This window comes from Equus caballus, chromosome 1, assembly GCF_041296265.1.
Source record: "Equus caballus isolate H_3958 breed thoroughbred chromosome 1, TB-T2T, whole genome shotgun sequence".
Classification (NCBI taxonomy): domain Eukaryota; kingdom Metazoa; phylum Chordata; class Mammalia; order Perissodactyla; family Equidae; genus Equus; species Equus caballus.
In genome coordinates, this window is record NC_091684.1 from 38,471,504 (window position 1) to 38,537,291 (window position 65,788).

At 41.1% G+C, this 65,788-nt stretch overlaps 2 protein-coding genes and 1 long non-coding RNA gene across 4 annotated transcripts; 2 read left to right on the plus strand and 1 right to left on the minus strand.

Moving 5' to 3' along the window:
- Positions 1-13,397: 13,397 nt before the first annotated feature.
- On the plus strand, positions 13,398-14,706 carry LOC111773886 (uncharacterized). The gene is made up of 2 exons (XR_002808568.2): positions 13,398-13,562; positions 14,373-14,706. It is a non-coding gene; the product is annotated as an uncharacterized lncRNA (long non-coding RNA).
- Positions 14,707-20,403: 5,697 nt separating this feature from the next.
- Positions 20,404-32,221, plus strand: ANKRD1 (ankyrin repeat domain 1). The gene is made up of 9 exons (XM_001501251.5): positions 20,404-23,367; positions 24,009-24,188; positions 25,115-25,252; positions 25,380-25,487; positions 26,526-26,624; positions 28,124-28,222; positions 28,512-28,610; positions 28,749-28,847; positions 31,354-32,221. Exons 1-9 carry the CDS (start codon positions 23,155-23,157, stop codon positions 31,462-31,464), a joined length of 1,146 nt encoding a protein of 381 aa, XP_001501301.5. The 5' UTR covers positions 20,404-23,154; the 3' UTR covers positions 31,465-32,221.
- On the minus strand, positions 31,961-59,999 carry RPP30 (ribonuclease P/MRP subunit p30). 2 transcript variants are annotated; one of them, XM_001502781.6, is made up of 11 exons: positions 59,861-59,999; positions 58,298-58,353; positions 57,675-57,731; positions 57,188-57,262; positions 54,427-54,498; positions 48,449-48,538; positions 39,562-39,678; positions 38,988-39,017; positions 38,554-38,591; positions 38,084-38,163; positions 31,961-35,021 (listed from the first exon to the last, which is right to left on the minus strand). In XM_001502781.6, exons 1-11 carry the CDS (start codon positions 59,940-59,942, stop codon positions 34,912-34,914), a joined length of 807 nt encoding a protein of 268 aa, XP_001502831.1. In that variant the 5' UTR covers positions 59,943-59,999; the 3' UTR covers positions 31,961-34,911. The 2 variants fall into 2 exon arrangements, with proteins under 2 accessions (XP_001502831.1, XP_023498622.1); XM_023642854.2 differs by lacking the exon at positions 38,084-38,163 and having other exon boundaries at positions 38,532-38,591; positions 59,861-59,976.
- Between the last annotated feature and the right edge of the window lie 5,789 nt (positions 60,000-65,788).

Here is a 65,788-nt window from a genome sequence, read left to right on the forward strand (position 1 = left end):
TGCAGTCTACACATTTACTTGTTTATATGTGTCTAATTTCTTTCCTCTCACTGTAGAATTTTCTCTCCTCTATGAGCTGCTCCACAAGGCCAAGGACTGGGTCTTGTTTGCTGCTCTAATCCTAGAACAGTACCTGGCACATTGTTATCATTCAATATACAAAGGTTGGGTATTGTTAGGGATTACTAGGTATTATTATCATTAGGTAACATGTTAGGTATTATTATACTCCTCATTTGTAGAGGAGAAGATGCCTAAGGTGGCACAGGAGGAGAACTTGGGTCTTTTAAGTCTTAATTCAGTGATCCCTCTGAAACCTTGTGGGACCAGGCTGCTGTGGTGGAGGCAGGAGTTCTAAGTTAAGTGGGAAGGTTCAGACCCAGGTTTTCCCAGATCTCACCCGTCCCAGCTTTCATTGTTAGAGGCCGGAAACTGCAAGTTTCTGTGGTTAGGCTATGGCTGTGTGTCCTGCACAGGAAGTCAGTTAACCGCGGCAGTACTCAGAAAACAAACCGACACGACCTTTTCCTTCCCAGGTTGGGCTCAGAGCAGGTCAATTCTATTACCAGTGATGCGAACGCAGAGGAAGGCATGAATTCTCATCAGGTGTGTTCAGGTACTTTGTCAGAATCATAGGCACTAGTCAGCGTGAAATGCTGAAAATCAGGGGTTAGGATGAAATCCAGTGTAAACCACAGTAAATCATAGTCTAGTGGAGAGTTTTAGTCCTACTAATTATTTGCTTTCTAAACTGTTAGTTAAATATAATTTAAATATAATATGTTTAATTAATTTAATTTAAATAATATTTAAATAATTTACTAATTATATAAATACATATAAAATATAACTTTATAAAAATATATTATATAAAAATATATATGGAATATATAATTAAATAATTTAAATATATAAATAATTTAAATAAATAATATTTAATTTAATTTAATATATTTAAATATAATTAAATATAATTACCTGAAAAATTCCAACTGTGCAAACGACATAAAGATTTGTGAAGTTTGGCTCAGCATTTCAATGTTTTAAGAGGTTGTCATTTTTTTGCCAAAACAGACATGTTTTGTTTTAGCTTCATACTAAAAATTATCTTTCACTTACTGAAAGTCAGGTAAATAAGTATTTTGGTTACCTATTGCTGCATAACAAGCCAACCTCAAATTTTGTGGTTTAAGACAGGAATTTGCTCTCCTGATCCTGTGGGTAGGCTGCTTGCTTTGGGTTCACTCATGCTGCTGTATTCAGCTGGAGACTCAGCTGTGCTCGGGACAGAGGTCAGAAAACTGTTTCTATAAAGGGCCAGGTATTAAATAATTTAGGCTTTGATGGCCTCTATCGCAAATCCTCAAGTCTGCCATTACAGCACAAAAGCAACCACAGACAATATATAAACAAGTGAGTGTGGCTATGTTCCAATAATGCTCTATTTGTGGATTCTAAAATTTGAATTTCATCTAATTTTCATATGCCACAAAATATTAGTCTTCTTTTAGTAGTTTCCAACCGTTAAAATGGTTAAAACTGTCTTAGCTCATAGGCTATACAAAAATATCTGGGCCGGATAAGGCCCATGGGCTGTAGTTTTCCAACCCCTAGTTTCAAAGGTCCAAGATGGTCTCCCTCATGCGTCTAGCAGTTGTTCCTGGCTGTTGTCTGGGGCGCCTTTGTTCCCCTCCACAAGCCCCTTATCCTCTAGGTGGCTGGACCAGCTTCTGTCCATGGCCATCTCAGGGCAGCATTCCAAGTGGGGGAGGCAGAAGCTGCAAGGACTCCAGACCTCACACAGTGTCCGTCCTGTTATATTCTTGTAGTCAGAGTCAGTCACGAGGGCTGCCCAGACTCAAGGGATGAGAGAATAGACTCCATTTCTTGATGGGAAGAGCTGTAGAGTATTGCGGCTGTGATTTTCTACCACAATGAGTAACTGTTATGGGTTGAATTGTGTCTCCCCAAAACTCATATGTTAAAGCCTTAACCCCCAGTACCTCAGAATGTGACCTTATTTAGAAATAGGGTTGTAGCAGATGTAATTAGGTAAGATGAGGTCACGTTAGAACAGAGGATGAGCCCTAATCCAGTTTGACTGCTGCCCTTTATCAAAAGGAGAACTTTGGAGACAGACAGGCACACAGGGAGAATGCCATGTGAACATGAAGGCAGAGATTGGAATGTTGCATCTACAAGTCAAAGAACTTCAAAATTGTCAGTTTATGAGTTTCCTAGGGCTTCTATAACAAAGGACCTGAAACTGGGTGGGTTTAAACAACCAAAATTTATTGTCTCACACTTTTGGGGGATAGAAGTCTGAAAGCGAGGTGTTGGCAAGTTTGGTTCTTTCTAAGGACTATGAGGGAAAGATCTGTTCCGAGTGTCTCTCCTTGACCTGTAGATGGCTGTCATCTCCCCGTGTCTTCACATTTTCTTCTTTCTGTATGTGTCTGTGTCCAAATTTCCCCTTCTTGTAGAGACATGAGTCATATTGGATTAGGTCCCACACTGATGGCCTCCTTTTAACTGGATTAACTCTATCTAGACCTTATCTCTGAATAAAGTCACATTCCGAGGTACTGAGATGGGACATCAACATACGAATTTTAGGGGAACATAATTTAACCCATAATGGCCAGTAACCCACCAGAAGCTAGGAAAGAGGTGTGGAACAGACTCTTCCTCACAGTCTTCAGAAGGATCCAATCCTGCCAACGCCTTGATCTCGGAATTCTAGCCTCCAGAACTATAAGAAAATGAATTTCTGTTGTGTAAGCCACCCTGTTAGTGGTACTTCCTTACAGCAGCCCTAGAAAACAAATACCATAACCACAGTAAAAGGAAATTTTTCAAGAGCTGAAACTGCAACTGGAAATCAACGAGAGGTTATAACACATTGAAGATCTAAGTTCAGCACTCAGATGACTCTATTCAAATCTGTTGACAGATAAAAATATTCCAAAAGTCACTTGGAGTGATTTTACATGTGTTAGTTACAAATACCAAGGGTTGGGAATCTTCGCATTTGACACTTTTTCAAAATAAAAATCCAGGCAATAATATTCTTGATCCTAATTTATATTCCTACACAAACATGAAAACATAAATTGAAGCAAACCAACTCAAAAATAAAAATATTTAGGGATAAAAAGGGGCATGTGATAACATCTAGTCTAACGTTTTTAATAGCTAAGAAATTGAAAGTTTAAAAAAAATTGTGTGATATCTCTAAATCCAGGAAGTCAGTCCAAGAGCTAGGTCATTACTGGGACCCACTATGTAAGTACTGTGACCTCTTTCTTCTAAACCACTTGCTCTTCCAGCCAGCCAGGGAGCTCCTCTCCTTCTTTGGAATTCAATCCAGAAAGGTCATATTGTATAATTTCAATTTAGGGTTTATAAAGGTTTTTTAACATATACATCCTCATGTTTGTCCCGATTGATAGGATTTATTATCTTAGTTTTATAGATAAGAAAATGGGAGCTCAAGATCACTCAATTTAAGTGGACAGAACATGAGCCCAAGTCTTCAGATTCCAAACTCAGTCCACTTTCTACTACACTTTCACTGCCTCCCTAATATTAAACAAAGGTGTCACAAAACTCAGAGCCAGTTGGACCATAGAATCAGGGAAGTCACATCTTGCCTTAAGTTGTGAAACCAAAGCTTTACCGTAAAAGCTCTATGAGCAACTTTATTTTTTTAAACCAATATTGAGCTTCCTTTAGAAAAAAAAGAATACATATATATATATATATATATAATGCCCGCTCTAAGTATGGTGAGAAGGGTGTGGATTTTCATTTTGTGGCATGAAAGACCAACTAGCATGGAGCACACACCCTACTCGGTCAGGTCTTCAAACATTGTTAACCATCGTTGCCTTTTCAAAACTACGAGCTATCACCAGTGTGTTCACTCCTCAGTTAACCAGAGCACTCTCATCCTTGAGCGCTCGGGCTAAGACGGCACTGTCAGCATTTTCCCATTTCTCGTAACAGCATTACAGAGTTGAGTTTAGTGAAAACTGTGAGCTTAGGAACCAGCAGATCTGACTTCAAACTCTGGCTCTGCCACTTGCTGGTTGGGTCCATGTTGTCTAGTTACTTAATCTCTATGAGCCTCAGGGTCCCCATCTATCATATGGGAATGACAACTAGAAGTCCTAGCACTGTACTCAGCACATAGTGGTTCTCAGTTTTAGACATCAGCATTATTAATCTAAAGCATACCATTAATTGCAGTGCATATCAAAACCGTTACAGCAATGGAGGACAGGGCGTTGGACACTGATAGCCACTGGTGTTCACTCCTTGATCGCACTGTGCACCTGCCAGAGCATTTTTATTCTGGAAATTGTTAGCATATTTTATCTCTGTTATCATTTAATGGATCATCTTCCCCTTTCTGCTTCGGCTGCTGGAAGGATTGGAACCAAATTTGTGGCTTAGCCCTAACAAGAGTGCAGGACTGGAAGGCCTGTGGATCTTTGACCTGACTTTCCCTTTTCTTGACTATCATTCTATTCAGTTTATATTTTTTCTGAACCTATTTTTCATTTTCCACTGTATTAAATGGCTTTTTATAAATTACATTAAGTCTTTTGTGGGACAAAGTCAGGTATGAAACTAGGTTTCTGAGGAGTTTCAACTTGTTGGAGTATAAACATGAAACATTTTGATTTCTTTCAAATGCTGCTCTCAAGTCCCAATTATACTCCATCAAATCATTATTTATGCTTTAACAGCATCTTAGGTATATTCCATAACATTCTTTTCACTTTCAGCTGTTAAAGTTTAGTCTAGTACAGGGACTGGCCTGGTGGTGTAGTGGTTAAGTTCATGCGCTCTGCTTTGGTGGCCTAGGGTTCACAGGTTCAGATCCTGGGCATCTGATGGCTCATCAAGCCATGCTGTGGTGGCGTCCCACATAAAATAGAAGAAGTTTGGCATAGATGTTAGCTCAGTGACCATCTTCCTCATGAAAAAGGAGGAAGATTGGCAACAGATGTTAGCTTGGGGCCAATCTTCCTCATTGAAAAAAAAAATTTGGTCTAGTACATTGTAAAACTTCAACCTCCTATGTGGTTCAAAGCTCTATACCTTTCCTCTCCACTCATCAGGGCTCTAGCTCCTTCACTGTGCTGGAGTTGTGTACTAGTCAGAGTCTCTAGAGAAACAGAACCAACAGGATATTACATCCATATCTAGATCCATATCTATATGTATATCTGTATCTGTATCTATCTATCTATCTATAGGCTAAGATTTATTATAAGAAGTTGATTCATGTGACTATGGAAGCTGAAGCCCCAACATCTGCAGATGGCAAGCTGGAAGCCCAGGAGAGCCAATGGTACAGTTCCAGTCCATGTCTGAAGGCCTGAGACAAGGAGGGCTGTTGTCCAAGTTCCAGTCTGAATCTGAGTCCAAAGGCAGGAGAAGACTGATGTCCCGGCTCAAAGACAGCCAGGCAGAGAGAGCAAATTCTCTCCATTCAGGCCTTCAACAGATTGGATAAGGCCCACCCACATTGGGGAGGGCAATCTGCTTTCCTCAGTCTCCTGATTCAGATGTTAATCTCATCCAGAAGCAATCTGACAGACACACTCGGAATAGTGTTTAACCAAATATCTGGACACCCTGTTGCCAGTTAAGTTGATGTATCAAATTAACCAACATAAGTGGGGAAGAGGGAAGGAGAAAAGGCAAACTAGTCTTTACTTAACTGGCTGAGGCCCTCCCTTGTTGTATTGCTAGTTATCAAGCTCATGCTTGTCAGTGTCCACGCCACCCCTGTGACAGATGCTCATGCAGCAGTTCTCTGGAGACTCCTTCTGCTGTATAAACCCCTCACTAGAAGATTTGGCTCCAGCCCCACCTCTTCTAGTCCTGGGCTCTCCTTCCACCTCAGCTCCCTCCAAGGGTGGTATCTGCAACATATCCTATTGTTGTTGGGTATCTGCACTGGATGGACAACTCTCAAGATGGCTCAAGCCCAGCTCCCTGCAGTGCAGTGTGTCCAGCTGTCCCATGGGAAACTCAAGCTCACTGAGGCTCAAACTCAGGCTCAGTGCTGGGCGTGCAGCTGCTCCAAGGGGTAGATCATCTCTCTGCACCCTCCATATCGCTCCAATTCTCTTTGACACAGAGGCAGAAGAGCTAGTCTGCTGTGAATGTCTGTCTCCCCAGGGAAAGGAGGTACCTGTCTCCTGTTCAAGCTGGAAGCCCCACTCTTTACACTCAATTCTCTTGGCGCCCCCTCCTTACTTGACGTGGATGGGAAGTTGCCTCCCTACTGCAGGGAGCTGCAGCAGAAGCCACAGCTAATGACACTCTCTTAGACTTTCATCCCTTTCCCAGTCTTTTCTATAAAAGACTATGTCCTCAACAACAGTAATACCATCTCCTGGGGGCACTTTGGACATATGTAGAGCTGTTATTGGTTGCCACAGTGAATGGAGACTGCATAACACTTAATGGGCTAGGCCAGGGATTCCAGACTTCTAGCAATGCAAGGGACAGCTCCACACCAAGAAGAACTGTCTCACATCCCCTGCATCTTTCTGGTGCCATCCAAGATATTAGATGATTATCTGAGCCTAGAATCTGATTCTATTTTATATTAAAATATAAAATTTTTTTGTAGGGCTTTAACAGACATTGCAGAAACATAACTACCGTGTAAATCAAGGGAAGATTATACAATACTTCTTTCTTCTGGAACTTTACCAAGAGCTTTTAATCGTTGTGGACAATCACATCACTGAGGACAAGGCTGGTTGTCCTCTTCAAGTTGCCAATATCAATCTGCATTGGCAGTAAGTCTATATGTACAAACACATTTACCTACTTATCCCTTATTTCAATGTGTTAAATATAAAGACAAAATGTCAACAGTATTCAACTGTATATTGCCCTACTTTTTTCTGAATCCAAACTTATTCATTGTATATAGACCCAAGCAATTGCCTACTTCATTATATCTTCTAGTGTTGTTACGCCCCAGAAGAATACATACTAAAACACATATTATTTTAATTATAAATTACCTCCCTTTATTTATATTACTTCTACCAAATCGAGGCATTATGTTGGTTTGAGGGCGAATTATACGCATATACAAGTTACATTATCTGTTGATTACATTTCATGATGGCAAATTGTCATTGAACAATAAAAGGAGGCACACAGTCTGCTGGAGTTGATAGTCATTCATACACACTGAGGAGGTAGTATGGGAGGGGTGGTAATGGGGCTTCCGCAGGACTAGTTCCACCATCTCTTCCCTGTGGTAGGGTTTTTGGCCCCCACCCTTACAGTGTGTGGATGTTCTCCCTCTTTTTCAGTCATAGGCCCTAGACATCAAATCTAGGGCAAGAAGAAAAGTACTCAGTGTCTTGTTATAGGTATAAATTAATTAATAATATTTGCTATTATCAATTTATTGGTGATTCCTAGATATTGGGAATATGGGATAGGAAGATGCTCTGTATTTTCCTTCTCACAAATTGTAGCTCTGCTCCTGTTTCATTTCAACATTTTGCTGTGTAATATATTGATCATTAGGCTTAACATTACTTTGGTCCAGGTACGTTTAGTTCAATTCAACTCAACTCAATTCTCTTCACTTTAATTTATTTGATTCAGTTCTAGTTCAGCTGGAATCAACTCAATTCAAATCCTGAGAGGTCTCAGAATTTCTTTTTTCTTTTTTTAAGGATTGGCACCTGAGCTAACAACTGTTGCCAATCTTCTTTTTTTTTTCCTGCTTTTTCTCCCCAAATCCCCCCAGTACATAGTTGTATATTTTAGTTGTGGGCCCTTCTAGTTGTGGGACGTGGGATGCCACCTCAGCATGGCCTAATGAGTAGTGCCATGTCCATGCCCAGGATCTGAACTGGTGAAGCCCTGGTCCGCCGCAACGGAGCATGCCAACTTAACCACTCAGCCATGGGGCTAGCCCCTCAGAATTTCTGAGGTAGACCTTTACTTCCTCTTCTATAAAATTATGGGATTGCACTAAATAGATCAGAGATGACGTAATTGTGGTAAGCATGCTGCCACTCCTCATTCTAGAACATGCAGACTTGGCTAACCAATCATGACACTTTTTCTTGCCAAGTCTTGATCCATCCTGAGACTATTTTTCAAAGCAGCACTTCAGATTAGTCTTGATCAATTGACTGGAGTTGGCCCAGGGGAAATAGCTCAAAGGGGACTGGACAAAGAATCAGATGGATCTTGGCCCAAGTTTTGGTTCTGTTGGTTACTGGGTATGTGACCTTGAGCAAGTCATTTAAGCTTGTTAGGTTTTCAGGCTTTTTCCTGTTAAAATGGGAACAACAACCCCTAAGTCATGGAGTTCTAGAAAAGATCATCTGAGATAATAGATATCAGTCTTTGCAAATGGTATAGGGCTTGATAAACGTAAATGGTTCTTACTTCAGTGGTCTTCATGGCATTCTAAGATTTACTGAACAGGCCTGGGGTGGGCAAGCAGGCTCCCTATCTGGGACATTTGTTGCCACTGGGCCTCAGAGCCAATTTTCTCTCTGTAGCTGGACTCTTAGGTGGTGAGTCTGGCCATGAGACAGGTATTTGTAAACGTAGACTGTCAGGTCAGCAGATCTGGATTTGAATCCCAGATCTCTCCTTTCCTAGCTGTGTGAACAAATTGTTTTAACCCATCAGGCTCAGTTTCTTCATCTGTAAAACAGGGAAAATAATTGTATCTATATTCAAGTGTTACTATGAGATTTATATGAGCTAATTAAACATTTATCCCAGGGCCTAGCACATGGTGAGTGCTCAATAAATGTAATAAATAGGTTGGGTTGAGGGAAAAGTCTTATTACAGTTTAGAATTTGTCCTAGGTGGAAAGTTTCACACCCTGCATAGCCTTTCCACAAGACCTTATAAACCTTTTTTAATCAATTTCATGAGCCGGGAATTTAAGGGATAGGCTTCCCTGACTCTTTGACTGAGACTCTCCTAAAAAAAAATCACAAAAGGGAAATATAGAAAAAATGGAGCCGTGCTCGACAGTCTGCACCATAGACTGTCTTCCCTGCCCCTCACTGCAGCTGTCTTCTGCAGCTGAAGAAGAAATGGTCCTGGCCATTTTGAAGATTTTCTGAAGGTTCTAGAAAGAATCAGTAAAAATAAATTCCCTAAAATGCCATAGAGGAATGCTTGATTAAGCAAAGCTCTTTGTTTCCCCATAGGTTGGTTGAAAGTTTTTCAGCCAGCCTTTTGCTCAAGGGAGCGTCTTGGAAAAATACTTCTCAGGTGGGTTAAATCTCAGGCAAACAAAATTATTCTTTATTCTTCACTCTAAGCAACAAGCAACTGCAGTGTTCTAGAAGGTTCCTGGCTTTAGCCACAGCAAGAAATGAGAGGAATTCTTAACATTTTAAAACTATGATGTGGCAATTTCTTTGAACATTCTTTTAAAAGGAGGTTGGGTTAAAAAAAAACAAAGATCTTTCAATAGTTTCATTGTTGTACCTGAGCATTCCTTATCCAGCGGATTTACTCTAATTATCTAAATGATTCTAAGGAAGACGATTTCCCTCCAGTAAAGGCATAGCAAAGTGATCATAAGAGAGACATGAATGTAAATTGCTATGGGATGGAAAATTGACTGAATTCTAACAAGTGGCAGCTGCCAACAGAGAGCCTCTGCTGCCTTTTATAAACCAAGGTCTGGCTACATCCCTCTGTCTCCTCCTGATCTTAGGTGTCTGGATATAAGGTGGGCCAGTGTCTGTGACAGGCCTGAGTTTCCCAAGCACTGTGCAGGGTGCGAGCATTGCCTGGCTACCATGATCTCACCCCTGACCGAAACCCATTACCATATTTGGGCATCCTTAATGCTCACTCCATCAATAGAAAATGCATCATAGCAGCAGGGGCAGCAGCCACAGTCAGAGCAAAAGGCAGGAGTAAGGAAGGGAGGGAGACAGAAAGAGGAAGAGAGAAGGGCAGACAGCCAATGACTGAGAGAAATACGCTGAGCCCAACGGAGAGACACACAAAGACTTGACCTACCTACTGGCAGACACACAGGGAATGAAATAGAGGCAGAGAGTTACAGACCAGAGGGAAGAGAAAGAGAAAAGAGAACATAAGGAACGGAGAGAGAGAGACAGAAGGAGACCCCAAATTGATATCTGTGTATCTAGTTACAGTTACATATATAAAAATATATGTGTGTGTATGTGTTCAACCCATTCACACACCAAAAAACCTTGCTGGTCAGTGACCTCGTAGGGTCTCCATTGTGCGTTCCCGCAGAGTTTGGAGGCATTTCTTTGGTTTGGGTGTAGAACATAAGGTATAGTGGGGTCAGCTACGTCCACTCCCCTTCGAGTCTAGGGATCTCGCCTTGGTGTACCTGACAAAGGATCGGGAAGAAAAATCTCTCTTCTCTTGGAAAACTATTTCTCCAGCATTTCTAGCCAAATCATTGACTGATTTACACTTATCAGAATAAATAAACTCTAGATTAGTACTTAGTTCTAAGTTTTCCTTTAATATCAACTCAAATCGTGTCCTCCAAAAGAGATCATGCAGAAACCAAGGTGCCCAGGCCAGAGGCAACCTGCACCCTCGTTAGCTTCTCGGCCTCTCTTCTCCACTGACCCAAGCCCCGCTGGAGGAGGTGAGATATGGTTAAGAACTGAGTGCTTTGGTTCCTTAATTTTGCAGGGACTTTCATCTCACCTATGAGAAGCTCTACGCCACACCCTCCCTCTCCTTCTTAAAAGGTGGTAGATATGAGTTGAAATGAAGGAACTGGTTTTCTTTCTGTCTTTATTTCCATTCCTGGCAAGAAAGGGTTCAATTTTCTGGCATAAATTCTTTTCCTGGATTCATGCCCACCGCCCTGGAAGAGTTTAGCTATCAATCCACTCAAGTTTGATTGATTTGTCATTTTCTGATGCTGGAATGAGTTTGTTAGGGGGAATTTACGAACACATTACCCAACTGGCAAGAGCCTCGAGTGCTTGAGGATTTCCGGAAGAGACACTCCAAGAATCTTCTGTGGCTTTTTTTTTTCCTTAGGATGTGGTTGAGATTTTCACGGTCTATTTGTTATAATGCTTCCCTGACGTAAAATACTCATGCTGCATAAATAAGCTCTCCCTGAAACCCTTTGAATCTTTCCAATCTGGAAGTCTGAGCTTAAGCGCCCTGCTTTAAATACACAGTAGGCAAATTATTCCCTGTAAGAGACGACAAGTTCTTATCGGGCCCAAACAGTTCCTTTTACTATGTGAACCTGTCCTTGGGATGCCTGAGTTCACAGATTTGGTCTTTAGATATTTCGATGCTATGTGGTTGACTGCATAGAAATTAATTATTGGTAGAACTTCTCTTTGGATGATGTTTTCATCCTTGTTTGTCCCATTTAGTGCTTTTTGCTTTGAATTTAGTTTCTGGTACTAATATTCCCCTTCTGCCTATTTGGTAGCATTTACATGGTGTCTTTTTGTTCATCCCCTTATTTTCATCCTCTTAATGTCATGCTGGTTATAAGTGTGTCTCATAAATAGCAGTAGCTTGGTTTATATTGTTTTACCCCATATACGAGCATCTGTCTTTTAAAAGAGGCATTTAACTCATTCACATTTATTGATTTGGATATATTCCTGCCGCTTCATTTCATTTTTATACCTATTCATTTACAGATGTGTTAAGCAAATATTTTCTCTGCTTTCTTGTTGTTTCTCAAATACAGAGTTTTCTTAAGTTACTCTTGCATTGTCTTTGTAACCATGGTGAGCATGGCGATGTTGATGAATAATGCAAGTGCACCTTTTTTTATGCTTTTTTTTTTTTTGGTGAGGAAGAGTAGCCCTGAGCTAACGTGTATTGCAAATCTTCCTCCTTTTTTTTTTTTCTCCCCAAAGCCCCAGTACATAGCTGCATATCCTAATTGTAGGTCATTCTATTTCTTCCATTTGGGATGCCGCCACAGCAAGGCTTGATGAGCAGCGTGTAGGTCCGCGCCCAGGATCTAAACCAGCGAACCTCAGGCTGCCAAAGCAGAGCATGTGAATTTAACCACTTGGCCATGGGACTGACCTCTGGAAGTGCACCTTTTGATGCCGTGTCTTGAAGAAAGAATACTTGTCTTGAAGTTAATGATGGCCAAACTTGGTAAATTGTCTTGACAGTGATTGCCGTCAGAGTCACGCTTAGTTGTGGTGAGTTTTAACTACAATAAAGGTGCTCTGGACTAGTAGTTAGCCTCAGGTTTGAATCCACAACTCCCCCTCCACCCCCCCACCCCCCAAACACATACACACTTGCTATGTGACCATGGATATTTAATTAACCTCTGCACCCACTAATTTCCTCATCTGTAAAAATCCTGGGGTGATTGAGAGGATTAACTGGAGCAACATGGGAAAGCACTTTCCACAATTCTGGGCTTATTGCAGAGTCTTAACAACGTCTATATAAAAATAAAACTCCACCTCTCTTGGTTTGTGGTACATTTCATTTTCGGAGCTGGGGTCTGGTTGGTATGCAGGAAAAAGAGAAGGCATGTGAGCTATGTTATCTGCTTGTCATCACAAGAGGAGCCAAGTGGCAGGCCACGGATTGAAGCGCATCCGGAGCGTTGGGGTGGGCCTTGGAATTCCACAGTGAAGACTCTGAGATAAAGAAGTGCCAAGGGTGGGGGCTGCCCGATGGCTTGGGCTTCTGCTGACGAGGGCCAGGTTCTTATGGGAAGAGAGATGAGGAGGGAATGAGGCTCACAGAGCCACCAAATAAGGAAGGATATCATCTCTCTCCACTTCATCCAAGTGTAGATGTCAGCAAGCGGAGCAACTCACCCCACACCGTCTCAGTACCCCCTAAACATGCTCTTGAAAGGACCCAGGATAAGCTCTGAGCTAAGTGGTACAGTCAGGAAACTCACAAATAAATCAAACATTCCTTTTATTTTTGATATGATTTCTAACGTCTCATTTCTTTTTTCCTTTTCTTTCTTTCCCACTTCATAATTTACCTAGAAAAGAGGACAGCTGTCCTTTGAAGGCAGGAGTTGCTTTAAGCATCACAAGGCTCCTGTGATCCCAGCCCCCTCCCTGCCCCGCCCAGGGCGCTGTGTCCAGGTTGGTGGTTCTGATCTGTTACTAACCCAAACTGACTCCCCAGGGAGCCATTGGGTTGTGGCTCCAGAGGTCATTTCCTTGCCAAACATTCCTTTTCAGTGAGAGGACGTTTTCATCCCCTGGTAAACAATCCCCAGCCCACACAAAGCAGAAAAGGGTGCCTGTCCCTCTCCGTGCTCTCCACTTAGTCCTGAGCTGATTCCAACCCCAGAGGCGTCAGTCGGCTCTATAAATTCCTTTGTGAAACCTGAGATCCCGGGCTCCGAAGGCGAGCAAAGATCTTGGAGGGGTTACAGTTTCCCTCCTCCCTGAAGATCTGCTTGTGTTGGCAGCGGAAGAGCGTGTTTTTCCGAACAGGCTCTTCCCTTTCTTATGTGAATTCAGTTCAGAAAGCACTGCCAGCCTCCTTCCAAGCGGGAGAGGTAAGATCACCTCCCTTGCAGGTCTACACAGGAAAGAGATGACAGGCCTGGGGGAATTTTTCTAGTTAAAAAGGTCTGAACCTCTTTCTCAAACGGTCGCTGTGAGGAAGGGCATGGCTCCATCTAACACGGGGAGACAGGGAGGTGGAGGCTGGGGTCAGCCTGAGCTCCACCTGCCTTTAGTTTCAGTTACTGTGGTTTGTTTAATTGAGAGAGAGAGAGAGAGAGGAAGGGAGGAAGGAGGGGAGGAAGGAAAGAGGGAAGAAAGAACGAAAGAAAGAAAGAGGGATGGAGGCAGAAAAGAAAGGAACGAGGTAGCGAAAGAGTAGAAGAGAGAAGAGAGAAGAGAAAGAGAAAAAGAAAGAGGAAAGACAGACACCTGTATCTAGGTGGCCTTCTGATGAGCCACCAGCAGTGCACACCCCTGGGTCTCTCACCACCGCCCCCGTGTTCTCCTCCATTAACCTCCAGGGCATTTTTGCTTTATTCATATTTTAAGCATTTCTTAATATAGATGTTTCTTCAACTCTAGAATTTGGAAATGAAGTAATGTCGTCAACAGGTAGAACCTCATAAAATTCATCTTTTTAGAACAATATATTGTTTTGGTGGCATTAAAGGAGATCAAATGAACGAGGAGGTCAGCTGTTGCCTTGCTATAAGACTTCCAATTTCACCCATAATGGGGAATCTATCGGATCTCACAATCCTGGAGGTTTAGCAAGGGGTCAGTCAAGATTTCACCTGAACCCAGGGGATGGCTGAACCCATGTGTGCTGACAGATGTGTACATTTTTATACTCTTATCAGGAACATCTTGACATTTCCAGTGGGATCGTGGCAGGTGGTGAGAAAGCAGGTCACCGGTAAGCCCTTCTGGCTGAGTGACTCTTCTTTCCCCAAACCCTGCCCAGCTGGCAGCACCAAAGACAGATGCGCCAGAGACAGCACCGCCCGCAGGAGCCTCCTTCTGTGGCGTTCCTGTGGTTCCCGGGGAGCTCTGAAAACTGCTGACTGGCAGGGCGCTGTGCCAGGCAGACACGCCAGCTCCTGGCTTCTGTCTCCTCCCTCTCTCCCTGACCCCAAGCTGGGGCCGCCTTCTCTTTTGTTTTTTGTCTCATTAAACATATGTTCATTGAGTGCCCGTTATGTGCTGGGACTGTGTTTGGCGTACATCAGTGAGAGAAACAAAGAAACATCCCTTGCTTCGTGGAACTTATGTTCTAAGGTTCCTATTTTACCAAAAGGCTTTATTTATTTACTTTAAAATTTTGAAAAGTACAGGAAAATTGAAAGAATAGCACAATGAGCACCTATACTCTTCACCTAGATTCAATTGTTAATATTTTAACATTGAGTGCTCTCTCTTTTTCTTTCTTATCTTTCTCTCCCTCGGTATATATACCCAACACACACACATACTCTTTTTTGCTGAACCATTTGAAAGCAGGTATCATGTCACCTCACCCCTAAATAATTCAGAATATATCTCCTAAGAATAAGGACATTCTTCCACATTATCGCAAAACCTTCGTTACACATTAGAAAACTATCAAGTCAATAATAGTGTCTAAAATGTAGTCCATATTCAAATTTCCTTAATTGTCCCCAAAATGTATTATATAGCTTTTGTTCTTTGAATTACAAGATCCAACCGAAGTTCATGCATTTTGTTTGAGTCTTATGTCTCTTAGTTTCTTTTTATCTAGAACAATCTTCCCTTTCTTTTTTGTTTGGCTTTTCAAGTCATTGACTTTTTTGAAGAGTCCAACTAGTTGTCTGGTTGAATGTCCAATATTCTGGATTTGTCTGGAACTTGTCTCATGATTGGATTCAGGTTAAACATTTTGGGGAAGAATATTACATAAGTGATGGTGTGTACTTCTTATTGCAACACTTCAGGAAATGCATAATGTCAGGTTGTCCCACAGGAACTGGCTAAATAAACATTTCTTGAATGAATAAATTATATTTATATGATGTATGTACTTTTTTCCCATAGTCTTAGCAAGGTAGAACCTTTAACAATCAATATTCGGAGACTGTGTTAAGAATGGCTTAATTGTTTACTACAACTTCAAGAATATATATGTACATTTACATGTGTATTCATGTAAATCTAGACCCTAGGATGGTGTTCTCAATTCTGGACGGAAATTAGAATCATGCAGAAAGCTTTAAAAAATACTGATATCTGAGCCCTAGCACTTCTCTTCATAAGGTTGGTGGTGCCTGCTGGGTCTCTCCGTTACAAAGATACATTTTGCCCCTTAGTATTTAATATGTCGTCTCTCTGTGATCTTTTAATACTATAAGAATATCCTAACACCCAAAGACCTTTCATAAAATGGTTCTAGTGTTCCCTGATGATCTTTGCTTGAATCAATTATTTCATTTGGGGGTTGTAAAACAGTGAACTTTTAAATTATATCCTTCCATCTACATTAATTAGCTGGCATTCTTCTGCAAAGAAGAGCTTTCCCTTTTCCCTTCCTTTCTTTGTTTATTTTCTTGTTTATGTATTTATATTATTTATTTATTGAGCATCACCATGGACTGAGTAGATTGGTTCCCTCATAAGTTACCATCATTATTCCTTTGGACGCTCCGCGTACCTTGTATTTGGGTAGCAGGAGCCCCTTACAGCTGCTTCTTTGGGCAAGTCCCCATTAGTCCATGACTCCCTCCTTGCTGTCTGGCACAGGATGGTCTAAGCTCATCTTGTACCTTCTCTGGCCTAGACTGAGAATCAACTATTTCTCCAAGGAATGTGAGCATATGTATTTTTGTTTTGAAAGTGACAGAGGAGTAGGAAGAGACAGAAAACATGAAATAATACATATGTGGACATTTACTTTGAAGGGAATGGAGCGCTAGATAGAGCTAGCATATCTTTGTGAAGAAAAATGCTGCAAGGCTTTTAATCTGGGGATGGAGCAATGGCCCGGAAGTAAGGAGACCTGGATTTGGATCCTGACTCGCTGTGTCATCTGGGATGAGCCACGTAACCTCTTCAGGTGTCGTTTGCTCCAATCTGTTTAATTAGGGCTCTAGAGTAGACGGTATTGAAGGCCTTTCTATGTTCCAAAATTCGATGTTCTGAAGAGTTTAACGATACCTAGTTATAAGACGGATTGTGAGACAGTGGAGGGGGGTGGTTCCTATAAAATTTCAGTGGTAGGAACTTCTTCTTTTTCTCCCCTTGATCTAGCAAACCTCATTTTAAAAGGCACTCTTTTTACAATTGTTATTAAAGAAATAAATGTTTTGACGGTAATGATCTTTCCTGAAGCTAGAATGAGACTAAACTGTCGATATCTAGGTACTAGATTCAGATATCTAGAAACTATGCTGCAGTGAGATTTTAAGCATTGGGATGTTTATAAAGGGAGGTTTTAGTGTTTGGAGTAAGAGGGTCCTACCTGCCTGAGCCTGGCCCTTCCTGATGGTCAGGGAATGGACTCAATGACCACTCAGTGCTTTTCCTGGCCCTAAATTTCTCTGCTTCCCAAATAACCCATATGTAAGATGTCTTGCAGCATTTTCTCTTTTATTAGGAAACTCCAAACTACACCAAGAAAATTTTTTCCCAATACTCCTTATTTGAAGTCAGAAATTGCATTTTAAAAATAATTCACCCCTGCTTTAATAAATTGGCTAAAAAGGCTAAATGGATTTTCTTTCTGTGTTTGCAGTCACAGAAGCACTTATCTCTCACCCCAAGTGGGTGTCCTATGTAATTGGATGTGAAGTTATTCCGAAGTTGCGTCAAAATCCTTTCAGAGCGTTACTATGACAATTGGACTTTTTTTTAAAAAACCACTTCAATGCAAACTCTCCATCATCCTACTGTCCATTCAGGGAAATTTCATCTCATGAAGTAAGTTTAGCTTCTCAGAAAGGTTAGGGGCAGGAGGGGGAATCATTGTGCATTCACATTAGCTCATTCTCCCACAAGACCGTTCTTCTCCAAGTTGTAATGGACAGTCCACTCATCCTTATCAAGGTCTCAGAATGTTGATTGTTAAAGACTTTCCCTTTCTAAGACTATGGGAATTAGAACAGGGGTCTAAAAAAGAACTCACTCTTTGAGGAAATAAGAATTTCAATATAAAGTTACTGACCACCCTTCCTGACCGTTTATCGCTATTCTAAATGAATGCCAGCAAAGGCAAGAATTTGGGCACAGATTCTCAGAGAGGGGAGGAAGAGGAAAGACTTATCAAAATCTCTAAAGTCCATGAGGTTTGGAAAAGCCTGTTGAAAATTATAGATGCTTTGATTTGGTTTGGCCCCAAATTGATCTTGATCTTCCTATTCATGTTAACAGAAGGCGTAAGATTTTCATGTTTATCAAATGGGTGCATGTCTTTAAAATGGTTGAAATACACTGGGCTAGTGAAGGCTTTATGGACCATTTCTATTTTAGAGGCTTCGGCAAATCGACTCTGCTGGATGTGATGCTGCAGTCATGAATGTTTATTTCTACCTTTTGATTCAGGGGTTTTGAGACCTCAGTAAAACTTTAGGGCCCCAGAAATCATTTCATTCAAAGCTCTCCTTTGGTAACTTGAGGATTTAAGATTCTAAGAGGTGGAGGACTTGCTCAACTACACACAGGGCAGAGCCAGGACTGAAAGCCAAATTCCCTAATTCCTCATCCCATATCCTTCATACTCCACAACTTCATACATACACAACTGCTACCTTCCTTGACCCTCCTTAGTTTTGTGGCAGAAGTGTGTTATATTGTCTGAAGTTTTCCTTAAATACCTCAGGAAAACTGTGAAAATTCCACAACGGCAGGGGAATTTGTCTCTTGTGAGCATTGTCATACCTCAACTCTGGAAAAATGCCTGACGCGTACATAGTAGGGCCAAATAAATACTGAATGAGTAAATTTTATGTGTTCCCATAGTCTTAGTGGAGGCAGAGCCTTTAACAATCAAAGTTCTGAGACTGGGATAAGGATGGCTTGACTGCCTACTATAACTACAAGAATATATGTATGTATATTTATATACATATTCATTTAAATCTATGCCTGGGATTGGTATTGTCAATGCTGGGCAGAAATTAGAACCAACTGGAGAATTTTTTTAAATCCCAATACCTGGACATTAGAGCAAAGATTCAGATTTCATTTACCTGCATTGAGGCAGGGGAATCAGCATCTTCTAAAAGCTTCACGGATGATTCTAAGGTGTACCCAGCCTTGAGAACCACTGTCCTAGGAAATGTTAGTTCAGTTCTGAGGTGCTCTAACTGGCAAATTACACTTGTGGTTAGTTAACATTTAAAAGATGCTTATGAGCTTCTCATGCTCCAGAGGAGGCTAACATAAGCATTTTAACTATCTCTACATCAAATTAGTACTAGAGGATTTCTTGTTAATTAGCTTTAAAAATAGGACAAATTATTTGTCACGGAGAGGAAGATTCTAGATATTGCGGTTTGGCTAGAAAAGAACATAAGACTTCTATGAGCTGTCAGCTAAATATTTAGCCCCATTATGTCTCAGGCACTTTGCTATGCCCTTTGGTGTCATGGACCCAAAGTGAGTACTGGGCCTTGGTCAGATCCTGTGTTGGGCCATATTTGGAGGTTCCATTGTCTGATTAGACTAGAAAATTAGCTGAAATCTGCTGCTAGAATGTGGTTTCATTTGCCTCAAGTGAACCGTTGATGTTGGACACTGTCCGAGGGCCTAAATGGACAGAGCATTGGCTTCACTGAGTTTAGAGAACAGCCAGTGAGGCTGTGTGTGCCTGTGGGGCGACATGGGTTCATATGTGTGGCAGAATTTGGATAGAGACATATAATTTACCATAACAAGGCACCTGCTGTAAGATGTCGGGGCGAGACCTACAGCTTTCATCTACCCCTACCACTGGAGGCCGCTGACATCGGCAGAGAGGCAGCTTCGACTGTGTTGCTTAGAGCAATTTGTGCTCACTTTCCATCCACAGCCCTGGGTAGAAGAAGAGGACTTTAGTCTTGACCTTCTCCTTTAAGAGGAGATGAAGGCAGATGCCACAATCCTGCTCAAAATGTCCCCAGTACAGTCAGCTTTTCAAATACAGGTGATTCCATGTCTGGTTGTTGGGGGTGGGGAAACAACCTTCATCCTTGTTTGCTTCACTCTTATGACCTCCCGTTGGCATTTTGAGCATGTAACTGAACCACGGCTTGGCCATAAGGATACTTGGACTTCTCGTCAGGCGAAGTCAGCTACTTCTCTGAGCCAAGGAAGGTGAGGAGCAGCTCGGACTGGGAAGGCTATTAAGAGGGATGGCACAATGAGCAGTTATGAGTGCAAGGGCAGAACAAGGTGGCTTCCAAGTCAGAATCTGGCTGCAGTCCCTGGAGTCCTCCCTTTTAGCATCAAGGTGGGTGTTCTAAGGACAAAAAGTGTTAATAAAATTTTATGTGCTATGAAATGCCGTGGTAGCAAATAAAAATGACCATTGTGAAAAAAAGTATAAAGGTCTATAATTAGGGGAGTTGTTAGATGAGCAATGGTATGTCCACACGTGGAAATCTATGCAGTTGTTCACAATAATGAGATAGATTCCTTTGTGCTGGTAGAAGATGATCGCTAAGACACATTATCAAGTGAAAAAAATCAAGTATCAGGGGCCGGCCCCGTGGCACAGCAGATAAGTGCCCAGGATTCGCCGGTTTGGATTCCGGGTATGAGCATGGCACTGCTTGGCAAGCCATGCTGAGGTAGGCATCCCACGTATAAAGGAGAGGAAGATGGGTATGGTTGTTAGCTCAGGGCCAGTCTTCCTCAGCAAAAAGAGGAGGATTGGTAGCAGTTAGCTCAGTGCTAATCTTCCTCAAAAAAATTAAAAAATCAAGTATCAGATCAACACTCAGTAAGATTGCAATTAAGCAGCATTCTTTCTGTGTTGTTTTAATTTTTAACAATATCGTATTTATATATTGCTTACATAGTTAAAAAAATATAATAAGAAAAATAAAAAGTCTGAGTAGAAGTATGATGTCCTAAAATTTGGAAAGACAAAATTGTCCTTGGAGCTGATCTACGGCACATGAACCTGGCGGTGTCTGGACACGTCTTTCAAACCCTGGGCAACAGGATAAGTGCTTTAGGCCCACTGCTCTCTCACTTTCTCCATCTGTAAACAGGGTTACAATTCTGGTCCCTCTGAAAAGCATAGATCCTGAGGGGGCAGGGGGAGGAAAGGATCATGAGGTAACACTGGCAAAGCTCAGGGACCCTTCCCCTGCTCATTCTGGCCATAGATGGCTGACACCGGGTTGCTAAGATGGTAGAACTAACTTGGAGCTTTATTGTCTTAATTCATCTTGATAAGGAAAGGTTATGCCTAGTTTGAGCTCATGATATAGCCTACAAATTTCAGAACTTCCCCTATTAGGTGACCTTTTACAGGAAGGAAGCGCCTTAAAATCAAGTGATAGAGAACTCTCCTCTAGTTGAGGAGTTTTGTTCTCACTTTTCGTGAGTTAGAATGATTTGAAAAGAGAGTTTTGTCTTACGTGTTGCTAAGGAGCTAATAGTATCTAGACTCTCTTTTTGAAAAGCAAATTCTGTCATGTTTTGTGATGACAAACTGGACCAATGTGGGAAAAGGGGAGTGGAGAGGCCTGAAGATGTCTGAGGATCTGCCCAGCTTGCTCCTCTCTTTAAGTTCAGCCCATTCCATCCACCCTTCCTCAACTGTCATCCTCTGCAAAGTTTTCTTCAGGACTTCCTAGAGCTTCCTGTACAGAACCAGCCAAGTTTGAGGGGATAATTAAATATTTGGAGGAGGGAATGGGCTTGTGAGCCATCTGACCCGCTTTTATTTGCATTCTTTGAGTGAGTTGAACACTGAAGAGCAATGTAACCAGTTCCGGTTGGGCCCTGAGTGGGTCTAGGTGTGAACTGCTTTAGAAAATCTGCTCTGGGCTCAATGATACTCTGCTTCTGTTGGATGGAATCAAAACTCTTCAACCTAGCATCCACCAACTAGCTATTTTTTGTCTGCAGCAAGTTCTTAATGTTTCTCTGCCTCCTCATCCTCTCTGTAAAATGAAAGCATTGGTCTTTCTCAGACTTTAAGGGCACTCACAGCTCTGGGATTCCATATTCAAAACCCTTAAACAACCCATGACTCTTCCCCAAAGACGTCTCCTAATGGTCCACTCAGTTTAGGTCAGGCCTGGGACAAAAAGGCATAGGAAATGGTGGGAAAAGCTTAAATGGCCACTTCTCACTTAGATGAAGAGACCAATGAAAATAGCAATAGCCATCTCTGTCTTAAAGAAAATACCAGGAAGTTTCCTTTAAGTAAAATTCCTTTGAGGATAGAACATTAGGAGGCCAGAACAGATACAGGAGTTGGAAGGGTTCCACTTTGCCAGTGTTTTGGTTTTGGGGGGAGAAGGGGGAGTGTTAATGTCTCATTCTGAAAGTTCCAGAAAAATCATCCATTGGGCTAATCAGTTCAAGGGAAAAGAAGAGAATGGCAGCTCTGTTTGTTGAGTGGGTAAGTTTAAGGGAGTGACAGACAAAGAAAGGTGAACCTAACATTCTAATTAACACTCCCCTCTGTTAATACTCCCTGTTTCTCACTCTCCCCTCCTTCAAATGGCTTTGAAGATAGTAACCCCAGGTTCTCCTTGAACTGTAAAAAGATCTAAACATTTTTACATAATTTAACACCTCAGAGATGAGAAACCAGAAACAGAGGTCTTTGTCGCCCCTCCCCAAAGCAAAGCTCATTGCCCCTCTGGCAATGTGTCTCAAACCTTGATCTATCAGAATTACCTGGGTTCCTCGAAAAATATAGATTTCTAGGACTCGCCAAAAGTCGACTCAGAATGCCCTGGAGTGGGGCCGAGAGATCTGTACTTTTGACAAGCTCCCACAGGTGAATCTTTTACCCATAGCATCTGAGAACGTTGGCTCTATGACCTAATCAATCATTGGTAATAACTGGTCTCATATAATCTATCTCAGGACCATTCAGATTCTTTTTGAATAAAACATGTTCCAGTAAGGATGCTGTTTTAGAAGACAGTAAGCATGTCATTTGCTAATTATGGCAGTGACACCATAAAATAAAAGTGCATTACTGAATGCTTTCAATTTCTTATAATGATGGTAAGGTGGCATGTCATGGGGCCTTTTTAGCCCCAGACATCACTCTAGGGAATTCCAAACAGATATAGACAAGGGCCTTTAGGACCCGGATCCTTCCCTCTCAGGCTGTTTGCCCACAGGAATAGGATGTCCTGAAGCAACACTTCCCCCCAGTGAAGTGTTGATAAGTCTGGTTATCAGAAAGATATTATTGGGAGTGTGATATGCAGGGCATTTACATTTTCTTGATAGGGTTAGTCATATGAAAGCTGACAAAGAAGGAAAAAGAGCAGTGCTGTGGTGCAATATCAACAGACAGCTGTCCCCTGGCTTCTCGATAAATAGGATGACTTGCATTGCTGAGCGGTGTAGTCACTGCCAAAGGCATGGCCCTCTCACATTTCTTCCTGATTCACATATTCAGTGGGGTTACTTGTCATCCCCTCCCTCTTCTGCTTCCCAGACATTGCGTCTGGAATGAAAATTCACCTGCCTCTGAGTTGGCCGCGGGTGGGGGCAGGGGTGTTACTTGGGTTCCCAGGTTGGAAGATTATCTCACCCAGCCCTGGCTATATAAGCCGACCGGTGTGGAGCGGCTCACAAGGGCCGACTCAAGGGAGTCATTCCACAGGAGAAGAACATACAGACGAACTTCAGGCTGACATGAAGATGCTGAAAGTAGAAGAGCTGGTATGTAAGACATTATTTTTTATGCAATGAATACTGGATCAGTCTTAATTCTTATTTGAAAATCGAAATACCCCTTTCTTTCCGGCATAATGCACAGGTACTCTGAAAATGTCCAATATGGAAAATGGTTGGTTTAGGTGATGAAATAAGTGAAATTGGAAAAATGGAGCTGGCAGTAACAGATTCTCTACATAGTTCCTATTTATTATCTTCTCCTTTGGTTTTATTACTAAACAGTGGAATCGCATGCAGTTACCAAAATGCCTTAGGGAGGAAGTTCTATTGCAAGAAATGTATGTCTGGAAACTTTACAACTCAAGGCCAAGGGTCATCAAAAGTATCTAAAATGGAAGAATTTTAAATAATCAGAGAGGGGTTGGGATTTTCCTAGGAGAGATGTGATGAAGCAGATTGAAAGTAGATTTAACTATATCAACCTAACCTAAGACCTGATTTAACTGAGCAGAACAAGGTAATCCTGGAATAGTGCAGCAACACGGCACAGCCCAAGATCTGACACTGTGCTGCTCGGAGGTGTCCATCACCAGGGAGGGAGGACCGGGGGCCTCATGCAGCATCCTCTGTGGAGAGTGACCCCAGGACCCCACTACTTCTGACCCTGCTATCTTCTTCCCTCTTAGGTCACAGGGAAGAAGAATGGCAGCGGGAACACAGGAGAGTTCCTTCCTGAGGATTTCAGAGATGGAGAGTATGAAGCTGCTGTTACTTTAGAGAAGCAAGAGGATCTGAAAACACTTCCAGCCCACTCTGTGAGCCTGGGGGAGCAACAATGGAAAATTGAGAAGCAACGAGAGGCAGAGGTAAGAACCTTCCATGGAATCCATAGTGGGGGGGGAGGGGGGTGACCACAGAGTAGGGATGGAGGTGCCAGGCAGGAAGGAGAAAAGAGAGAAACAAGATAACCACAACCATTGCAAAGATGTTTCTTTACCAAACTCAAACCCATAAAGAGGCAACTTCCATGGGTCAGGTAGTGGGAAATAATTGTCTGGCAAGACTATGACCTTTGGATTCTGAATCAATGATTCAATGTTCTATGACCATGTTCTGATTGAAAGTCTTGGAAAGACAAACATGTCCAGTGAATTTCTGATGTCATAGGCCGTCTAGTTAATCCCAAGCAGAGGAAACCTCTGTTTCTCAATAACGTGGTTTGTGGTCCACTGATCATTGTTTGACTGTGTCCGCTATCTGTGTTGACAAGATCTGTGTTGCTGGGCAAATTTTCATTACTTACTAACCACAGATAAAACACGCATTAGTTAGCTGTAGTCCCAAGACAGTCTGTTTCATGGGCCTTTCTTAGTGGGCCACCTGAAGGAGTTTGGCTTTGATATTTCGGAGCTTAATGCTTATTATTGGGTTCTTTGGGGTAAAAAGAAAAAAAAAATTCTTGAGCATGATTTAAAAATCCTACAGCAATTGGGGGTTTGTTTGTGGAAGTGAATACAAAATCCTCTCTTAGAGACCAGAACCTATCTCTAAGTAGTCCAAAGCTGACGCTACAAGCAAAAGTGAAGATGAAGGCAATTAGCTGAAAAACCAGACCCCCAAATACTTAAATCAGAATTCACTGAATCAGAATCAAAGACTTATCTTAAATGTTTTTATTTTTTTGTTCAAACTGCAACAAACTTATCTCAGACCTTGCAGATTTTGCTTAGACACAACCAGAATGCTTATCAGTAGAACTCACCCTAGTTTGAAATACGGATTTCTTTTTTAGCTCAAGAAGAAAAAACTAGAACAAAGATCAAAGCTTGAAAATTTAGAAGACCTTGAAATAATCATTCAACTGAAGAAAAGGAAAAAATACAGGAAAACCAAAGTTCCAGTTGCCAAGGAGCCTGAACCTGAAATCATTGTAAGGACCGTTTGGTTTTGTCCTATGACACGTCCGCCGTTGCGCTCCAGGGGAATGAATATCTGTGGAGGGTTTGACTGATGCTGGAAAGCTCACGGTAACTCTCACGCTATTTTTCTGGCTGTAGACAGAACCTGTGGATGTGCCTCGGTTTCTGAAGGCTGCCCTGGAGAATAAACTGCCAGTAGTAGAAAAATTCTTGTCAGACAAGAACAATCCAGATGTCTGTGACGAGGTAAGGCTTATACAGAGCACTGCGAAATCCAGCTCATTAATTTTGTGTTTCTTATGCTTTACTGCAGCCATGCTAATATGGTGCCAAAAATCCATCCACCTGAAACAGTTTCCCCAGCTGTTGCCACATATGCCAGTAGCATAATAGGCGAGTGCTGTGGTCCAAAAAGAGGAAAAATGCTGGATTGGTCCTATGGATTGCATCATTTTTTGCACTCATACACTTTCAGCTGATTTTTCAGTTTGCCTTTAACTTTTTAGAACCTTGGGATAGACTTTTAATGAGGCAGGACCAACAAGTTACTTTTGGAGAAATTATTAGCATTGACTTTGATTGGACCCAAACACATCAGCTCTAGACAGGGAATCTGGAGAATGGAGTTCAAGTACCAGCTCTATCACTACTTGACTATGTGATTTTTAGCAGCTAATTTGCATTTTCTGAACCTCAGTTTCCTTATCTGTAAATAAAGGGCATTGGGGTGAAATCACGCCCAAAGTTGTTCCAGCTCTAATAGTCTATTCATCCATTCATATGAAGTCGATTTATCAGAAATCACTAATCCTTTTTGTATTCTTTCCCCTATGAACTGAAATGGGGATTCATTTCTGAAGTTAAACTAAAAATGAGTCTCCCATTCTCTTACAAATGAATTGAATACTTTTTGATATTCAACCTAGCAACAGTTCCAGACAGAAGAAAACTATCTGATCTGCATGGCAAATACTTCCCAAACAAGGAAGGTGCAAAATACAAGAAAGGAAAGTGTCAGCATTTTGGTAGCTTTGAACCTTTAAGTTCACATCCCTTGATTTAGACCTCTGAGCACATTGTGGGAAGCTCAAATCTCAGTTGCAGGATAATTGTTCTAGTTCTGTAATTTTAGTAAACTTGACATTTCTAATTCATAAAGAAGCACTCGAGGTCCTATCTGTTAGGTCATCAGAGTCCCCTGCTTCATACCTCTTAGAAAGGATTTATACATATTTTTATATGCATTGCTATCTCTCTCTTTTTTTAAAATCTCTATTCTGACAGTATAAAAGGACAGCTCTTCATAGGGCGTGCTTGGAAGGACATTTGGCAATCGTGGAGAAGTTAATGGAAGCTGGAGCCCAGATCGAATTCCGTGATATGGTAAATATATTTCTTTGCTTGGAAATGAGCCAAAATAAGTAGACTATATGAAGCTTGAGAAAACCTACAATGAAATACTGGGTTGATTGGATTGCAAATTTATCTGGGAGAACTAGGCAAAAGCTCCTTTCTCCATACAAAGGAAAGCTGGGAGATGGGACCATGTCATGTGGAAAGTATTTTCCATACACACCAAAAAGGAGAGGAGTGTTCCAGGGAAAATAAGGAAGTGAAAGCTGTTGAACAGAATTCAATAACCTCATCAGAGGGCTGGGTCATTATCAAGTCAGTAACGTTACTGAGAAGTAATACTGTCAACACTTGCCTTTCAACATCCCTGTCCTCCCATTATACACGGCAGTCTGCTCGTGGCCCCTTGGCTGCCAGCAACACATCAGCATTCTCTAACTGCACACCTTCTATGATAGACGCCCACTGCCATCCATGAGATTTGGGGCCAGACGGTATACAAAATGAACTGCACGTATGGAAAGTCGCTGTTATTCAGACCTCAATAATTCAACCACTGTGATTTCTACAAAGACCCGTATGCAGCATATTTTATGACCTGAAGATTGAAGCTGGGAAAATGCTTTATTTATTTAACTGCAGCTCAATTTGACTTTACAGCAAAGTGGAAAGGGGATATGAAAAGTCCAAAGGATATGGCTAAAACTGAACCCAAAAGACAAACACACAGAAGAACAATTAAAGAAACAACAAAAATAGTTTCCCTAGAAAGACAGTAAAATTCATGAGTGTGGAATCCGGAAAGCCGGAGATCTATCAAACAGAGCAGTCAAGAGGGACTCTCCTCTCAGTAAGCGCAGGATGCAGTGACCATACATGAAGATACTGGAGGTACAGAGGCTGTGGTAGCACAAATGACAGCAGAGAACCAGCAAGAGAGGAGGAGAAAACAACAGGGATACAAGAAGTGTCAGATCCAGATTAAAGGCTCCTGGAAGGGACTACTCTTATTCTGCCAGAATTTTTAAATATACTTGTCTAGAACTTTTGGGTATATTTGGCAAAAGTGGCTAAAAGTTCCAGGCAGATGTGGGTCTGAATATTTATTCTGCTACTTATTAGCTGTGTTTCCTTGGGGAAGAAGCTTGGATATTTTGGAGCCTTGTTTTTCTCATCTGTAAATGAGCACAGTAACACCTCATAACGTTGCTGGGGGGATCAATGTGTCTAGAATGTGTAGCACCATGCTGGCATGAGAAAATTCACAATAAATTGTAGTTCTGAATCTTTTTTAAAAGAGATTTATTAAGAGTCTCCTAATTATGCACACACATGCACACAGATACACACACACGAGTGCATTCACACATGTATAGTGAAAACATTTGACAATCTAGATGAGGACAACCCAGCGTTACCACAGATGCCGTAGGAAACCTGGAATTCCTGGGCCTTAGAAACCAAGTACCAATTCCTTGGACCAGGTTCTTCTTTATGTTAAGTCATGTCCATTTATCTTCCTGGTACAGCTTGAATCCACAGCTATCCACTGGGCAAGCCGTGGAGGAAACCTGGATGTCTTAAAACTGTTGCTGAATAAAGGAGCAAAAATCAGTGCCCGGGATAAGGTATTTCTCCTCCTCCCACCACCGCCCCCCTTCCTGTCCCTCTCCTCTTCCTCCTCTTCTTTCTCTCTCTTCCCCTTTTCTCCTCCCTTGCCTCCTCTCCTTCCTCCTTCTTCTCCCTCCTCCTCGTTGCCCTCCACTACCAAATCCACCTCACCATTGCTGTCAGCTGGAAGCTCATGGTGTGCATAGTCACCATTGTGCCCACATCCCCTTCTTGCACATGCTTTGGGGTCTGGGAGAGCCTCTGTCTTCACGCCCGGTGAATCAGTGGTGTTCTTCAATTTCCCAGTTGCTCAGCACAGCGCTGCATGTGGCAGTGAGGACTGGCCATTATGAGTGCGCGGAGCATCTCATCGCCTGCGAAGCTGATCTCAACGCCAAAGACCGAGTGAGTAGCTGGACAAAGTTTGGCCTCTTTAAGCTTCATTCCTCATTTATTTGGAATCACTTCCCAAGCTGGGTACCCTTTAGGTGCCTACTTCCCGGCCTCAGGCCCACCTTTAGCCTGTTCACTCTGCTTCTCTAGGAAGGAGATACTCCCCTGCATGACGCTGTGAGACTGAATCGTTACAAGATGATCAGACTCCTCATTATGTATGGCGCCGACCTCAACGTCAAGAACTGTGTAAGTGCTCCAGACACGGGGCCCCACTTGCAGGCTTTCTCATTTACAAAAGCGTATCTTACATACTTGAAAATATTCCCACAGTGGTAGTATTTCAGGGGTCTTCTGATGATTTAAATGCCCCTGTTAACCCCATAAGGACATTGCTAACCTTGGCAAGGACTTGGGTCACCTGGTCAGAGATGGGGGAAGCCATAGTGACTGCTTTGACTTCAGTGCCTAATATGGTGTCTAGTAATTGTTTAAAAATTGTCTCTTGAAAATAAAAGACGGTCAAATTGCTCACCTTCCCAAACACAACCGTAGTCTGCATGGGCCACCTCTGGCTGAGCAAGACACCCACCATTCCTGAAGTGGGCTAAAATTCCACAGTGGTCAACACAGCCAAGGGCCAATGAACCCAAATTAATCAATCTCTATCTGAGTAATTCAGAATAGGCCTCCCCTCTTTACAACAGCATGGCATGCTACCACTTTCTTCCAGAGGTAGCATGCTTTTGCCTATATTTTTGAGATAATTTCCATTCATTCTCCACTTTGGTGTATCTGCACATCCCTCAAAATAATTTCCCTATATTTAGACCTGAAAAATGCTTGTATAAGTCCCTTCCACAAGTACATATTAATTTAGCTTCATCTGTAAGCAGGGAATGTAACCAACTTTTCCTCATGGTCCCAATTCCCAGACAAACGTCATCTAATATAAGCTTTAAAAATATCACCCAGAGGAATGAGTGTAAATTACTGAAGAAATAACTTGAAATAAGCTTTTGGAGAATCACTTTACAAAGAAGGAGAAGAAAACCCCAGTCATCTTAAAATGTGAATAATTTCTTCCCCTTATTGTGTTACTATGAGACTGAAATATTTTAGCACTAAAAAAAAAATAAACTGGCTTGGTGATTTAGGAACAAAGAATAAATGCAATAAATAGAGACTGCTTGGGGTAGGAAAGTGTTAACAGTAGGGTTCCCTCATCCTTGATATTAGGACTGGTCTTATCTAATTATTTAAATAAACTATCAGAAAAAGAGTAGATTCAATGAAATCTCCAAAGCTGCAGAAAATACGATTTTTTTCAGACAGTGAGACACTACCAGCAGAGGAAGCTAGCATATAGATTGGGGGAAACTGTGTAAGCAGCCAGAAAATCAGGAGATAAATTTCAATAGAGAGGAGTGCAAGGAATTTATGGAATAGCCCAAAATATACAAATAGGGCTCAAGGCTCTGAATTATTAGACTCAGGCATAAGGATTTTGGAACTATTAATATCATTGACCCAATGGATTGATGTTCCCCAAAAAGACCTCTAAGCTATTGGACACCATCTTGATGGGGACTGGAAACAACACACGATGCGTTATTCTATCGTTGTCCAAAACTCAGTCTTAATGTCTGCTGATGTGTTTTTCAAGGAAGATGCTAGAGAGGTAAGAAGTTCCAAAATGAAGGTTAGAGGGCCACTCAGATACGCACAGGGGCCATGCAGATCACATACATGACTTAAATGGGTGGCTGCAGGAGTCTGTGCACGTAACTTGTAAAGGTGGTGGCTCTTTCCCAGCCCAGTCTGTTGCTGCTCTGTAGAACCAGGGGTACTGTGCTGCCAACTCTTCTGATTTTTTTCAGAGACCACAAATTCAGCTGGGAAATCTCTTCATTGCCAACTGTTGCCAATTAATTCCAACTTTAAAAAAAAAATCTAAGCTCTGTTTGGGCCCAAACAAAACCGGTCTCTAGACTGATTTGCATCTCAAAGCCGCCAGTTTGCAATCTCTGGGTTAAAGAGACTTCTCAATGAATAAAAATGGAAAAATTTAGTACTTCTCATATTTCAAGACAAGAATTGAGGTGACATAGTTTTAATTTTTGTAAATATTTTGAGACACATGCATAAGGGAAGAAAATTTCGGTCTCAAATATTTATTCACACTTGTCATTGCTGTCACCTCCAAGAAAAATAAATTTCCTGGGAGCCCAATGTAATTCTGAGCAGTTATGAAAAACCTACCCCCTGGAGCAGGAATAGTCCTGAGCAGTACTTGAGCACTTAAGCCCAGGTGTTGAAGGAGTTCATTTACCACCAGCTTTTATCAGTCAAGGAATCATCTTCCAAATTGATAGGAACCGGTTTTTGACCAAGAGATCAAGATTACCACCCCATGCCCATTCTGCAGCATACTGGAGATGTATGGAGGCATTTTTTTGAATTCCAAAATGCTTGGCGTGCTCCTGCCATTTAGTGTCTAGGGACTAGGCATTTTTATCAATACCTGAAATAGTCCCATAGGAAGAAAACCACTGCTAATCTCAAATGCCAAAAGCATTCCCTGGGAAACAGTGAAGGACTGGTTTGAATATAAACTGCAAATCACTCATAGTGGAAAGCATAAAACACTTCAGTAACACACCTATCCATCACCTCATTAAACACACAGAGAGGGGCTGTGAATTTATAGATGCCTCCCATCTGGAAGTGAAATTTCTTCATCTATTTTGACTAGGCTGGGAAGACCCCAATGGATCTGGTGCTACATTGGCAGAATGGAACCAAAGCAATATTTGACAGCCTCAAAGAGAACTCCTACAAAACCTCCCGCATAGCTACGTTCTAAGAGAAATGACGACAGACTTTTCAACAGCTGCTCTTCTTCGGTATTTTGAAGGCACGGCCCTAATGAGTAACTAGTCATAAAATCCAGCTTCTCTTCATCAACCTGTTGTAAAGCTGCACCTAATGAAGTTTTGACAAAGCACAGGGATATAGGTATTGAAATTTCCCTTAGTGAAGCTCACTCTATTTATTTTTATTTATTCCTGTTTATTTATTTTTTTAAACTTACTTCGATACCACAGATATTCAGATCCTTCGCAATCATCCGTTTGGTGAGCAAAGCTTAATTTGTGTGTAACACTTCGGAGTCTTCTTGTAGACAGTTCTTAAGCCATGTTACAGAGCAATGCTCTCAGGGCCTACTCATGTGTCACCTCGCTCATGGAAGGTCCTTCAAGGTGTTTTTAAAAGACGAAGGTGATAATGCAGCCCTCTTTTCTCTTGAGTTTTTAATGCTGAAGTTTGAGGCAATGGAAGGCATGTGGTGACAGGGAAGGAAACAGGAGAATGAAAGCGACTCTGTGGGAAGGACAGTCGAGCCAGCCTGGGCCTGGTATTTCTTACCAAGTCAGGCACAGTATCGAGGTAAAGAGAACGTTGGAGCGTGCGCGAAGAGTAGTGGAAGGAGCAAGCACCGGGGCCATGCAGAACCGAATCTGCTCAAGAAAGATGAAAGTAACTGCAAATTGTAAATGTGTAAATGTACATTATGTTGTATGTATACTTTATATTCATAATAAAAGCGAACAAACTCTAAATCTCTTTCTAAGTACTTCTATAAGTATCGAGGGAAAGCAGCATGTGAAGGAGGCCATTAAGATGGGGTTTTTCTTGCCTTCCAAGTTCCTCAGATTAGGAATGTCCTGTCAAATAGGACTTCTCAGTATCTCATGTGTAGACAGATCACCTGAGGGTCATGTTAAAATGCGGATTCTGATTCTGCCTGTCTCGGGTGGGGCCTGAGATTCTGCATTTCTGACAAGCTCCCAGGTGATGCAGAGGCGGTGGATGCCACAACCACATGTGGAGCAACAAGGCAAGGTCCAAGCAGGGCAAGTTCTTTTGGCCCCAACCATGGGGAGAAAGAGACCCCTGGTGGGCAGAATAGTTACTGCAAGTTAAACATGTGCTCTTTAAGAAGTTCCCATCAGAGCTGGACTAATCTGAGATTTCACAATTATTGTGGACACCGGCTGGCAGTGTCAGAGACACCCCTCCCACCACCAACCCCAACGAGAAAACACACCCGGTCCATGATTTTTGACCTCCAATGTAAGCTATTTTGTTCCCAGGTGTGGGGCCACATGCTAAGACCCGTAATGAGAAAACTCGATAGTCTCTGCACTGCCTTCCTGGAATAGATGAATATCAAATAATCACAGGAAAAAATTTATAGTAACAATCTGTGGCAAGTACAACGAAATAAAAAATACAGAGTGCTGTGAGAGTCTAAGACGTGGAGGCACATCATTTGATGGAGGGGTCGGGATTTCTAGAGTCTTCTCTGAGGTGGTGACCTTTCAGTGGAGTCTGAAGGAGAAACGAGTTATTCAAGCACAGCGTTCCAGGCAGCAGAGAGAACAGAGGAAAGGGCGAGGTTATGGGAAGAGTCCGGCACTTTAGGAAATGCATGAATGCTGATGTGAAACACTAGCACTGGCAGCCACCCTTCCCTCCCCGAATACCCTTCCAGATAGGGTCACACACGTAACCTCTCAACTGTGCCTCTAACACTCTGAGACGGTGTACAGTGACAGTCCATAACCAGGTCTCCCAGTTAGCTGGTCATGGACACATACAGAGTTGTGAGAATGGTTTGAAATATTTTTGAACCTTTTCTATCTTGTCTAACAACCCGTAGAGTTCACTTTCCAGGAGCACTGGGAGCTTCATTCCCTCTGTTATCTCCTTCCCTCCCAATCCCCTTTTGTCACCCCTCTACCTTTCCTTGAGGGTCCTGGTTGTAACCCATCAAATCCTTGAGGCTCAGGGTCCTTCCATTTCTTCCAAGTAAAGCGCCAAATGTGCATAAGCTCAGAAGCCCCTATGTTTCTAATCTGTTCCCAGCTGCTGCTTTTGAGGTTTTCAAGAAGTCACATCTGCAGTAACTTTACTTCCTTCCTAATCTAACACGAAAGTCCTCAATATTCTACCTGGTGCAATTGGGGCTCATAGATACAAAGTCAGCTGGCTGAAAAGTACACTGAGGTGGAGCATCAAAAAAAGTTGAACATACATCCCCTTAAACATTTTATTTGAGTTTAAAACATATAAATGTATGCCAATCTTTTAAAGGAGGGTCAAAGCCGGTTCTTGGGAGAATGGATCCACTGATGGGAGACCTAGTTGTCTTTCCTGAGTTCCAGTCTCTTTAAAGAAGAGAACTTACGACTCCAGTGAAGTAATCCAAGTATAGCAATTTTATGATTCTTTGTTCTATTTCTGTAAAGAATGTCATTGGGATTCTGATTGGGATTGCGTTGAATCTGTAGATTGCTTTAGGTAGTATGGACATTTTAACTATGTTTATTCTTCCAATCCATATACATGGAATGTCTTTACATCTCTTTATGTCGTCATCAAGTACAGCATTTTTACTGGATTGCCCCTAAATCTTAGTTGTCCCGCTCACACCTCCTTTGACAGCAGTTCTTTTTAATGAGTCACCTTTTTCAAATATTTCAAAAGCATCAACTTAGTTTTCCTGGGAATTCTTTTTTGCCCCCCCATTGTTCACAAGTTTTCATAATTTTTAGTTAATTTACATGATTTTATGATGCTAAATACAATGGCATAAACAGCCCTGTGAATAAACACACACCTCAACTTCTGGTGAATCCCCGTTGGGTGAAGGCAGAGGCGAGCTGGCACTCGAGGCAGCGGCAGACTCGCGGTGTGTGGGCTCAGCAGCAGTGGCCGTCAGCTTAACAGAGGGAGTGAACGAGGCCAGTCCATCAAATCGCTCAAGCGCAAGTCAGTCAAAAATGCTTTACATATATGTACATAGAGAGAGAGAGGGAGAGTCCTCAAAAAGAACCACTTCTTGAGTAGTAAGATTAAAAATCATAAGCCATGTATATTAAGTAAAGCAGAAAAGCACTGAGTTTTTACATGAATACGAAACATTTTTAAAGAGTCTCCTGAAACATTGAATCATCTTATTCAATTACCCCTGCCGCTTTATCACTTCACACAAAGGATAAACTAACCAGTCTCTGTTTTTCTCTTATGGTGTATCTAAATTCATTAAGCTGGCAGTCTTTTTTTTTTTAATGCTTCCCTAGATTTTGTTTGTTATCTTAATGGCTTGACTATAAAATCATTTTTATAGACTACTGATTTCTAGCTCCAAGTGAAAAAGTCAGTCATACGAAGGTTTTCTCTCTGTTGTGGCTGATGAACTATCAAAGGGAAGAAGGGAGTGTTGACAGAGACGGGGGGATTCTTTTCAGTCCTCACACTTGGCTTTTTTGCAAGCTGGAAGAGAATCATCATCTGCTTCTGATGGCCGAGGCTTCTTCACTGTGGCAATGATTCCAAAAGCGGTTTTTCTAGTTTCTATAAAACAAAAGGGAAACCATAGTGCTTGAAGACATGATTTAAAAAGAGGTGGTTTAACAAGTTTCACCATGTTACTTTGACTGACAGCACTAGTAAATGATAAAACCATAATGAACTGCTACATGTGCTGATGCCATTTACTGTTAGTACCTTCCCCCCACCCCCAACATATACAAATATCGGTATATTACTAACATCTAATTCATTCCAAATGGATTACCTCAAGGGTAAAATTGTGGGGCAGGTTATGTCTATGGTCTGTCTGTGGCATCTTATATAGCATAAGACCTTGGTGCAGCAGATGCTTTAAGTATGGTAGAAAGACAGATGAATAAGACAGCGAGGACAAGAGTCAACTGCATTGCTCCCATGGTGGGGCGTGTGCTCACTTTATTTTATAGCACGTACCATATCTGCGTCCTTCACTAGATCAATGTACCTCTGAAGAATCAATTGTATTGTACTGCCAACACCCAGCAATGCCTGGTTATGTAACCACTGTTCAACGAATACTTGTTGAGTGAATGAAGAGAATCAAACTCACATGTTTATTGATCTCATGTGTTAGTGATGACAACGAACAAAGAAGAATGGGAATTATTAGATGTTTAGGTCAGGTTGGCAGCAGAGTTCAATTTAAATTTAGCTAACTTCTGCTACATATCTACTAATGGGCCAGGCATTGTGTCACCTCTGGAGGGTATAAAGATGCCTAACACAGTGCTGCTTCCTACCACACACCGAGATAAATGCATTCAGGGCAAGTACAATAGGAATGGCGGCACCCGCAAGAAAGAACTGCCTGGATGAATCAAGAAAGGTATCATAAAGAGGTGATACGGGAATAGGAAAGGAATACTTTCTTCCTCATTTTTTTCTTCTTTTCTCTTCTTTCCATCTCAGAAATGTTCTATTTTTTCTCACATGAACTTCTTAATCTAAACTGACAGACTATAAACAACTGAAAAACAAGACTTTTATAGTTATCAGATAAAGTAACCCAAGTGGGAGTCTTTTAGAAACAAATTTATTTTTTGTAATAGCAAGAAGCTGCAATGTGTATAGGGCTAAGTGTCCTCACATTAGCATTTCCTTTAATCACCCTGCCAAGGACATTCCACAACTACTTCTACAGGAATTATTTCTGAGTACGCTGTTTTGCTCTAGAGGAAATAAGGGGCAGTGTCCCCAGCAGGTCCATCTTAGTCCAAAGGCTGAGTGGACACCAAGCTCATCAATCACAGGCTGAAGCCTCTGGCCTTGAACCTCATTCCTCTGCCCCTTCTCCACAACCTTAGAAGTGCTACCACTGAACCCCACAGGCTCCATCTGATCGTGAGTCCCTGCGGCAAGCCTTCCAATGTCGAATGCCAGCGACTACATGTCCCAAGTCTTCTGTTTTCCAGGTATCCATTCCTGTACTGCTTTCACAATTCCTTTCATAAGGTTTCTAGATTCTTTAAGAACCTCTTAACCGTCTTCTGGTAGTGCTCCAGTGCACATACGTCCTTCTTAAACGTGGCGCTCAGGATGACAGAGGTGCCAGCTGGAACTGCATCAGTGCAGAGGGTAGTAAGGGGACTGAATCCCCTTGCTTCAGAATCCTGTATTTCTTCTAAGGTAACCTTAGACTGAACTAGCAATCTTAGGAACATAACACACTACTGTCTCATACCAATCCCAATGTCAACTAAAACCAGGGTAACTATAATTTATCCTCTAGATGTGTTAATTCTACAGGGACAGCAGGTACAAACTAGGTCTGTCCTGGACACACTAGGGTGAACGGTACTGCTACTAAAGTCCACAAAGTCTTCCTTTCATTTAGCTTTATGTATATCGTATGTTGAACAGTTGAGTTTTTTGAAGTCAAATTCAGAACTTCCTATTTTGCCCTGTTAACATGTTTTTACACTTCCCTTTCATGTTTTAGAACACCAATTGTTATCCAAAATCTTGATGATTGCTTACGTTCATTTAAAATAGACAACAATTCTGACAGAACTAACCAAGTGTGAGTCAACAGTTCCCTAAGTTCAAGGCAATCTTGGTGAAGTCCTCGTTACTACGGTCATTCCCAGAGCTTACGTGATGGCTACACAACACAACGATGCCAAACTAAAAACGTTGAAAACAAAAGGAAAATCATCTAATTCACAGTAAGTCAAAACAGTCACCAGTTCTCCCAAGTGGAAATCAGACCATTAAAATCTAGACACAACACACAAGCCCTCAATAACCTAACCATTCTATGCCAAATAACCAAATCGATATGTAGCCACCTACACTGGTTTGAAATTGATCAGGGTGATATCAAGTAAACTGCTTCCTGACCACTGCTACTCGTCCTAAACATTACAAAGAGAATGAAGATAAAACAGCAGATCGAAAGTGTAAGTTTTTTTCTTTTAACAAAATCTCACTTTCATTCCCCAAAGTCTCAGCACATCAAATACTTCTAGTCCAATTTTTTTCATCTGATGAATAAAAAACTCAGTGGTCCAGTAGGCGGAATTAAGGTGAGGAGGTAGATATGTATAAACGAGATGTGAGTAAACACAGAGTCTGCACATACTTGAACATGTAAACAAAAAAGGAGCAAAGAATCATAAGTTGTAATAAATGTGAAAAGTCACAATTTGAGTTTGTTAGCTGGGTTTTAAAAAATGTATTTGCTGTTTTTGTGTTCCTAATAAATGGCTTACCATACGTTAACATTTCAGTTCTCTAAAACTGATTCTCAGCAGGGAAAGCGTGCCCCTCTGGAGAGGGAGGAGAAAGGGGGATTAGAAGCCTATCAAAAAATGGAGGCAGCGACACATATGCAGAGCTTGAAAGACTGCATTCAATACTCATTTCTGTAATGCAAACTGTATTCATTCCACAAACTACAGGGTGAAAAAGCATTGATGGGTATGGTTAAAACAGGCTGAGAGGAGATGACCCTAAGGGAACTCTGCCGGGCAGGATAAAACAAGCAGATACCACTCAAATGTTTGATAACCATGATTGGCTTCTAACAGGACCGTTGGGTGTTTTTACTGGAAGAACTTGCTCACCTCCATGAAGAATTGCTGCTCGGCAGTTGGTGGACACCGCAGCCTTGGCATCACTTTCAGACAGCCCAAACAGCAAGCCTCTGGCGGGATCATTAAAGATTTCAACCCAGAGTCAGCCAAGGACACAAGACTAACAAAAATATAAGTGAAAAGGCCAGCTCACCTGGTCATACAGAGAGAGCTGCTTCACCTCTCCAGGAGGTCTTAGCCCAAAGGGAACGCATCTGAGAAGAGGCTCCTCTAACTCTAAGCTTTTCTACAGAGTCCCTCCTCCACCTTTTCCCACCTCACCCTTCATCCAGAAAACAAAGGATGAAGCTCTCTACAACCTGATGTAATTCGTTTTTGAAGCTATTAGTTGGAAAACTTACAGTAAAAGGTTGAGAAAAATATCTTGTTCAAGTATAATATATCAAATTCAAAATTTCCTAAAAAAGAATTTCGGTACCTTCTTACTCAGAAAAGGATACAAGTTTGCCACGTCATATGGGCCTCTTATTTCTAAAGGCTAAAATAAAATGAACAAAATACAGACATGAGAGAAGTTATTCATAACATTTCAATGACTTCATCTGCAGTAAATTAATAGCATGCTTAAGTAACCAAAAATAAGGAAGTCAAATTCCATAAATTTTAGTCCTTATAATTTTGATGAGTTTCTTAAGTTTTTGAAAATATAAAAGATCCTTGAAAATCATTTTGTAACAATATAAAGAGAAAACTATTGATATAAACAAAACTTGAAGCCCAAAAGGAACTGGGATATATTTTATTCTTCAGCAATTACAATAAGCAAATGTTGTTAAAAATGAAAACATACAATAAACATTCATTATATTACTATTTTAATTTCTCCCCTAGAAAGTTTTCCAAGTTTTAACAAGGTACTTAATGCCAGACTTACCCTTTCTGCAGCACTAGATATAATTACATTCTACAAAACAGAAAGTGATCACTATTAATCTTAGATAAATGAAAGAAAATTCAGAGTCTTATAATACAATAACCAGTAATAACATTTTAATATTTAAGGCTCTATAAATACCAACTTCTTTTAAAGATAAGGTAAATAATTAAAATGAAAGAATGAAAGAACTCACATCAAACTAAAAGCAGCCTATAATAAGAAATAGAATAGGCCTTCTCAATAGATGTTAGAAAAGATGAATTAGTTTTAAAAACTAGTTGAAAAGGTCATATAACCTTAATTCAACTCACTGATGACCAACAGTTGTTATCTAGACTATTCTTTTCACAGTGGGTAAACTGCACATGCCTTACTGAAAGATGAAGGCTTTCAATACATCTTTTGCCCCCTCGCATTATTCTTTCCCTTAAAATTTGCAGAGCGCATTGACGTGGGAGAATTTGTTCTTGTGCCTTTCTACTTTAAGGAAAATGAATCAGTTTGTTAATTCGAGTGTATTAATAATAACACACTGCTAGATTTGAAAAAATCCTAAATTTACAGAACTTACCTTTCCTTTGCAGATCTGCATCAAATTGAGGGCATTGGAAATTGTATACCTTCTCATTGTGGAGTCTTTGATAGCGGGGCTATAGACAAGTTCAAAGCTCACACCTCGGTCAATGGCCTTCATGAGAAGTAAAGAAAATAAAAACATCAAGGATAAACACACACTGTCCTACTACTTTATTTTCACTAAGGCTCCTCCTCGCTTCCTACCACCCACCCCCTGCATGTCAAGGTACAGCCTTAAACAAAGGCAGATTTACGCCCGAATGGCACCATCCACAGGAGAAGAAAACAGATCTGTGGCTCTATTTGATCAACAGAGTTTATCTTAGCTGTGGGGAAGCTGACTTTGTACAAACAGAAATCATGAAGAGGCTAAGGAGAGCAAAATCCCAGTTGGGGGGCAGAGGGCTTTTACTTCATGAACTAGCAAAAGGAAACCGGAGATGTGCTCCCTGCACTTAGGGTAAACTGCTTGCAAACTGTAATCTAAGTAATTCGATCCAAGAATGAAGAGACAAAGAAATGAAGAGCTGAAAAGTGTCCAAGGGACAGGGGTGGGAAGGCCTCTCCAGTCATTTATGATGCACATGTTGAATGAAGGAAGACGAACAGCCACGTTGAGTGCCAGACACTGTGCTGAGAGTCCTATGTACATATTTAACCTTCATAATACCTTTATAAGGCATTGTGGGAGAGACTGCCAATCGCCCCCAATATCTGTTGTCCCCTTTTTCTTTACTAATGGACACCCTGATTTTTAGCTGGACTCACGGATGCCCAGCAAAAAAGAAGAGGCCTGGGCCCTTGACGATTCTGTTCAGCTCACCAGACAACTTGGTCTTTTACATGAGAAAAAGAAATTTGCTTATTCAAGGCATTCTTAATAAGTAGGCAACCACAGGTAAGAAAACAGCCTGAAACGGGTGGAAATGGGATTGAAATCCATCACTACATTATGCAGCTTCCTTGAGGAGCAACTCAGTTTCTTTACTCATTCACAAGAGAATTGTATTAAGACACCTTTGTGTGGGAACAGTGAGCAAAAGCTGACCTCCTTTCTAAGAGCTTACAGTTAGCAGGGGAGACTATCAAATAATTACACAGAAATACAAAGCTTCAACTGTGATAAGCGCCATCAAGGAGAAGTTTAGGAGTGGGTGAGGAAGGAACTAAGCAGTAAATAGTAGAGGGAGGAGTATGTGGAAAGGCCCTGGGGTAGGAGGGAGCACAGCAGCAAGTAGAGAAGGTCACAAGCTGGGGAGGGGAGAATGAGGGGGCCCCTGTGGTGGGAGTGGAGGCTAAGGAGGATGGGACGGCCCAACCATCTACTGCAGTGCAGGTCTAGAACTGGAGACAGGATGAATCTTAACGGCAATAAGAAGCATCAGGAGGATTTTAGCATGAAGGTGATAACCAGACTGTAATGGCAAAGCCCCCCAGTTGCAGTGTCTTTTGAATGAAAGGAGGGAAGGCAGTCCGGTCCAAGTCTGTGCCTGGCAGATAAAGTTCTACTGCGCAGTGGACGAGTCGGAACTGGTCCAGCTGTGGCTGCTGGAGGTCTACTCCCGAGCATTTACAGGAAATAGAAAAACCCGTCCCGTTCCAGAACTGGTAGCCCACCTCGATTTAATTCAGGAGTACCTGGCAGGCTCCTTCTACTTTCCCTTCCTGAGCACAGATTTCCTTTTTTCCATCCCCCAATCTTCCCTTTCCTTAACTTTTCCTTCTGCTTTGAGGCTCCCAGGTTTTATTTTAGATTTTCCTACATATCTGATATTTGTTTAGTTAGAATTTACATTCTAATTTCCACATTGCAACATACCCTCTCCCCTTTTCTCACAACTTTTTCCCACCTCTAATTCTTGTGTTACTTCTGGGAATGATGTCCGTTATGATATTCTTTGTGCCATAGTTAAATGTCGCCTCATTCTCCCTGCCCAGCTTGTACACTGAGAACTGGCATCATGATACTTCTTGTTAACACACAGCTGCATTTCTACAAAAAGTGTTTATGATGTTTATATTCCGAGTGAATAAACAGTAGCTTATGGAAAGGAGGTCATTGATAATGCTGTTCACTACGGATTATCCATCATAAAAGGAAGCAGGATGAACTTGGGTAATGGAAATTCAGATAAACCAAAACACCTCCTTTAGCCATATTCTCAACTACTCCTCTGGCTATTTTTCTTACCAAAACTACTAATTAGCCAGAGGCTGACTTGTATGTCTTGTCTTCATCCTTCTTGTTGCTGAACTAAAACACAAGGCAGTAGAATGGAGAAGAGGGGGAAATAAAAGATGTGGATGATACACAGAACTGGGTGATCAGGTCTCAAAGTATTTCTAATGGAAATTTAAAATTTTCGCTTCCTCTGAGGACCAGATCAAAGTAAAAGCTCCTTTTCGGGGGGAGGGTGGGGAGAAAAAAATGACGTAATTATCAGTTTATTCTTTAAGAAAAAAGATCTGATTTTGATCTTAGTACATTAATCAAGTTCACTTTTAAATAGCTAAGAAAACTCTGAGACAGAGAAATAAAAGATGATGTGCTATTGAAAGTTGTGAAGATTTCTTCATAACACCTTATTTGAAATTTTTAGATAGATAAAATACAGGTTCATTACCTGGGCTCCTGTTCTAAGACCATTTTAATGTAAATTGCCTTAAGCTCATCAAATGATTGTTCATAACAGCCTCTTCATAAAGAATGACAGCACCTGCCTGATTGGCCTTTGTTCGCATCTCTGACCAAAGGTTCTGGAATAGGCAGATGATCAGATTTCTTTACTCAGGAGAAATAACAGCCATACTGTCGCTACAAACCAAGGGCAAGTGTGTGATACTTGAATCAAGAGATACTGGTGATAAAATTCCAAGAACTTAGCAAAGCTTAAGAAAAGAGAAAGGAAACAGGGAGTTGATTACTGGGACAATACATAGATTCCCTGTTAATTTGATAAAAATTAGCTCTTTATTGAATTCAAAAGGATGATTACTTTTGGTCTATCTGTCTTTAAGATAGGTAAACTTGTTCACGCGATTCACAAATCAAAGTAAAATAAGAAAGCAATACGGAGTCTTATTTCTATCTCTGCTCCTGTCTGTCCCATCCCTACCTCCCATAATCACTCATTAACTTCTGTGTCTTCTTCTAGAGTTTCTTCACACAAATATAAGCAAATATGAGTAAATATTATTTTTCCTCTTTCTTACTTAGAAGGTAGCTACGTTCTTGTTCTGACTTGAAGGGGCTTCCATGTCAGCTCCCAACTTCCACATTCTATTTTATAGCTGCATAGTATTCCATTGTAGAGGTATGGCGCGTATTTAACCAAGTCTCTACTGATAGACTTTGGGTTGTTTCACTCTTTCTGTAGAATAAACACTAAAGTGGGATTGCTGGGTATTATGGGTTGAATTGTGTCTCCCCATAAAACGTATGTTGAAGTCCTAACCTTTAGTACTTCAGAATGTGACCTTATTTGGAAAGAGGGTCACTGCAGGTGTAATTAGTTAAGATGAGGTCATACTAGAACAGTGTGGGTGCCTAATCCAATACGGTCCTTCTAAGACAACGGCCACGCAAAGACAGGGAGACACACGGGAAGAACACATTGGGAAGACAAAGGCCGAGACTGGAGTTATGCAGCTGCAGGCCAAGATCACCAAAGACTGCCAGCAAACCACCAAAAGCTAAAAAGAGGCAAAGAAGGATTCCCCTACAGATTTCAGAGGAAGCAAGATCCTGATGACACCTTGCTTTCAGACTTCCGGCCTCCAGAACTGTGAGACAGTAAATTTCTGTTGTTTTAAGCCACCCAGTTCACGGTACTTCGTTAGGGCAACCCCAGGAAAGTAGCATCCTAGGTCAGAGGGTAAAGCGTTTGTAATTTTGATAGCTGTTGCCAGTTACCCACTCCCCTATACGGACTGTTCCAATTTACACTGTTACAAGCAATGTATGAGAATGCCTGCTTTCCCATAGCCGTACAACAGAGGGTATCATCAAACTTCTGGGTTTGTGTCAATCAGACAGGTGATTTTAAAGTGAATTTCTGGTATCATCATGAATTGAAGCAGCTTTCATCTTCAAGAGCTATCTCTATTTCCTTTCTTGTGAAATGTCTTTTTCCTATTCTTAATCTATTTATCAGGACTGTTCAGCTTTCTTTTTTAACTTCTCAATTTCTAGGAGCTCTTTATATATTAAGGAGATTCAGCCTTTTGTCTATGAGATGAGTGAATATATTTCCGCCAGTCTGTCATTAGTCTTTCACCTTTGTTTCTGATGTTCTTTTACCACACAGACATTTTTGATACTGGCAAGTTTGCTGGCACTGGTCCAAGCACTGAATCAATAAAGTACTTAACACATTTAAGTTCATAATATGTGTGATGAAAAATAAAGTTTATGGAGCACTCACACCCAACTCAAGTACAGATGGCATGATTCCTGGAACCACCTCACTGCTTCAGACACCGTTTACTGGACATCTCTCAGTGGGGACTGATTAGACCACAAGGATAGAAACGGATTAGGGTTAAAGGAAGTGGTGAGAGGAAAACATCAGAAAGAGAGTAAAGCAGACCATCAGTGAAAATAACTCAAAAAACTTTCAATCATTGTGGAATGGCAATAACATTGAAAAAAATCAAAGGGAAGGTAAAGATATGTACTGCTTAAAAAAATTCTTCTCAAAACTTCAATTCATAAAGATCACCTTTTTTTGTTTGGTTGGTCGGTTCCTTTTTGGTGAGAAAGATTAACAACAGATGTTAGCTCAAGGACAATGTTCCTCTTTTTGCTTGAGGAAGATTGTCATTGAGCTAACATCTGAAGATCACGTTTTAAAATATGAAATTATTCTGTGCTTAACAGAGTCCCGCTGTAAAGTAACTTTAAATAGCATTATCCACTGGGAAACGACAGCGGATTCAGAAGCAAAGATTGAGTACAAATCCCAAGTCAACCCTTGAGAGAAGAGTATCTGTGTGAGCCACAAACTACGTGGGTCTCAATTCAGTTACCTACATAATGGAGATAATTCACATCTACCCCACCCTAAGGCTGCTGGGCTAGAGCAGGTATGAAAGTGTTTAAAGTATAAAACGCCAAATAATTAGAAGCCATTTAATTATCCAAGAGGAGTTGAATTCAATCTTTCTGAAACCCAATTAGCACATGATACAGTTGTGATTCCACAAGTTACTTAGACTCCAGAAGAGGTCTGAGGAGACTGTGGAGGGAATTACCTAAAGGAAATCAGGGTGCCCTACGCATGTGGTGAAGATAACAGAAAGGATGAGAGCCTGAAGGTACGCAAATGGAGCGCTTTGGGATGTCCCAGCTCCTGTGCCCTCCTGCATAATCCCGACCTTCTTTTCTTTTTAACTTTACTGAGGAATAATTGACCATTACAATTGTATATATTTAGAGTGTACCATGTGATGATTTGATACACATATACACTGTGGAATGATTTCCAAGATCAAGATAATTCACACATCCACACATCTATCACCTCACACAGTTAACTCCTCTTTTTTTTTTTTGGTAAGAACACTTAGGATCTGCTCTCAATAACTTTCAAGTTTACAATACCGTATTATTAACTATAGTCACCCATGCTGTACATTAGATCCTCAGAACTTCTAAGTAAAAATTTGTACCCTTTAATCCTAACCTTCTGAGCGGAAATTCTCACATAGCTTATGGCCTCTAGGTAAAAGACTAACGAATGCAATGTCTTAATGCCCCAGCTTTTCATAACCACAAAAGAAAAGGGTATCCAAATCCAAATTAAGATCTGTGCCCAATAGAGGGATCCTTATAAAGCCAACCTATCAACTTTTCATGGCCAAAGACAAGTTTATTCTCAAGGCCAAAGGAACACACAAGGGCCAAGACATAAGACGGAACTGCCACCCACATTCACTGCATATTCTATACTCTCATGATGAATATATTTCCATATTTTAATGTAAATATACAGCTTCATATCCAGAATAGATAGTATTAGATACAAATAATACATACATACTCATACAACTACTATTATTTACCCTGAACAACAAGCTGGACACCTTTTCTTGTATGTTTCCAGCTTTCTCTCTCAAGTGAAAATTACGTGCATAAATTAACAGGGACTTAGATTCGGCTTCCTGACCAATTCACACCACAGCCTACTTCTACACTAGATGAAGACTAAAAATAATCTTGCACAGCCTTTCCCTCCACTCCATCATCTAGTTTTTATTAAACAACATATGTAAAATGTTCACAGCAGATTTTTTAAAAAGCAGACGCTGTGTTAAATACTGCATATCCCTCTCACTTGTCAAATTTTTACTTTTCAGAATTCTTAAATTGAAAAATGTGGGAATTAAGCCAAACATAGCCATCAAACAGCAGCAGCTTTCCTGACCTCACAGATGGAACCAGAGGGTGGGATGTCCTACCACTGCCGTCTCCAGCACCCTTCTCCTCATGCCACCCCAGCACCTCACCTCCCTCACCTCACTGTGTCTGCTTCCTGCCGAACGCTGACAACCAGCTAAAGGATTAACCACAGGCAGAATTTGACTGTGTGCCCCAAGCTGTACCTTGATATGCTAAGTTAGATATACACTCATTCAACTGACAAATTTTAGGGAGGACCAATTATAGGCAAGATATTGTGGTAACTGAAAAAGGCCCATGACACAGTTGGTGCTCTTGACAAGCTCTCAGTCTGGGTTGAATAGTCAGGCATGATCATAAGAAACCAATTGAAAGCCCTCACCAAAACAGCCATTGGGAAGCTTACCACTGCTGTGGGACATGAGGAATTGTGTGCTGTGCACTACTGTCCATTCCGTGGACTTGGCTCAGCATCACATGCTACTATCTTCTCCTAACCATGGACACAGCATCATACGTGGGTTTACTCAGGCAAAGCTGTCTAGAAAATGGCCTTCCTAGTTCATTAAGGTGAAGAGAAAGGTAAAAAAGTTTTAAGTTCAATGGCAATTTATACAGTGGCTGCACTGCTTAACTGCAGGGGGCACCTTTTCCAGAGAAACTGGATTGGCAGTTTGAAGCTGGCAAAGCCTGGCAAACTTCTAGAGACAAAGATTGCTACCTCTGGAGAGGAATGATATGTGAGGCCAACAAGAGCGCCATCACCTTGGGGGCCGTATTAGTTTGTGCCTTTTGTTTTTTGGTGAGGAAGACTAGCCCTGAGCTAACATCTATTGCCAATCTTTCTCTTTTTGCTTGAGGAAGATTGTTGCTGAGCTAACATCTGTGGCAATCTTCCTCTATTTTGTATGTGGGATGCCGCCACTGCATGGTGTGATGAGCAGCGCATAGGTCTGTGTCCAGGATCCGAACCTGCAAACCCCGGGCTGCTGAAGTGGAGTGTGCACACTTAACCACTACGCCACCAGGGCAGCCCCAGTTTGTGCCTTTTATCACAGGTAGCTGGGGCACATCAGAGATCTCATCTGATAGGGAATCAACTAGAACTGTCCTAACCTGGTGAGTGAAGAGGTGAATGGCTTCTTGCTAGCTTTCATTTTACCACATTTGATAAGTGGGCTGTTAAACAACATATACATCTCCAACTCTAAAAGGTGATAATTCAGGGTTTTTGAAGTGTTTACTTATAAATTTATAAGTACTGGCAAGACCACGGGGAAATGATGATTTCAGCTTAACCAATATTGCTGCGTGTTTAGTAGTACTCTCAATATTTATTAGAAAAGACCTGTTATATAGTCTTCCCATTAAATATAGATGACTTTAAAATTGTGAGTACTTTTCAAGTACAGTTTTAGTAGCATATTTTTAGGGGGTAGAACATAAGCCAACTTAAATTTTTCCACACTGGATTCCATTTTTCCACACCATATAGATCAATTTTCTCCTCTCCCCGCCCCCATTCTCAGCATCAAGCCAATTCCTTAGCACCAGAGACAGGGGAACAAAAATCGAGGAAGTTGTGATTCTACAGAGACAAAAGAATAGGGGAGCTATCTATCTTGAGAAAACACATCCATTTTTAATTTTCCAATTCTGACAGGATCGTTTATAATCTGAGCTGTTAACCCCTTTTCCTCCTTCAACAGTAGTTTTTGAGAGTGGCAAACAGCTTTGGAAACCACTATCCTAAAATAGCACCCTACCCCTTCCTAGGACCTGGCTGCCAAAGCAAACAGTTGACAGGCGTGCTGACCTTATAGCTACTGGTGTGAAATAGCATCACCTTTATCATGTAATAAGACTTACAAGAAGGTATGACAGATGGAAGATGAAGGGTAGGAGAAAACAAGAGAAATGATGTAGCAAGGTAAGGAGAAAAATGGTATAGCAGAGGAAGGAACAAAAGATTCCCTGAATATACGGCCACCCTCCTAGGTTATTATAAAAGCAACCCTGGGCTTTTGGGTGAACTAGCGTCTTCCAGGCAGATTGTAATTTTGCATGGACCACGCCCACTGTGCTTCCATGCCCTGCTCCTGCCTGCACCCCTCCCGCCCCAGTTTGCTGGCACCTCAGGAACCCTCCAGATATTTTTTCCCTACTCCTTCTTGACTGCTCTGTCCCCTTAATGTTCAATGTTCAGGTTATTAGCGTCCGTCACTCTTAAGAAATGTCCTTCATAAATTTTGGTTCCTAAGGCCTTTCAAAAATCTTGATGATTTACTGGATATTTTTATTTTAAGCTTTCTTTCTACCTTTAGTCAGCTTACCAAAAAAGGCCTCCTTCTAGACTGCCTTCTATTTATTACCCAGCCTTTGTTTTTTCCCTCTAAGAACACTGGTTTCTTCTGCTCCTTTTCCAGTTTGTTAATGCAAGTTTCTACAGATTCATGTATAGAATGGAAAGTGTAACACTTACCACATTAATCGGGGGTCTTCTGAAGTAAAATGGTAGTTTTTCTGTTACAGTTATGCAGACTAAATCCACATCTAAATGTGTACAAGCAACCTGTCAAGAAGAAAAAAACAGGTAAAACCAAAAGGAAAATTGGCACACATTAAGGATGGGAGATAGGATCAAACCTGATATAAAGAAATGGTTACTCCATAGGCATTATGACGGTTCTGTGTTGAAGCACATCTGTCCCTTTGCAAAGTCAATGGTCAGCCATTCCTTCTCGTTTGGTTTGACGGTTTAACTGCAATCTAGCTGAAGCAGAGCAATATGTCCACAGACAGTCTCAACAGACAGGGCCTAGAGACCCTCCAACTCACGGTCTGCCACATAAAGATGGGTTGCTAAGAGAAGCTCAGTTTCTGGAAGGCTACTTCAGATTGTTCCAGAAAGAGGAAACCAACTATTCTGAAATCCAAGAAAAAGAATAAGCCAAAAGGAATGTATGCATGATCCATTTATTCCACAAATTATTTCTGCGCCAGGCCTGCGGCTCCTATCAGTCTACAGAGTGGCTGAAGACACACTAACATGGCACTAGCAATGGCAGTTTGTTCAAATGCTAACAGAAACAAATAGTCTACAGAAATGGTTAAAGCAGAGTTGTTACGAATCAAATGATACTGAATGCATTTTTTCCAACTTTTAATTTCCCTTTCCTTTGCTCTAATTTTTGCTACTACTTGTTGATCAATACTCTGCATTTACTTCCAAAAGAGATTTGAAACTGCTTACAAAAAAATACATACAAGATAAAATAAACAGATAAGGAAATCAGGATAAACAGAAAATAAGGGCAGGAAAATAAAATACAGCTGGGGAAAGGTTCCGAGCCGAGGAATACAAGCCAAAGAGGCTGCCAGAAGAGGGAGCTCTGGCTCTAACTTCACCACTATGTGATTACAGTGATAAAAAGAACTGGCTGTTTTGCACTGTATTTAAAACAAGCCTAAGTGACAAGGCTGGTGTATACGACCTTGAAGAACAAATTCAAACTGCCAGGATGGCTATGCTGGCAAACCAGCCTCAGCCACATGGACCCAGGGAAAGGGCAGAGTAAGGAAAAGGGGTAGAGAAGGGGCAATAATGTCCTGTAGGATCCGCTCAACCTTCAGAAGTGACAGGAATGTCACATCTTGCTCTTTCTCTTCAGAATCCCCACTTGAGTCCTACCCCACCCCAGGGCTTTAGGAAGCAAGTAGTGATCAAAGGCTTCCTGGCTTAAGGCAGACAGTCCTAGTAACTCATGAAGCCCAGGCAGTGAGCTGTTTTGGCAGAAACTGGCTCATAAAGAATCTGCCCCGTGCCAACTGCTACAGCTGTCCAACTCATACAAGAGTCACCGAAAATTTGATAAGAATGGACGAAGAAAACCCCTAAAATGAGTTCAGCTTCTGTTCACCATTTTTAAACTATCAGAATGGCAAAGATCAAAAAGTCCAGTAATACACGGCTGACACGAGAATGAATAAACAAGCACTCACAGGGTCTTCAAATCAGTACAGGGTCTTGAAAAGCAATTTAGCAATCAAAATTTTAGATGCTTACATCAGCAATGTCACTTATAGGAATGTACAAACGCTCAAAAATATTAGTGCAAGAATAGTCACTGCAACACCAATTGCAAAAGACTAGACACAATTAAACATCCCTCAATTTTACGTGAATAAATTATGATTCCTTTATACAAAAGAAAATGCTGACTCTTTAAAGGGAATAAGGTACATCTCTAATTGATATTATGGAACCACCTCAAGATACACTGTTAGGTGGAAAAGGCACGGTGTTAGGTAGGAAGGGAGGAAGAGGACAATGACGGAAGGAAGGACTAGGTAAATGCTATTTCTGAAAAGAGACCCAAGAACTGTTTGTAGTGGCTGCCAATGGAGAAAAGGGAGAGGGAGTCTCAGGTGGGAGGAAGATGTACTTTTCAATGCATATCCCTTGGTATTGTTTGCATTTATTATCACGAACATAAATTTTTCATTAAAAAAAGTTGATTCATTTTTTAAAAAGCTGTTAAACATTCTTCTCCAGAGTAAAGCTAAATTAGGTTATTTTTTTACTTAAGTATTGCTTTTTTTCCCTCTCCTAAATAACGGTAATTATCCAAAATATCCCTTGTGTTGGTTTAAGTACACATACTACAATAAACTTTCAGTTACAAAGGACAGCTCCACTTGGCTCCCTCTGACACCTCAAACTTATAATGTCTCAAACCAAACTCTTCTTATTTATTTATTTATTTTTTGAGGAAGATTAGCCCTGAGCTAACTGCTGCCAATCCTCCTCTTCCTGCCAAGGAAGACTGGCCCTGGGCTAACATCCATGCCCATCTTCCTCTACTTTATATGTGGGATGCCTGCCACAGCATGGCTTGCCACGCAGTGCCATGTCTGCACCCAGGATCCGAACCAGTGAACCCCGGACTGCTGAAGTTGAACGTGTGCACTTAACCGCTGCGCCACCAGGCCAGCCCCCCTGCTGAACTCTTCTGTTATTAGCTTTCTATTAATCCAAATGCTCAATTCATACATTTAGATAACTATAAAATAAGAGCTAATGTTCACATTATAATGAAATATTTTCTATATCACTAAAAAAGATTAAATTTTGCCAAATAATATCTGTGGTTAAGAATCATCTTACAGTGGTTTCGGCAGGTTGTATATGAATTCCTATCAATTGTTCTCATCCTTTTTTGGTCCAAGGACTCCTACGAGGATTTAAGTAAGGCTTATTCCCAAAACTGTACATACACACACATACGTTTATTTTTGATTTTATGGAACAAAGAGAACAGAAGGGTAGGGGTTCAGTCTCCCCCAAATCCCCTTAATGGATGTCAGGTTAATACATCTTGGTATTTTATGATAAAACAGTATGCGAGGGAGAGCCAGGCTTACCCAGGGAAAAGAGAGATGCCCATAAACAGTACCTCTCAACCTAAAGTGTGTAAAAAAAGAATTCCCCTGAAGAATTTATTTAAAGTGCAGATTACCAGGCCCTACTCCCAGCAATAAGTTCAGCAGTAGGGCCTAATATCCTGCATTTTAACAAACATCCCCAGCAATTCTGAATCCGGTGGAGCCACACCACACTTGAGAAGCACTGACTTGAAAGGTACTCCTGCTCCTCAAGAGCCTCAGGTGCTCACAGCCTACTCCACAATACTGTTCTCCAACGCGGAAGGCATGGATTTCAGAAGCTGGATGGAAATAGAACTTCCATTTCCATTTATTTTTTTAATTCGTTCTCTTAAAATTTGTTTTGTGTGTGCATATTATTTCATAAAGCACACCGATACAATGGAACATGTAAATAATTTACAAGAAAATAAAGATACATACTGGGGATGCAGGCTCAACATTTTTTTAATTTGACAGGATACACAATCAAGTAGTTTGGAGACCACTGGGCTAAACAAACTGAATTCTCCTCACCCTGTCCAATCGCTTTAAATTCTAAATGGAAATAACTAACCCAGAAGCTTCTATGTAACTGTCTCTGCCACATTCCACTGCCTCCCCCTAAACCAATAAGCCCTGGCCAATGGACTCCCCTTACAATCTTTCATCTTTGCCTTATCCCCTGGGGTAACTATGGAGAAGAAGGGTTTATTTATGAGACACCTTCCAGATACTCCAAGTGGAAAACAGTGTTATTCGCCATGGAAACAACGCTATTTAAAGTGGTTAGATTTTATATTACTAATTGTTAACATATGTGTGTACGCTTTTATGACTCATCTTAGGGACTTAACTTGGCTTTAAATATCATATCTATAGGGACACTTGTTTAAATTCTAGATAATCAACTTACAAACTAAACAAATAATACCATGCACAGAATGCAACCTGTTAAAGCAACAAACTGCTCTCATTTGACTCAATTCCAAGCCATGATATAGTTACAAAAGCTTTATGATGATAAGAAAGACATCTTTTTAAATTGATTCTCTACAGACAAAGGAGACTGATAACTTCAACTGAGTCTTAAAGAATGGGTAAGCCTGGGACAGATAAGACATTCCAACTGTAAAACATGTTTTCACATAACTTTTTCCGTATATCTGTACAGTCAATTCCAAACAAACACTTAGTGAATTATTTATAGCTTTCTTCCATCTTCCAGAATATTTCCACCCACCATCATCAAGCATGTGTTCATGCTTTCGAATTCAAACTTTTGAATAATCTGAGAAAAACAAGTATTAAGATAAATAATATAAAATCACTAGATGAAATTATAATGTATTCTAAAACCCAAAAGTCCTAACTTTACTACACACAACCTGAGATTTAGAGCAATTTATTTAACCTAAGTCTCAATTTTCTCTTCTACAAAACAGGGATAGTAATAAACATCTGTACTGATTACCCCCAGGATTGTTGTGTTAAAGGTAATAAATACGTAAAAGTCTTTGGAAGATTGTATAAATGTATGCCTCCCAGCTGTGTGATTTTTAAATATTTTGTTTGCTTCTCTAATCACTAATAAATGGCTATGGAAATGTTAAGTTGTATGCTCTTCAAAATCAATTAAAACAACACACATACAACAAAAAATTGGGTACATCACCAACTTTTAGCCTACATTATAACTGAGTTGTCATTAGTGAATAATAAAACTAAGCTGCTGTTTAACAAATTTGGAACTACCCATGGTCCTCCTCAGGGTTTCTGCAATGAGTCAAAATCCTCTGTGGGACTTGAAAAAACAGATACCCTGACTCAACCCCAAACATCCAGTGGTGGAGATCTGAACCTGCCTGATTTTAAAAAATTCCACAGGGGTCTCTAATGACTAAGAACCACTCTATCTTACCTCTTTTCCTGAGATGAAATTTTTGGGAATTACTATAATTGAGAATTTTATAAAGGCAGTCACCAAAAAAAGGGCATTCATGGATAATTTGTGCTGTTTCCCTGCATTAACATAAACAATTCAGAATTGATAGTATGCTTTGAAAACTAAATTTACCACAGGTCAGCCTCTTTAGTCAACAGCTCCATCTACTGGACAAACTTAGGGAAAATCTTCGTATAATTTTAGAACAGATTTTACTTAAAAATGAACTATGGTGCAAAATTAAAACATCAAAGACCAGTATATTTTTTTCCCTAAAATATCCCTTTTGTGTATATACTTTTGGTAGAAGGCTATTTTTCTGAACCTAGATAAAGCCAACATTCAGAACTTCCTGAAGTAGCCATACTTCATTTCATACAGTAAGACATATTCCTGAAAAACCGTTACAGTTGATTTTTTTTCTGTAATCATTTAAAATGCCCAGGTGGTGTGTCTCAAGTTGACAAAATGAGCATACATGTTAAGCAACTTTCTCTCCTGAAAAGTCACAGTAATGGCAATTTTGAAAGTATAAAAGGAATTAAATTCAAAAAGGCTCTCTGAACATGAAGGGGAATAGTATCAGCAGGCTGGTTTTGAAGAATTTCTGGAAGACTAAAGGTTGACATGATCACACTGGCATATGGACCACCCCTGAGAGCATGCAAAGGAGAAAGCCGAGATGGGATCCTTTACGTCCCAGGAGAACCTTGCAACTTTCTTCCCTCACAGGCAGCAGTGAATAGTAAGGACAGAAACTGAAGTGATCTTAGAACTAGAACGACATAGACCAACATTTAACTAAGAGAAGTTTCACATGAATGAATGAATGAAGCAGAGATAAAGAAACAGAAGAAAACCTTGATGGACTTTTTCAATCTGAGCCCATCAAACATCTAGCAGGGTGAATAAAACAAAACAAAACAAACACATGCCACCTCGATACGCTTGAGGAATTCCAGAACTCAAGGCATAAATGAAAAATGCTGAAAGTTTTCAGATGGGGCAAAACAGGTCATCTACAAAGGTATGACATCAGACTTCTTATATAAAATAATAAATTCTATTCTCTTTTACTATCTGTTACTTACGTGAAAAAGTTTTTCTGTCTTTGGAAAAACTGCAACAATATCATACAGCCGAACCCTTGAAGAAGTTGCTCTCTGGTAATGCAAAAACAATGTCATCATAGAGTAACAACAACAATACACGTGGAATTCTGAGTAGTGGCCTGGCTACACTTATATTTCAATCACATAACACTTCTAATACACCAAGGACATTTCTGCTTTGCTTTGTCTGTTGGCAGAAGAGACCTTCTAAGCCCATGAGAATTTAGATGTCAACGTCCATTCCACTAACCATCCTCCTTCTTTCCTACACTGTTACACTTTACCTGTGTACCAAACACCGTTTGAGATATAAAACCGCAATTAGATAGCTCTTGTTCTTACAAGCTAGTGGAGGAGCTTGCCAGACATTTACTGAGCACCTGCTGTGTGCAGGGCACTGGGGGTACAAAATCATTTAAGGCATCTGTCTGCCCTCCATGGAATTCGCCATTTTTCTGTGAGACAAGAAATACACATGACTGAGGACGATATGACTAGGTTCATAATGAGAATACTGCTAAATACAAATTAAACTACTAGACGTGCAAGAAAATACCTGAGAGTCCTAGAACAGAATGAGAGAAATATATCAGTTAAAGAGAAAGAGTTCTTGTTTTAAAAAAGAAAATCTCAAATTTATACTGTATGTGTATGTATGTGAAAAGACTACAAAACTATATATTCAAACCTACAATCTCTGAATGATGGAGTAATGTGTGATATTTCTTCTTTACCTGTCGGCACCTTCTAAATTTTTATCTCTTATTTTGTAAAAAGAAAAGCCATCATAAAAATGAGAGGAGGGCTGAAGAGAACCAGCAGCCACCATGCTGAGGTAGGTGAGTGGGCCTACTGGGTGGACCTGTGCTGACACAGGACCAGCTCCAGGTCTCAGAACAAGTCAGGATCCAGGATTCTCTGCTCTCAGCCTGCCCACTCTCACCTGGGAAGGGGACAAAAAGGGGCCACCAGGATCTTCAGGATAACAAGAGAAAACGAAAGTCTTTGTGATCTATCAAAAGGCAGCTCCATTTATGTCTATCTGGGCCTAGAGAACCAGAATGCTGCTTAGCAGCTGTATAAAACACCAAAATTTAGCTTTAGCAATGTTAATTGGTACAAGGACGCTAGCCTTTCCTTGATTACTCCTGTTCTATGACAGAGGCATCCATTCCAGCTAAAGATGAAAGAGCTCACCTTCTCAGGGGTCTTACTTTCTCTCTCCCCATCTAGGCCCTTCCCACCAGCAAGCACACTCCAGTCTCTCCCATCTCACAAACAAAATCTAGACAGCATGTTCTCATCCGCCAACCTCTCTATGCCTTCTGTTCCCCTACAGAGTCAAATTTCTCCAGCCAAGTCTGCATCACAGAGTCCCTACACCTTCTCATGGCCCTACCATTTCCATGGAAATGGTGTTTGCTGAGGCAACAAATAACTTCCTTGTCAATAAATTCAAGACATTTTTTAGCCCTTCTCCTGCTTGACTGCTTAGGTATACCGATGCTGCTGACACTTCCTCATTTTTCCCTTCTCTCTCTCTACGATGTCCTTCTACTTCTCAGACAGTCCCTCCTCCGTCTCCAATCCCAGCTCATCCTCCTCTACTCCACCATTAAATGCTGAAGTCCCTCTGGACTCTGTCCCAGATCTTCTCTTCCCACATGGCACTTTGATCAGCGAGTCTCATCCATTCCCATGATTTCAATTACTCTCCACAGGGCCACCCCTTCCAAATCAGTATCTTCTTAACTGGGATCACTCTTCTGAGGGCCACAGCTTTTTTCCCAAATGCCCATTTGACAAACTCCCCTGGAACTCTCACAATAACCTATTATGTCCCAAACATGATGCCCTCAAACATGCTTCTCTTTGATTTCCCATCTTGGGAAATGGTACCCTCATCTACCTTCCAGGCTGCCCAGGCCAGGCCAGGAAGTCATCATTCTATATCCAATCAACCATCAAATCCTGTCAATCCTCCCCAGATGCTCAAAGCCCCTCCTTAACCCCTCTGACCCATTCTCTATAATGTAAACCTCATAACTTTATTCCCTTGGTTAAAACCTTCAAGAGCTTCCAAGTGCTCACCCAGACCTGCCTCTCTAACCTCACCCCAGGTTAGCCAGCTCACTAGTCTCAGCTCTACTGCTGTTTCATTTCCCAGAACACACCATGTTTCCTTGGCTTCAAGATCTCTGCATAATCCATCCTGTCTGTGGGAACTCTCTCCCCTGCTCGGTACCTATGCAACACTTACTGATTCTTCTGGCCCCAGTCTGAACATCAACTTCCTCAGGTCAGCCCCGTGTTACACACTCCCAGAGCATCCTTTATGTACTATCTCCCACTTTTTACACCTTCCTCACATTTTTAATTACTATTTATGTAATGCTTGTCTTGCCAATTAATTTGACTATAAACTTGAAAAGTTCAAGATGTATGTCTCTTTATTAATCACAGCAATATCGTCAACACCCACTTTATGTCTGGTTCATGTGAGTTCAATGAATAACAGTGGTCAAAGGACTCTTTAATTGTGGTACCCCTACACAAGTGCCATGAGGAGAAGAGAGTTTGCTATAGTATGTGAATTCTGAGGATAGGGGGAGCAGGCAGGTGTCACACGTGGTGGGGGTCAGGGGATGTAAGAATGGAGTGAGTTGAAAAACAACACTGTTCAACATTAGCCAATACAACTTACAAGGCCAAAAAGAGAGAAGAAAAATAATTAACTTACCAAAACGTTGCAGTGAGATGGATCCGAAACGATAATCGTCAGTCTAGTTAAAATTTTAATTGGTCTTGATTTTCCCTACAATCAAAAACATGCTATCAAAAAAGCACAAAATACAAATGATTGACTATCCTCTCTATCAGTGGAAAGTATTCATTAAAGGGTACTAGCAATAAGGGAAGTGAAGATTAGTAAAACCTGGTTTTTGTTTTCAAGGAATTTACAATACAGCTAGAGAAAAAAAAAAAGAATGTACATATATTAAACTACATAATGAAATAATTTAAAGGTTGTAGGACTTCAGGAAAGAAGATCATTGAAGTACTGAATCGACAGGCAGAGAACGCTTCATGGAAGGGCTGAGTTTTGATGGAAAGGTGAGACTGGTCAACAGAGGAAAGGGCAGTGCAGGTAAGAGAATCACAAATATCAGTGGGCACGTTTGAATGAATGAACAGGTATTACGCTTCTGAAACAACAAAACACCTACCTGCACAATTGGCAAACTTGTAAAGAGTTCAGAAACAGCTACTGGCTTTTCAATTTCCTACAACAAACAATCAACAGTCACCTAGACTGTACATGTCAATGGGACGAAGCCTTATGGGAAACTTAGAAGAGGTTTTCAGAAAAGATAATTAAAAAACAATAAACAGGAAAGCTAATTTCTGGTATTCAGCAACACTAAAGTTTTTTTGTTTGTTTTTAAAAAGGAAGAAAGCTGAAGAGTAGAGAAGCAGCTGAGTATATCAATGATGGGAGAGACAAAAACTAGTGTTTAGACTGAAATAATCTGTAAGGTAGAGCTGTTGGTCTAAAGAGAAATAGACATATTTACTAGTATATTTAAGAGGGAAATCAATGAGTAACGAGTCTATAATAGTAAAATAAAAGGTCTAAATAATGAGAATACAGTTCAGTGAATAACAACGCACTTTTTAAAAGTTATTGAAAAATTTTATCATTAGCACAAATATGCATCAGTTCAACTGTTAACATAGGATAGGGCACAGAGTGCATTTAAGAAATATGCTCATCTGTAGCTTCCATATTACCAAGATAAACACAAATAATGATAAATTCTGGTTATTAACTTCAGGAATTGTATTTTACCTGTTTCTTTTCCTTAAATTCAACAACATGATTGATGGCAACAACTGAATAGCCCACTGAAAAGAAAAATTGAACATTCCTGTTAAATATAACAATCTGTCTTTCCTGTACACATAGGGTCATCCAACTCATGTCAGGACTAGGAGGCAGTTAGCAGAGTGGTTACAGGTCTGGGTTTTCGTGTCAGATTGCCTGCCTTCAAATCTAAATCGCCACTTACAAGTTATTTAACCTGAAGTTTCAGGTTCTTCATCTGTCAAATGGTGATAATAAGAGAACTTACCTCATATGTCTGTCATGAGAATTAAATGAAATAATACAGGTAGGATGTTTTAGAACAGTGCCTGGCACATAGTCAGGGCCTTGTGTGACCTCTGTTATGTATTGTTAGCATGATACTAAGACCGTTAACTTCATGCTTTTCCTTTCAACCATCACTCTCTTTCATGTCCTTTCTTTCACTTTCATCCCATCGAGTTTACACTTTTTCAGTGTCACTTTTATTTGCGTTCATTTCTTTTGTTTTTTACCCTTTCTACTTCCTTCAGAGGCCTTCTTCCTAAGGAGAAATGGAGCAATGACCCCCTCACACCACTGCTCACTTCCCCTTTTGAGCTGCCCACCATCAACAGACTGGGAACTCCTTGAGGCCAGGGTCTTGTTTTATCAGCCTCAACACAGCACTGTTCTAGACATTTGTACTACCTAAAATATGTCTAAATCATGACTCCTAGCTTTAAGTTACTAAACACCAATGGGGACGACAGGATATTAATAGTAAAAGATAACGCACATTAATACCAAAATAGTGATCCTCCCTCTGATCAGTTACTCCAACTTCCCTGTTTCCTTCCTCCTTCAAATATTTATTGAGCACCAATTACTTGACAGGCTCTGCAGAGAGCTCTTTATTCTTAATCCTCTCTATCCTCATGCTTTACAGTCTAATGAAAGAAGACAGCTGTCATCATTAACCCCAATAATTAAAATGGGGTCCGATCTCTCAGGGCTTTCGCTTCCCTTGGATTCAGACACGAGTAACATTCTAGCATTTGGGCCAGGCTGCTCCCCTCTAACTCGCTTAGTATGTCCTCCGCCCCAACCTACCCTCCCTCTAAATAATATTATTCCAACACTCGCATCCCCATCTCCCTCCCCGTCTTGTCTGAAGCCCCACAGTACTCCCCGTGTGTGCTGACACTGTTCTAAGAGGCAGGGAGGAGAGTCATTAAAAGCACTGGTGTAGGAGACTGTATACTCTGAAGTCCTGGCTTCCGCCAACCACCAGCTGTGCGCCCTATGCAAATCCTCTCATGGCCTCAGTTTCCCCAATTTACAGGAAAGAAGGAGCAGGACTGGGTAACAGCTCCCCAGTGTCTTCGAGTTTCCCGCGCTCGGGAAGAGCAACACCGCAGCGGGCATCAGCTTTCAGGGACATCCCAGAGACCCCAGGAGACCTGAAAGAGCCCCGGCCTTGCTGGCTCCCTCCCGAGCGTGGCCCGACTGTCTGGCGGGCAGCGAGGCTGGGCGGGCACCGCGGCCCGCGAAGCCAGAGCGACTCACGGTGAGCAGCGTTTTCCACCAGCCCGCGCAGCGCCTTCAGGTCAGAACCTGCACGCAAGTCCAAATCCGCAAACACCGCCATGCCGAAGTCACATGACACCCGCGCCCGTCTGCGCAGCCGCAGGGCCCACCCCCTCAGCACTCTGGGAATTGTAGTTTACCTGCGCGGTCGGTCCGTCCCTCGAGTTGACTTTAGTTTAAGGTTCGCAGGTCCTTGCCTCGCCTTCAAGTACCAGCCAAAATTAGTGTGTTGGAATCAACAGCCTCACTTCAATCCTTCTTTGTCTTCTGAATGAGAATGTTTGGTTTCCCTCGGAGGGGTTCAAATCTCTGAGCATTCGTCTCATAAAATAATGTAGAAAGTGACTCTTTAGAAAGGCACATATACAGCACTTATGGAGCGCCTACCGTGAACCAGACACTTTTGCTAAGGGCTGGAAACGCTTTTTAAAAAGTCGTAGAGAACCTGTTTTTCTTTAGTTTTCCTAAAGTCCATTGTGTTGTTAGACTTATCGGGAAGAGGGGGAAACTGACCTGAAGCCCTCGAAAGCGGACTGCCTGAGAAGAGAGTGTCTTTGCCTAGTCAGAACTGGCAGTGTCACGGCACGCTGCTCTCTGTCACAGTCAACAGCTTCAACCACAAGATGGCAGGGCTTTCTCTAGGATGAGCGGTTAGCTCCAACAGTGGTTTAGCCAAAGACAGGTTTGATAAGGGAGGTGCAAAATTGAAATGTTTTACAGTTTTCCATCTGAGAGATGTACAAGGTAATGTATATCCCATATATTTGATGTTTCCACATTTTTGGACTTTGTATAAATGAACTCTTGAAGATGGATAAATCAGTTATCTGAAAAAGTTGTGGAACTATGGCTTACATCCGTGCTTCTCAAACTGTGAGGAAGGGCCGCCCCCCCTTCCCGCCCCCACCCCCCGCCCACCCAATTCTTCTCCCATCAGTCGTCATCCCTTGTGCATTACCAGTAGTCAGCTCTAGCCCCAGAAGATTAATTTGACGACAGCCGAACTGCTCTATAGTTGGCTGAATAAGAATAGTCCACTGGCAGGGCACTTGGATATCTGGACAATGCGGACGTGCTGTAAAAGTTTCTAAACACTTTCAGATTCTGTACTTATCACAAACAGTACACAAATAGTCTGTGGTCTATAGACTACACATTGATTAACACTCCTTTACACGATTTCTTTCTTGGTCTCAGAAGGGAATTTTAAGAGAGATCTGTTCCAGATAATAGTATGCAATTCTCCTTTCGGTTAAATTTTATAGGGAAGAAATATTTTACTTTTTCCAATACCTGATATTTCGTAAGTAAGAACAGAAGAAAGTTTTAGTTCTGCAGGTAGAACAAGGTCATACAAAACAAACCGTTTGCTTATCATCAGAAAATCTAGAGTTCATTTTGCAGGATCATAGAGGCATCTTCAGCTATGAGCACAAAATGTAGATTGGTCAGAAATGTGACCAATGGGTGATGGAGGTGAATAAGATGACTGATTATCTGATGCCAGCATTAGACTAAGAAGGCTTCTTCCCTTGAAAGTCGTGGTGTTGTTGCTGTGAACTGTAACCTTTAGACTTCTGTTCTCATCTTCACCCTGGACCGAGGTGAAGAGGTAGAGAAAGGGCTCAAAAGAAAATCTATAGGTAACAGTCAGTGAGCACTTCAGTGAGGGCCAGCCAATTTGCTAAGTCCTTACCTACATGTCTTATTTAATTTTCAAAGCAACTGTGAGTTAAGTACTGTTTTTTAGCAACATCTGTATTCAACATCTGAGAAATCTAAGGCTTAGGTAGTAATGGTAGAACTACGTGTGGATCTAGGCAGTTTGGTTTAGTTCTCACCTCATGTACTGTCTCCCGGGCAAAGCAAGCAGAGAGGAGGGCTGGGAGATGGAAAGAGAAGGGAGAGAAGAGGAGGGAAAGGAAGAAGAGAATGAGAGCTGGAGGGGAGAGGAAAGAGGAAGTAGGGAGGGAGAGGGAAGGAGAGGAAGGAGGTGGAAGAGAGGAAGGAGAAGTGGGAAGAGGGAAAAGACAAGATGGGATAGGGGAGAAGAAGAGGGAAGAAGGGTCAAAAGTTGGTCTGGAGGGGTAGCTGAGGCAGCAAGGATCTGGAGTTTGAAGAAGACCCTGGAAATTTCCAACTGGGCAATGAGAGTACTGTATAATGACTCTAAGTACTTTGTATCCTTTATCTGATTTAATCCTCACAACCGGCCAAGAAGAGAGAGATTGTTATTCCTGTTATATCAAAGAGGGGTCCTGGGCTCAGAGAAGATGGCTCTTGAAGAATTTCCTCTTCCTTAGGGAGCTTAGAAAGAGAGGGTGGTGGGGGACCAGCCCGGTGGCATAGTGGTTAAGTGCACATACTCCGCTTCAGCAGCCGGGGTTTAGATGTTCAGATCCCAGGCATGGACCTAGCACTGCTCGTCAAGCCATGCTGTGGCAGAATCCCACATACGAAATAGAGGAAGATTGGCACAGATGTTAGCTGAGTGACAAACTTCCTCAAGCAAAAAAAAGGAAGATTGGCAACAGATGTTAGCTCAGGGCTAGTCTTCCTTAAAAAAAAAAGAAAGAAAAAGAGGTTGGGTTTTGGGATCCAAAGAACCTTCCAGCACCTCTCAATCTCCCCACCTCTCTTTGTTGGGATGGCCCCTAAAAGTCAGTCTGTGCTCAGTTAGTCTTTGGCCTCATCCTCTTTTTATTTGGTTCACCCTTTCTGGATGAGCCGAGAAACACTCCACAAGGCTGCTGTCCTCTGGGAGCTTAAGGCTGAGGCGGAGCAAGGCAAGAAAGCAATATTGTAATATGATTTGCACAGGTGTGTCAGGAGCATCTGGCAGGGTCTTCTTCCCAAGATTGAGGAGGAAGTTTGGGAGATTTGGAGAGGATAAAGGACAGTTCCTGGGAGAGTTAATGCTTGAATTAAACTTTGATGCATGGGATCGAGGAGTAACAAGATGCACAGGTCTGGGGTGTATCCAGAACTGGCACAAAGTAGTGGTACTCAGTCAACAGTTGCAGATTTAATAAATGAATCCATGACCTCCAGTTCACCTTCATACCCATGTCAACACAACTGTAACACTGTTCAATGTGTTCAATTATCTGAACACATGGCCAGAAGTTCACTGAACTGTGCATATGGTGCACTGATATGATATACCAGCAACCCAAACATAACCACCTCTCCTGTCCCAATGATGGAGCACTTAGGGGAGTTCCTGTGCAGATGGAAAAAAAGATGCTCTTCTTCCAGGCAGACTTGCCTCGGCCCCTATTCTCCACATGTCTGGTAGGTGTGCAATGAACCACCTGCCCAACTCTTCCCAGAGGCCTTGATAAAGCACACTAGAGGAGTTAATTGCTAAACCTGGAACTCTAATGAGATGCCACAGGACATCACCAATCCAGGAGGCCTCCTCAGTAATTCCTCCTTCATCTTCTTGCCTTCCCCCAGAAGCTCCCATTACTGAGCTGATATCACGAGAATATGTCTATCTTCTGAGTGGGTGTAGAGAGAGAGTGTATACATATATACAGAGATTATAGAGTATGGAATATAGAGTGTATATATGTAGATATAGCATATAGAGTATATACATATATGTACGGAGTCTATATATAAAGAGAGAGTATAGGGTACGTATATAGAGAGTATACAGTATATACATATATAGATTTAGAGTATAAATATGTGTGTGTGTATATATATATATATATATATATATTTAGAGAGAGAGAGATATTTTTGAAAAGGAACTGGCTCATGTGATTATGGAGGTTGACAAGTCCCAAGACGTGCAGTTGACAAGCTGGAGACCCAGGAGATCCGATGGTGTAGCTCCAGTCTGAAGGCAGGGAGGCTCAAGACCCCGGAAGAGCTGCTATTTCAGTTTGAATCCAATGACAGGAAAAAGCCGTTGTCTCACCTTGAGGCAGTAAGGCATGAGGAATCCTCCCCTCTTTGAAGAAGGGTCTATTTTTGTTCTATTCAGGCCTTCAACTGATTGAATGAAGCCCACCTACATTAGGGAGGTTAATCTGCTTGACTCAGTTTACTGATTCAAATGCTAATCTCATTCAGAAAAAAACCCTCATATATACACGCAGAATAATATTTGACCAAATATCTGGGCCCCCCTGTGGTTCAGTCAAGTCGATAGATAAAACTAACCATCATAGTGATGCTGCATTGAGATTGTTGCCTATTAAGTGAAAAAAAAAAATTGCTCAGGCACCTAAAACTTTTTACCAAAGGTAAGTTTACAAAGAATGTTTATTGAAGGCAAAAGAAAGAACAGGTCCTAAACAGAAACTAGCATTTGCAAATGTAATAACTACAAATTCTATTGCTCAGTACATTGAAAACACAGCTGAGGACTTGCAGGGTGAGAAAACTAATGTTATTTCTGGCATTTTCTATTGCAGCTGATAAGCAAATAGATACATAAAAGCTATTTGTGTTCCTGAGAATTTTGACACGACTAAATATCTTTTGGAAATGGCATGCCTTCCAAAAAAGGCAAATCTTTAGGAAGTGGCTTATTTTTGTGTTATGGAGAAGAATTTTGAGAATTTTAAAGTAGACTTGTCAGAATAGGTAACCATGACTACAGATGGGACTCCTGCCGGGGTCAGCGTTAACCTCAGACTTATGAAACATAAACACAATCTGACAAGATTTTGTCAAGACACAGAATTTTAGCCAATTTATTGTACTATTGACCAAAAACTACTTTGAGTTCTAAACTTAAAAACTATACAAATAATCGCCATGGTAATTAACCATGACCCCCACACAGTTCATGGTCCAAATACCTGTAGTGGATGCTGAGAAAATTCTGAACTGCTGAAAGAAGTTCACCTATTAATGTTATCAAGGAAAAAAATCTCCACCTCAGTTCACCAATGAAGGCTGGACCATTTTGGTTCTTTTGGTTGATGCTATAACCCATTTAAATATTCTGAATTCTTCCCCTGCCCTTTAAAAAAGCATATAAACAGATTTGTTCATATATAGCAAAATTGTGTCTTTGGGAAACTCATCTGACTAAGAATAATCTAGCTCATTTTCTGTACAGAAACTGGTTTCCAGATATGAAAATTATGGTCTAACCTCATATTGCATCACCAAATTGTGGAGTTGAAAACTATGGTCCAAAAAAGGTACTCTGATATAAACTTTATCATAAGCTTTATGATAATACTGCTTAATTTGCCATTTTCAATTAATATCATTAATGTGAATGAAAATTACAAAAGGAAGTTTTGCTAATTAAGCACCTATATAATAGCCTCAATTTTGCATCTTGTCCCACAAAACCTAAAATATTTACTGTCTGGATATATATATAACTTTACAGACAATGTCTGCTGAACCTTTCTTTAAATCATTGTTCCAAAACAGAGTTGATACCCTCGATTCTACCTCCTGGCCAACCCAGGGGGGCATTTGAAAATCGTGTGGGTATTTTTTTGCTTGTCACAATAATTTGTTTTAAATTTATTGTTGTCACAATAGTTGAGAAGTGAGGTGGTTGATCCTAGCTTCTGGCTTTTTGTGGTAAGGGGCCGGGAACGCTAACTATCCTGCAGTGTATGAGAAACTCTTGGACAATGAACACTTGTCCCTTGTCTTGCATGACTTTTGAATATCCTGCCAGACATTCACATGGGGTAAATCTTGTTTATCATTATCTGAGCCTAGAACCTACATAGGTTTTACATATAAATGCACAGCAATTCTTTCACAGTTTTTTTTAATGCACTGAATTTTCCAGGAATGTAACTATTATGTAAACAGAGGGAAGATTGTACTCCGCCTTGCTTGGAACTATAAGAGTTGGTTGGAGCTATATGAGAACTATGAGCTGTTCCCCATTTCAAAAAATCATGTCATTGCAGC

What these genes read in the sequence shown, in the direction of transcription:
- RPP30 (XM_001502781.6), bottom strand. Translation starts at nt 59,942, where the DNA reads ATGGCGGTGTTTGCGGATTTGGACTTGCGTGCAGGTTCTGACCTGAAG. An exon ending in GGTGGAAAACGCTGCTCACC is followed by an intron (nt 58,354 to 59,860) that starts GTGAGTCGCTCT and finishes TTTTCTTTTCAG; the next exon opens with TGGGCTATTCAGTTGTTGCC. An exon ending in CAAGTTTGCCAATTGTGCAG is followed by an intron (nt 57,263 to 57,674) that starts GTAGGTGTTTTG and finishes TTTTGATTGTAG; the next exon opens with GGAAAATCAAGACCAATTAA.
- ANKRD1 (XM_001501251.5), top strand. Translation starts at nt 23,155, where the DNA reads ATGAAAATTCACCTGCCTCTGAGTTGGCCGCGGGTGGGGGCAGGGGTG. An exon ending in AGCCTGAACCTGAAATCATT is followed by an intron (nt 25,253 to 25,379) that starts GTAAGGACCGTT and finishes TTCTGGCTGTAG; the next exon opens with ACAGAACCTGTGGATGTGCC. An exon ending in ACCTCAACGTCAAGAACTGT is followed by an intron (nt 28,848 to 31,353) that starts GTAAGTGCTCCA and finishes TATTTTGACTAG; the next exon opens with GCTGGGAAGACCCCAATGGA.